Genomic DNA, 72,089 nt, shown 5'->3' on the forward strand with positions numbered 1-72,089 from the left:
GTTTTAAACGCAATAAATCTGACATTTGCTTGTATCAGGCTGTGTTCCGTCTCTCAGTCACGGCACTTCTGTGTTGCTGTTCCTTGGGAGCTGTGCTTCTGAGCCCTTCCCAAGGTTCCTCTAACCCCTTCTATCTTCCACCGACCCACAGACTCAACTTCCTACCCTAGGCCGGCAAACTTAATTCCAGATTATTATCACCCACAAGGTGCCTGCTACAAACTGCAGAGCCCCTGGGGCCAATACATCATCCCATACAGAATGAGGAACAACAACAAATCATCCCATAACCAGAAACTCTAGACAAAGCACCCAGAAAGAAAAAACAAAGAAGGAAATCAAACTGTTAAAACATTTTGCCCCTCCAACACCCAATCAAAAATTACTGACAAAAACCCCCCCATAATTACAGCTGTATGTGCTGTTTAGCCTGGATTCTTGCAAAACTCATTTCTCCAACAGATGCCTGTGCTTCTTTAGAAGACAAAAAAAACCCCAAACAAACAAACAAAGAAAAACCTAAAAAAACTTACCAAACTAGCTTAATCTGCTCAAAAGCTATAATGAATTGAAACAGCAGCAAAGCCCTAATCTCAAGGAAAACCAGAACCTAAACAACCTCCTGAGGCAAGGCCTGTGGCTTATATACCCCCTGGGCCTTCCCACCCACCACCTCTGAGTGGGGTGTGATGAACCCCCTCACAGGTATAAATAGCACCTGGGGAGCAGCTGTGTTTTATAACTCTGCCTTACATTCTCAGCTAGAACAACACTATTACATTCCTGAGAGCACCCTTACAAGAAATAACAGTATGTGCGCTTTCACTTCAATGCTGCTTGTTGTGACAGTGATGGGACCAGGTAGCGAACATTTTAGAGCTGGACTTTTTGGTTCCTTTCATTTATCATACTGCTGCAATTTTTGTCCCCTGGTATCCCTATACCCCTACTCTTCTGTTTTTCTGTGCTCTTTTCTCTCTCTTTTTTTACCCAGTCTTCAGCATCTGTTCTCTGCCCATATTTTTTTCCTTTTTCATCTTTGTTCTAATCCGCATTCCTCTGCATTCCCCACAGCTTCACTGGCTTGATCCTTGCAGTTTGTTCTTTCTCTGCACCTGCAAGTGCCTTGCTTTTCTTTCTCTCCTTCCATCCCTCTTTTTCTTTCTCTATCCCTTTGTATTGCTTACTGTTGCTGTTCCAGCTTTTAAATTCACTCTGTATCTTGACACTCCCCTTTGCTTCTCTTTCTGTTTCTGAATCTTTGGGCTAGTCCCTGCCCTTTTTTATAATCCTCTGTCTGTCTGTAGGGCTCCTAGTTCCTCTCAAACAAGTCAGCTCTTCTTTATGTACACACATGGCTTTATAAGACCCCTAGGCTGAAATGTTCCTCTTAGCTTCTGCTCAGAGAAGTGCTGCTGAAAAGATCCGTGTGTTGATATCTTCAGGATGACTGAAGTGGCAGAGCTTTAGGGCATTTTCTTCCCCTCTCCCCCTCCCCACCCAAGCACTCTGTAACTTAGAGGCATGGGACCCTAGCTGACTTGCTTTTTGTACATGCCTGAGATTCACAGGCCCCTGCAACTGGAGCCTGACTAATGATGTTGCAGCAGTGATTGTATTGAGTTAGTTCTGTGAGAGGAAGGGTCACAGCTCAGTTGATAAAAGCACAGGCAGTCTCTGTCCTTGATGTAAATAAGAGGAAAGGCTGTGAAACTCCTTTATGTCTGGGGTCTGCTATTACGGTTATCTTCTCTGTGAATGCTTTATTGTTCTTCCCAGCCTGGACATTTTAGCCTGATGACTACACAAAAGATGTGGCTGTATGCAATGGTAAGGCTGTTGGGAGAAGGGCAAGAGGAGGATCAATAACAAAGAGTTGAAAATGCTTAGAGTTTGCTTTTTCTTCAGCTGCTGAGAAATAGCACAGTCTCTGTGATTTTGCTACTGTATGAGACAGATCAAAGGTGCTTAACCAATGCTCAATTCTATCTAAATGGTGCATGAAAATATGATTATGTAATGCATAGAATCATAGAATCACCAGGTTGGAAAAGACCCACCGGATCATCAAGTCCAACCATTCCTATCAAATACTAAACGATGCCCCTCAGAACCTCATCCACGCGTACTTTAAACACCTCCAGGGAAGGTGACTCAACCACCTCCCTGGGCAGCTTCTGCCAGTCCCCAATAACCCTTTCTGTGAAATTTTTGTCCTAATGTTCAGTCTAAACCTCCCTTGGCGGAGCTTGAGGCCATTCCCTCTTGTCCTGTCCCCTGTCCCTTGGGAGAAGAGGCCAGCTTCCTCCTCTCCATAACCTCCTTTCAGGTAGTTGGAGAGAGCAATAAAGTCTCCACTCAGCCTCCTCTTCTCCAGGCCAAAAAAACCCCCAGCTCTCTTAGCTGTTTCTCATAAGGCCTGTTCTCCAGCCCCTTCACCAGCTTCATTGCTCTTCTCTGGACTCGTTCCAGAGTCTCAACATCCTTCTTGTGGTGAGGGGCTCAGATTTGAACACATTAATCAAGGAGCGGTCTCACCAGTGCCGAGTATGGAGGGAGAATAACCTCCCTGGACCTGCTGGCCACGCCGTTTCTGATACAAGCCAAGATGCCATTGGCCTTCTTGGCCACCTGGGCCACTGCTGGCTCATGTTTAGTTGCTCTCAACCAACACCCCCAGGTCCCTCTCCTCCAGGCAGCTTTCTAGGCATCTTTCCAGTCAGTCTTCTCCTAGTCTGTAGCACTGCATAGGGTTGTTGTGCCCCAAGTGCAGGACCCGGCATTTGGCCTTGTTAAACCTCATGCCATTGGACTCAGACCATGGATCCAGCCTGTTCAGATCCCTTTGGAGCCTCCCTACCCTCCAGCAGATCGACACTTCCACCCAGCTTAGTGTCATCCACAAATTTGCTAAGGGTGCACTCGATGCCTTCATCCAGGTTATTGATAAAGACATTTAACAGGGCTGGACCCAGCACTGAGCCCTGGGGAACCCCACTTGTCACTGGTCTCCAGCTGGAGTTAACTCCATTTCCCACCACTCTCTGGGCCCTCCAGCCAACCAGTTTTCCACCCAGGAGAGTGTGCGCCTCTCCAGGCCAGAGGTGACAGTTTCTGAAGCAGAATGCTGTGAGAAACTCTGTCAAAGGCTTTACTGAAGTCCAGGAAGACCCATCCACAGCCTTTCCAAGTTTTTTACAAGGATAATTGATACTTAATGGTTAAATAATGTATATGCAGTTAACTTATATCATTACAATCAAGCCTAGCCGTGCTACTTACATAAAAAAAACTTTCATTAAACCTCCAACACACTACACTTAAGTCCCCCCGTGACAGCAGAGAGCTTGGCTCTCTTGCTCCACTGTGCGTGCAGGGCACCCGGGCTGCAGTACCGTGGTTCGGTCACCAGGGGCAGCAGAGAGACAGGTTAATCAATTCCGGCTGCGCCTCCCTCCGCCGATTTTTCCTTCTCTGTCCTCCAAATTCCCACCATCCAAACAAAGATAAGAGAATCTCCTTCAAATTAGTGGCAAACGTTTTTACTTGTGCACCTGAGCAGAAACCACAATGAAAGTTAGGACTTGCAAGGCTGTAAGCAGCATCACTGGACTAAGATTTATAAATAACCAGGGAGAATCCAATTTATTTTAGTTCTCTATTATTTGTACATGATTAACAGTCATTACATTACTAAATAATTAATCACGTTATTAGTACAAGATTAACAGTTATTTAAACCAAAATCTTGTCTCACCAAATATAAATGCTATGTGCTATGCTGTTCTCAATCGCTCCTGTGAAAGTTTGGCATAGAAAAGAGGCCGAGGCACCCTCTTAGTATTAAAATACACTATTTCTAGCAATGTTTACAGAAAGGGGCATCAAGAGGAACAATTCTTTCAGAATTTATCACTCAAACTGCTTCTACAGACAGTGCTGAAGTGAACACACACACTCTGGGCTTGTTTTAGGGGTCACAGGGCTTGTGTTGGGGCCTCCGGGCCAAGTTTAGGGGTCTCTGTACTTGCTTTTTTGTGTCTCTGTTCCCATTTTGGGGACCACTGTACTTATTCTAGGGTGTCTTTGTGCATTTGGAGGGGCTGTGATCCCGTTTTGGGGAGTCTCTGTGCCCATTGTTTGAGTCTGAGCCCATTTGTGGGACTTGGTTTTTTGGATCTCTGAGCCCATTTTGAGGGGCCTTAGGTTTGGGTCTCCAGACTTGGTTTTGGCATTTCTGTGCCCATTTTGTTGTCTCTGGGCTTGGTTTGTGGGTGTCTGTGCTCTTTCTTTGTGTCTCTACTCCTATTTTTGTGCTCCCTGTGCAGGTGCCCCCCTGCGCGCTGTGTTAATCGTAGGCCTGGCTGAGTAAAGAGCTCTGGCTGAAAACAAGGAAAAAAGAGGAGAATATACAAACTCTGGCAGAAGGGGCAGGTAACTCCTGAGGACTACAAAGACAAAGTGGGATCGTATAGAGAAAAGAATTTGAAGGACTAAAGACCAATTAGAACTCAGATTAGCCCGTTCCCTGAAAGATTATCAATATGTTTTAAGAAGGATTTTTTATAATGAAGGAAGGAACCAAGGAGAATCTCCCTCCTTCACTGGATGCAGGGGGAACAATAGTGACCAAGGATGAGGATGGATAAGGTGCTTAAGGCCGCCTTTGCCTCAGCCTTTAGTAGTAAGGCAAGATGTACCCTGGATACTCCACCTGATGAGGCTGCAGGTAGGAAGGAAGAACAGAACAAGGTTCCAAGAGGAAAGGGCTAGAGACCTGCTAGGCAAATTCAATATTCATAAGTCTGTGGGGCTAGAGGGGATTCGCCCAAGGGTATTGAGAGCTGGTGGAGGTGCTTGCCAAGCCTCTTTGCATCATCTACCAGCAATCTGGAGCAATTCTTACCCCAATATTACTAATATGTTGCCTGAACTTCCCCCTTCATGCAGCTGCTTGGCTGTGAATCTAATGATGAGATTTCTTAAGTCTAGCAACGGAGACAGAGCTGAAGCTGTCTCCGCAAAGAGAGAGAAAGAAATGGGCTTTAGCCCAAACTTGGAGTAAACCTTCACTAGTTGACATCTGTAGTAGTAAATAAAATGGCTCCAGTAGTCGACTGGTACAGTCACACGTACCGCTGCTGAATCCATGTGGCTTCACAGAGTGGGCCCTTGCATCCAAGTCACTAGGACTTGTTCCAGAATCAACTGAGCTCCAGAATTGCACCTGATAGATCTTTGGGCCAAGAACCAAAGTACCAGTACCGAGGACTGGTCTAACCCGACAGCTATTTGCAATTTGCCAAGTGGAAAAGTACAGATCCCTCAGTACGTGGACTTAATACCCTACTAACACAATAGATTATTTATTTCAGAGTGCAGACTGAATCTGGATGCCACATACAAATAATTCAATAATACACTCCCATTTTAGGGCTACGAGCAGCAAAAGATTGTTCAAGTAGTACATCAGTTAACAGCTGAAGGGGGGAAAGAGAGAAGAAAAAGAGCAGCCAATGAGATCTTTCCTGCTGGGAAAACAGACTGAGAAGGAATTGAAAACTGCAAGCTGTGACTTGGTATGATTACCTTCACTGCTCCAGGCCTACAGCTCTTGCCCAAAATTGACTGAAGAAAACACTTCTCTGTGTGTATTTGAGAGACTATGTTATTGCCCCATTAGTTACTTAGCTATTGCAGAAAAATATTTTCCTCTGCTGTCAGAGGATGCTTTGCTTACAGCAAGACAAGGCTTTCTATTTTCTCTTCTGCTAAGCTATCGAGTCGCTTCTTTCAGTCAACTCTGCTATATTCCCAAGGGACAAAAATCACATTACCTGAAAAGCATCCAGAAGTTAGTCTAAGTCCGAACAGCTGCACTAAAGCTTCATACAAGAGGTCGATCTGTCAAAGCTAACAAATAAGGGGGCATCCTACCCATATTGAGAGCATATGGAAATTATCTTTCTTGAGATACAAAAGCCATTGAAATCTCCATTGACTTTAAGTTCTCAAAGTGAAGAAACAGCAATTTATTTTACTCTGTGAAAAAGAGGATTAAAAGGTAAGAAAATAAGTGTATCTCTTAGCTGAACTGACAAGGCAGAAAGACAAGGTAAACTTTGCTAAAGCTGTATTTGAAGAAATATGGATGAGCAGTTTTTGAAAAAATGTCCACATGCAGAGTAGAAAAGTTTTAGTAGCTAACAGAGGAAGATGGCAAGTGCAAGTATAATCTTCCGGAAAAGAAACCTACCAGTGTTCTCTTAAATATGGTAATATCTTTATCCTGGGATAATCGACTCCTTGACCTTTGGCATTTAAGCTCATTGATCTCAAGGTATAGTAATTATTTCATGAACCTAAAACATAACCCTCAGCACTTTGAACTGCACCAGTGAGCAATCACCACAGTCCAGGCTGCCCCCAGTCTCAATGTCACTGATGAGCTCCTACCTCATCCATCTTACTACGTCCACACCTCTGAATTGCTAAGTAGTAGTGAGAAGGTGCTCTGAAATTTATAGAACCTGTAGAATTTTATAAACAAAACCAAAAGTTACAAATTAAGTTTTTGTTGTATATGGTTCCTGTTTAAGGTTCTTCAACCCTCCTGGGCCCCAAAACTGAACAAAGTGTTTGAGGTGCAGCCTCACCAGTGCTGAGTAGAGGGGCATAATCACTTCCCTGGTCCTGCTGGCCAAGCAGTTTCTGATAGAGGTCAGGAAGCCATCGGCCTTCTTGGGCACACTTGGGCTTAGAGTCAGTTTTGGGCTTCTGGCTACAAGACAGGCTTGGAGGAGCTGGAGTGTATCAAGAACAGGGCACTGAGGCTGGTGAAGGGGCTGGAGAACCAGCCTTATGAGAGGTAGCCAAGGGAACTTCTTTAGCCTAGAGAAAAGAAGGCTGAGGGGAGACCTCATTGTGCTCTGCAGTTCCCTGAGAGGAGGTTGAAGCAAGGCAGATGTACCTAGCGATAGGACAGGAGGAAATGGCCTTGAGTTGCACCAGGGGAGTTTCAGATTAGATATCGGGAAAATCCCTTTCATGGAAAGGGTTATCAGGCACCAGAAGAAGCCACTCAGAGAAAATGAGGTGCTGGGGGATACGGTTTAGTGGTGGGTGGATACAGTTGGACTCTGATCTCAAAGGTTTTTTCCAACCAAATGATTCTCTGATATGAATTCAATTATTTTATTTTCATTATGTCAGTAACTATGAGAAAAAACACAGTAATGAATTTTGAAGCTTGTCAGTCAGTTAAGACTTCCCCTTGAAAAGCTTTCAAAAGAAGCTTTTTATTTGCTTTTCATAAGTGCTTAAGTGTTTTTTTCTGTGTATGTTGAAGTAAGTTAGAGTATAAAGTAAAAAGTAAAAATAAAGACATTGAAAGTACAGACACAAGACAGAAAATATTTATTTGATGGTGACAAAATTGGTTTTTTTAAACAAGCAATACCACGACTGAAATTGCAAGGTCATATTCCTCCCTGCATTTAGTCACACTAGAGTTAAGGCCACGGTATTTGCGAGTATTTTGTTTATAAAACATGCTATACAGCTAGAAGTGCACAACCATAAAGTCTGTCTTTCCACTGGAGTTACTAACATATTTCAAGCTGTGAACCTCGACCCCCGAGCGAGCATTGCTTCAGAAAACAGGTCATCAGGTCAGAAATAATCAGATGGACCTTTAATTCTCAGTGGAATAATATGAATTATGTTCCTTAGAGAAGTACCGTCACAGAAAGCACTGCAGAAAGGACTAATTCACAAAAATAGTTTTAATGGGTTCATGTTTCAGTGCTAGGGTTTTTGTGGATGTATTCTCCCCTCTTCTTTCTTTAAATCACGTGGGCTATACCTTGCTCTATTCAAAAGTCATTATAAGACGAAGATCTATTGAACTGTACAGAATCATTAAATCCATAAAACAAGTTTTACAAATCTAAATACACAATAAAAAAATAGACATTTCCCAGTGGCTCCTACTACTTTTATGCATTCAAATATTTTAAGCTTCCATAGTGACTGCTTAGAGTATTCAGGTATGCCTAACGCTCGTGTGTGCTGCCTTTTCAGCATCATAAACATTTCATAAACAACATCAATAGCAGTAGGTGGTTTTTCCCCTCAAGATTAATTTTTCAATTCATTTTCAAGATGGCACTTAGTGAGAAAGACAAAAGCAAGTCACAGTTGGGGCTTTGCTTACCCAAGCCAGAGGCGGGTGGCATTCCAGGGACAGGGAAGCACTGTCAGAATAACTGCCTTGTACAGCATTCATCACTCAGATAATTACTCCTTTGAGCTGTACTGCACTTCCAGGACTAGGGGATGCCCTACACTAAGCTTCCAAAAGAGAACGTCCGGCCTAAGCCCTTTAATGCCTGCAATTTAAGCCAAACTGACAAATGCTCAAAGAGTAAAAAGCTGTACTGATAAAAGGGATATTGAGAAATGTTATGAAATGCACAGAGCATATATTGGGTCAGACAGAGGGCTCCTTCCCCTCCCACCTGTTTGTATGGATTCCAGAAGCTTTGCCTTAAAATTCAATGAAGGAAAAAAAGATGCACTCGATATTAATACAGCCACTGAATTCCAGACTTCACAATTTGTCATCATTACAGAGAAAATATTCTTCCTATGGACCAGCAAGTAGGAATTTTTGGATTGGCATTTCCTCAGTGACTAAAGACGCAAGACATGGGCAGATGATCAATACCTGGTCTTAATTATATTCTTGCTTCTGCAGACAGCCACATTCTGATCTTATGATAATCTCCAGCCTCACATCAATAAAGGAGTCAGGCACAGTAGCAAGGCCTCCCTGCTATGGGGGGTAGGAAAACAGAGCCTGGTTAACAGAGGGAGTTCCCTAGCTCCATGGGAAGGCGCTTGCATTATCCCTTCCCTCCAGTTACACAATTGTTTCGGTCACTCCCTGCGTGAAATTTTACGTGAGGATGTACTGCAGAAGCCAGAACCAAACCAAGGGCGTTTTCCAGGCAATACACAGCAACTCCAGCTAAAAGAGACATGGTATGGACCGGGCTGGCAGTGCCCTCTGCGCTAACTCGCATAAACCTCACTGCATCCCACTGTGAAAACCAGTTTACCCTGCACAATAGCTCCATTAAGTACCTTTACGGAACAGAGATTGCCAATTGTATTTAACTGTGCCAAGCCACGTGATGGTTTTGGAACAACTTCTAGAAATGGCAGAGACCAAGTTAGGGCTGAGCTATATTTACAGTAAAATCGTAGCAGTTTTGTTCGGCACTGCAGTCTGAAATGTCATGTAATAAAATACATAAAATATGAAAAAAGAAAAACCCTCGCAATTGTTATCCCAAGAGTACTATCAGAAAAGCAGCGCAGCAAAGTATTTTGATCAAAACGTAAACCAAATTATCTGTTTTCCTAAACTGAAAACACACAACAGGAAATTCCATGATGGCACAGCCGCACACAGCTTGGCAAGGAAGAGCATCGTTCAGTTGCTATTTTACTCACTTGACCAAAAAGCAGTGTTTCTGGACCACACTCATTTACCCTGTCTGAACAACCTTAACTCTCCTGCAAGAGCTCACTATTCACTGCTTTTTACACAGGGCTTTCTACATAAAACTACTTGGAACAGTCACCACATAAATGAAAACATTTTCTAAAAACATGATAACAGTACAATTCTCGTGTAAGTAGGCACTACATCTAAAACCTCTTACGTTCTCTCTACTCAAAACATTTTCAATTCTGAGCAGGAGTTAAGCAACAACAGAAAAGCACAAAAGAGGGCAGAAATTCAACCCCCCCCCCCCCCAATACTCTCATTCAGTATGTCAACAGAACTCAGCAGTTCTATCTGCCGGCAAAAAAAATCCATACGTAGCTTTAGCTAGTGTATAGGAATAGCTTTTTCTTCCTGCTCTTGAGAAAACATCATCTAAACAGTAGATAAAGCAGCGTCAACCAAATCATCCTAATTTACATGATTGCAGTTTTCCTCAAAAAACTCCAACAGGTGCATGCGGTAGGATAACCCCAAACACCACACTTAGCCATACCCTCTAATTCCATTCTTAGTTACCATTTCCAATAACTTGCCTGGCACAGTTGTCACAGCCTTACTGGTGAATGGTTTACTAACTCTCCCCTAGAAAGTGCTTTAAATACTGCTCTCGTATTTAGCTCTTTTGATTCCTCTGGTACTGATGTAGATTTAGAAAAAAAAAAAAAATCCTGGCAATACAGGCAAGCTAACAGTTTTCTTGGGCATTTTGTCAAAAAGCTCTGGACAAATATAATTTCCAACTGCTTATGACACAAACCCCAAATTAAACAAACCACCTCCGGGAAAACCAGTAGCAGCTATCGCTAAAACTACACTGGAAATCTTATTTAGGCTGAGCCTAAATCCTTAGGGCCCCAAAAGATTAAAAAAAAAAAAAGCTAAAAAAAAAAATCCCTACTTCTACTAATAAAACAAGAACAAAGAAGGATGACATTGACTGCAAATGTTTGTGGTAACATCTCTCTGAAGCTGCCACATTGCAAACCAATTTTACTCTAAGACTAAAAAGCAAATCCACAAGGAAAATCATTACCTGAAACTCACAGAAGAGATGATGACAGTAGGCTCAAATGCCCCATGAAGAATACCACACGACTGTTCAAAACCCAGCAAAGAAAGGAAGAAAGGCAGGCTTCTGTAGCCCCTTCCTTCACTGAATGCTCTAGCTGCAGGTGAGAGGCAGCTCTACATCAAGAGGCCTTTTAAGGGGCAAACGCTTCACCTGTACCTAGTTGCTGACCACAGGTGTGGCACAGATTTAACCAACCCAACTATTACCTGCAGAGGTTTCTGAACAAGATCCACCCTTTTAACAGCAAAACTATAGCACCCACTTAGGATGGGTAATAAGAAATTACTCCTAAGTATAAAATGTTGGGGCTTTACTGAAATTTCAATGTATGACAGCCAGGCTTGATTGAAATGATATAAAAATATAGATGTTATTAAGACCCTAAATGTCACTTATCATTGTTAAAAACCTGTACAGATTAGAAGATTCCTTCCATGTTCTAGCTGCTGAGATACAGTGCTTTGAAGCGTATGGGTTACAGTTACATACAATATGCTTCACATAAGCATAGTCCCATCTACCATTTAGATAGAACTGAACTTTTATTAAACGTCTTCAATCTGTCTCACGCAGCAGCAAATTCAGAGACACTCCCACTTCTCAGCAGCAGGACGAGCAGCAAACTCTAAAGGGCGTGTTCCACTGTTTCTTGTTGATCCTCTTCTTGCCATTTCCCCAGCAGTCTTCCCGTCACATTCAGCCATGTCTTATGCACAGTCATGAGGCTAAAAGTCAAGTCCAATAAAGCTGTCATAGAGAAAAAAAAAAAGTGAGCAGCCATAAGAGGAAAGGCCCTCCTCCCGGCCTCGCGCAGCACCCCGGGCAGGGACAGGAGGGTTTCGGGGGGACGGGAGGGACACGGGACACAGTCCCTCTCCCAGTCCCAGCTTGCATCCCATTGGCCGCAGCCAGCGGGAGGGCAGCGTGCTGCCATGTCTGTGGTGTGTGTCAGCATGTACGAGGCATAAACATAACAAGCACATGGCGTGTGTGACATGTTGCTAGTGTGTGCAAGGCGTGTGCGTGTCATGTGGATGGTGTGCTTGTGGCACGAACCTGGCATGTGCACAGCATGTGCATGGGCACAGTGGTGTATGCATGGCATGTGCATGGTGTGTGCATGGCTGGTGCGTCATCTTATTGGCGTGTGCTAGCGTGTGCAAGGCATGTGGATGGTGTGTAAACAGCATGCACATAACATGAACACTGTGTGGCATGTTGCTTCTGTGTCCAAGGCACGTGGGTGGCACGTTGCTTCTGTGTGCAAGGCTTGTGCATGGCGTAGGCATGGTGTGTACGTGGCATTTATGTAACATAGACATGGTGTGTGACATGTCTAGGACAAAGTGATCATGAGATGATACGGTTTTCTGTTCTAGGTGAAGTGAAGAGGGTGGTTAGCAGGACAGTAGCATTAAATTTCCAGAGGGCAGACTTTGGACTGTTCAGAAGGCTGGTTAGCGAAGTCTCATGGGAGACAGTACTTAAGGGCAAGGGAGCCCAGGAGGGCTGGGAGCTCTTCAAAAAGGAAATCCTAGCAGCTTAGGAGAAAGCCATCCCCATGTTCCAGAAAAAAAGCCGGCAGGGGAGAAAGCCAGCTTGGTTGAACAGAGAGATCTTGAGTGATATCAAGAAGAAGAGAAATGTTTATGGGCTCTGGAAAAGGGGATCGGCCTCTTGGGTGGACTGCAGGAGGGAAGTGAGATTGTGTAGAGAAAAAATCAGAAGGGCTAAGGCTCAGCTAGAAATCAGATTGGCAAAGTCTGTGAAAGATAACAAAAAATCCTTCTATAAATATATAAATAATAAAAGGAGGACTAGGGAGACCATACAGTCCCTATTGGATGCAGAAGGAACAACAGTGACAGGGGATGAGGAAAAGGCTGAGGTACTTAATGCCTTCTTCGCCCCAGTCTTTAATTGTAAAGAAAGTCGTTCCGTCTGTGTACTAACCCAGGAGCTAGAGGAGCCAAATGAGGCTCCCATGATCCAAGAGGAGGTGGTCAGAGCCTTGCTAGCCCGACTAGACACAAACAAGTCTATGGGGCCGGATGGGATTCATCCAAGGGTATTGAAGGAGCTGGCGGATGTGCTGGCCAAACCACTTTCCCTCATCTTCCAACAGTCCTGGCTGACTGGGGAAGTTCCACTGGACTGGAGGCTGATGTGCCCATCTACAAGAAGGGTCACAGGGAGGATCCAGGGAACTCCAGGCCTGTCATTCTGACCTCAGTGCCAGGGAAAGTCATGGGGCAGGTGATCTTGAGTGCCATCATGAAGCACATGCAAGAGAACCAGGGGATCAGGCCCAGTCAACACGGGTTCACAAAAGGCAGGTCTTGCCAAACTAACCTGATCGCCTTCTATGACAAAGTGACTCAGCTGCTGGATGAGGGAAAGGCTGTGGATGGATCTTCCTGGACTTCAGTAAAGCCTTTGACACAGTTTCTCACAGCATTCTGCTTCGGAAACTGTCACCTCTGGCCTGGAGAGGCGCACACTCTCCTGGGTGGAAAACTGGTTGGCTGGAGGGCCCAGAGAGTGGTGGGAAATGGAGTTAACTCCAGCTGGAGGCCAGTGACAAGTGGGGTTCCCCAGGGCTCAGTGCTGGGTCCAGCCCTGTTCGATGTCTTCATCAATAACCTGGATGAAGGCATCGAGTGCACCCTTAGCAAGTTTGCAGACGACACTAAGCTGGGTGGAAGCGTCGATCTGCTGGAGGGTCGGGAGGCTCTGCAAAGGGACCTGAACAGGCTGGACCGCTGGGCAGAGTCCAATGGCATGAGGTTTAACAAGGCCAAATGCCGGGTCCTGCACTTGGGACACAACAACCCTATGCAGTGTTACAGACTAGGAGAAGTCTGTCTAGAAAGCTGCCTGGAGGAGAGGGACCTGGGAGTGTTGGTTGACAGCGACTGAACATGAGCCAGCAGTGTGCCCAGGTGGCCAAGAAGGCCAATGGCATCTTGGCTTGGATCAGAAACGGTGTGGCCAGCAGGTCCAGGGAGGTTATTCTCCCTCCATACTCGGCACTGGTGAGACTGCTCCTCGAATACTGTGTTCAGTTCTGGGCCCCTCACCACAAGAAGGATGTTGAGGCTCTGGAGCGAGTCCAGAGAAAAGCAACGAAGCTGGTGAAGGGGCTGGAGAACAGGCCTTATGAGGAGCGGCTGAGAGAGCTGGGGTTGTTTAGCCTGGAGAAGAGGAGGCTGAGGGGAGACCTCATTGCTCTCTACAACTACCTGAAAGGAGGTTATGGAGAGGAGGGTGCTGGCCTCTTCTCCCAAGTGATGGGGGACAGGACAAGAGGGAATGGCCTGAAGATCCACCAGGGGAGGTTTAGGCTGGACATTAGTAAAAAATTCTTTACAGAAAGGGTCATTGGGCACTGGCAGAGGCTGCCCAGGGAGGTGGTTGAGTCCCATTCCCTGGAGGTGTTTAAGGCATGGGTGGATGAGGTGCTGAGGGGCATGGTTTAGTGTTTGATAGGAATGGTTGGACTCGATGATCCGGTGGGTCTCTTCCAACCTGGTTATTCTATGACTCTATGTTGCTTACATGTGCAAGGCACATGCGTGGTGTGTACATGGGGTGAGCATAGCGTGAGCCTAGAATGTGTATGACGTGTGTATGGCTGGTGTGTCATCCTGATGACGTGTGCTAGTGTGTTTGATGCATATGTATAGCATGTACACAGAATGTACATAACATGCACATGGCATATGTGGCATGTTGCTTGTGTGTGCAAGGTATGTGCGTAGCATGTGCAAGAAATGTGCATGGCTGGTGTGTCACCTTCATGGTGTGTGCGTGGCATGTCCATGGCTGGATGTCATCTTGATGGCATGTGCTAGTGTGTTGGATGCATGTGTATGGCATGTACATGGCATGTGTGGCATGTTGCTTTGTTGGGAAATGGTTAAGTGAGCAAGGCCCTTGAAGGAGCTGTATAAACAATCTCGCTGTTAAATGATGAGCTGAGAGCAGGTGGCTGTACAAGCAATTCTTTTTGATAACATTAAGCCTTACTCTAAGATGAGTCAGCACATAGTTTAGAAAACTTTAATCAAAACAGGGCGTTGTGTCCTTGAACATAGAAACTGTAGCAGGATGTTAGAAGCAAAATAGCACGTAGTAGTTAATGAATATTAACATGGGGGCACTATGAATATAGCCAATGAATATGTATTTGCATGCTGTTACTAACCAATGAAATTGTAATACGACGATGTAATTGAGTATAAGGAAAGTATATAACCTAACTTCTTTTGAATAAAGTCGACCTTGCTTTATCGATCATATTGATTTGACCGCTTGGTTCCTCCCGTGCCAGCATTTTGGCACCCGAACAAGGGACAAGAAAAGGCATTTTGGTAAGACCGGAAAAACGGCGGGAGCTCGGAAAAGCACCGGTAGCAGCGACGGGGGGGCAAAAATCGACGGCTGGCTGGAACAGAAGTATGCGATCCATGCCTGAATTGACCTCATAGAAGGGGTTTGCCGTCCGAGGAGGGCTACTGCAAGTGTAAGGCTGCACCTTTTTTTTGTGTTGTTAGAGTTACCGGTAACCATGGAAAAGCAAGTAGCCCTCGATTTATTGCAACGTTTTTTAGAAACGCGAAAAGTACCGGACATTAGTCCAAAAAAGGATTTGCTAGGACTGATAGCATATGGGATGAGTCTCGGGTGTTTTCAGGATCCTGGATTGTTGTTTAATGATATAGCCTGGCGAGAGTTTGGAGATAAGTTATGGCATAAGGTTATCGATGAAGATTAGACTGCGAAAAAGTTAATGAAACAGTGGCGAGCAGTCACTAACTCTTTAAAACAGTATCATGCAGAAAAAAAAGTTGCAGCGATAGCCACTAACCAGCTGGAAGGTATCCAATCCAAGCCGGGGTGGTTTGTTCTGGGTAGTGACTACATTTCAGAGCCACCAATTGGCTCTACTGTTATATTGGGACCCTCGACTCCTGCCAAAGGAGAGGTTCAAGTGCCTGTGCCGTCAGCTCCTCCAGAGTTAGATAATGATCTTTTATCTGATAGTGAAGAGAGGGAGTTAGAGGAAGAAGCGGCGAAATACCATGAAGAGAACGAAGCTGCCTGGCTGAGGGCCGCTCCCCCACCCCTCCAGCTCCCGCAGAGCAGTTCACCACGGGGGGGGCCTATGCCCTGGGCTGAGCGGGGGCCGCCTACTGCTGCTGCGAAACCCAAGCAGTTTCAGCATTGCAGAAGGGACTGTTAACAGATACGATAAGAAATGGCTTGATTGAACAATGTTGGTAGCAGTTCAAGAATCAAGACTGTTTAAATAATGCAATTTTACAACAGATGCAGCTTTTTGATTTATCAAACACTTATAAAGATACCGGATGTTGGAAAGTTGAAACAAGCATGACCCGTATATGGTGTTTATAGATAGATCGAAAGATGTGCTTGACAAGCAAGTAAGACAACCGAGCAGTTACAGAAGCCTCAATTTTGCAATCAGTGACAAAAAATCCTAATGACGAATATGGAAAGATATGATGCAGTCTGAAAACTCCTACAACAGCTGGAATCATCTACCTATCAAGCACAGCTGGTATCATCTACCTATCAAGCACAGCTGGTAGCTGCTGCCCTGACTGTAATCTGGGACAGAAATACATTCTGTTAGAGATGCAGCAAGGAGAGACATTTTAAAAGAGACTGCCACACACAACACCAGGAGAGAGGGCCTAAAATCTGCCCTCGGTGTGGAAAGGGCAAACATTTTACCAGTTGGTGTAAATCAAAATGGGATAAGAACGGGACAGTATTGTCAGAAAATCAGAAAAACAGTTCAGAGGCATATACCAACACAGACGCCTCCACGGCAAGCAGCAGCTCTCACCTCAGAGCAAGAACCAGAGGCACCACCGAGATAGACGTGATCACCACCATCGCAGTGGTGCTGCAATCGTCCGCACTTCACACAATACCACGGAATGTAAAAGGACCATTGGAGGGTGGCTTTACTAACTTGTAATTAGAATGATTATCAATAATTTGGCTGGGAATAGGCATATGGGGAGACAGAGGCTGTTGTTCAACTGACCAGTCCGCGATTCTATCAATACAGAAACTACAAAAAAAACCCCACAAACAAACCCAAACCAACAAACAAACTACCATAAGTGAAATATTAGACAATCGATATAAACCTTATTAGATAATACATCTACTTATTTTAAGTGATAACCAACATTGTATGAATGTATTCGGCGAGCTGAGAAATGAGTGGTCGTGTGTGTGTGTGTTTGAAGTACTTCAAACGTCTGTAAGACTTACAAATTGGTTTTGATTAATCTTGAAAATACATTTCTGGGACCTTTCAATCTCAAATGTCCACTAAGCCGGCAAACAGGTAGATTTACCTGGGGATCTTTGGAATGAAAGGCTTCAGAAGGAAAAGTTTTAAAATACCTAGCAAAACATGCAGCTGTATGTGTGTGAGTGCACTCCCCCCCCTTCCTTTCTAAGCTTTTTTTTTCTTTCAGCTTTGAAAAAGACCAGGGGAGTTAACGATGTTATCTCTCTAGGGGAATGCCAATTTGTGAGAACATTGTGCATTCCAGTGTCACTCATCAGCAGCTGCTGGGTCCTAGTGCAGACAACCTTTAGGGATAATTGAGACAATGATAGAGGAAAATTCAAAAGATTCATTATGAATTATTGAGTGGATATTTTGCCACACTAACCCCAAAAAACCATAGTCACTAAATTTAAAATGATTACAATGATAATCACCGAGGGCTGTATAAGCAACTAACATGGGGACGAGGTTATAACATTATGGGTGACTTGGGCCAAACAGACTGGCAACTCCGCTTTTTGCCTAGCTCTTGCTACAGCTACGGATCCCTTTTGTACCTGTTTGTTTGGCTTTCCAGGTTATGACAGCAAAGTCTTTAACTGTTTCAGTGTTGGCACCTGTAATAACACCACCAGCGTTAGTGAGTGTAGTGCTAACCTGATCAATGGATTGAATCGAACCTTACCATGGGATCCACAAGAAATTGATATAGGCGGATCCATGGTTGTTGGAAATGTTACACAAAATTATACACAAATGTGTTTTCTATTTGGCTTTTATTCCTTCTGGAAAAATCTATTGGCCACTTGGTTAACCCCTAAGGATACTTTGTATAATATTGGCTCGTATTGTGGTTATAAAAATGAAAATGAACCATTAAATGCCTATGGATGGGCACCTAATCAAATTTGTATTTGGGCAAACAATACTGCTAAGGCATTACCTCCAAATGTCTTTTTGATTTGTGGTGACAGAGCATGGCAGGGTATCCCTAAAAATGCATATGGAGGTCCTTGCTATCTTGGAAAATTAACCATGTTGGTGTTAAATCGATCCACAATTCAAGGTTTAAGTCATGCTAAATGATCAATTCAACAATTGCCTTCAGACTGCAATGACAATGTACAGTTATGGGGATTAGTTTTGAGAATCGCTGCATCATTGATTCCAGGCATAGGAATTGCACATGCTTTAAGGACACTAGAATGCCTTGCTTGCTGGACAGTTAAGCAGTCTAATGTAACCACTGAAATCATTGCTCAATTATCTCAAGATATGGATAGTCTGCGACATGCTGTATTGCAAAATCAAGCTGCTATAGATTTTTTATTGCTAGCACAAGGCCATGGTTGTGAAGATTTTGAGGGAATGTGTTGCTTTAACCTTTCTGATCATAGTGAGTCTGTTCATAAGAAGTTACAGTGGTTACAGACTCACACACAGAATGTGACATTGTCTTCTAGTCCATTCGACAAGTGTTTAACATCATCGTCATTGAGAATGCCTGTGCATATTGTGACATCATAGTCATTTACAATGCCTGAGCCTTTTCTGACATCATCGTCATTAAAAATTCCTTTGTAGTGTGTGCATATTCTGACTTCACCATCACTTACAATGACTGTGTCGTCTGTGCCTATTGTGACAACAATCTGTTCCTATTGTGACATCATTAATATTTACCATTCCAGTGCCTATTGTGACATCATCGTCATTTAAAATACCTCTGTCTTCTGCTCCTTTTGCGAAATAGTCATCATTTACAATGCCTGTGGCTATTGTGACATCATTGTCATTTACAATGCCTGTGTCGTCTGTGAATATTGTGACATTACCATCATTTACAGTGCCTGTCTTGTCTGAGTGTATTGTGACATCATAATCATTTACAATGCCTGTGCCTATTGTGACATCATTGTAATTTGCAATTCCTGTGCTATTGTGACATCATCGTCTTTTATTATGCCTGTGTCGTCTGTGCCTATTGTGGCATCATCGTCATTAACAGTGCCTGTGTTGTCTGTGAATATTGTGACATCACTGTCTTTTACAATGCCGGTTCATATAGAGACATCATCGTCATTTACAATGCCGGTGCCTATTGTGACATCATAGTCATTTACAATGCTTCTGCCAATTATGACATGATCATCAGTTACCATGCCTGTGCCTATTGTGAAATCATCGCCATTTACAATGCCAGTGCATATTGTGTCATAACTTTCATTTTGAATGCGTGTCGGCTGTGCCTATTGTGACATCATCGTAATTTACAATGCCTGTGCCTATTGTGACATCATCATTATTTACAATGCCTGTGCCTATTGTGACATCATCATCATTTACAATGCCTGTGCCAATTGCGCCATCATCGTCATATACAATGCCCTTGTTTTCTCTGCCTATTGTGATATCATAGTAATTTACAATGCCTGTGTCATCTGTGCCTGTTTTTACGGCATCGTCAGATAGAATCCCTGTGTCTATTTTTATAGCATCGTCATTTACAATGCCTATGCCTTTAGTGACATCATTGTTATTTGCAATTCCTGAACCTACTGTGACATCATACTCATTTGCAATGCCTATGCCTATGCCTATTGTAACATCAACGTCATTTACAATTACTATCTCGTCTGTGCCTAATGTGACATCATCGTCTTTTACAATGCATGTGCCTGTTGTGACATCATCTTCATTTACAATGACTGTGGTATTATGACATCACCGTCATTTACAGTGCATGTGCCGTCTGTGCCTATTGTGACATCATCGCCATTTACAATGTCTGTGCCTATTGTTACGATATCATCATTTACAATTCTTGTGTCGTCTGTGCCTATTATGACATCACCGTCAGTTACAATTCCAGTGCATATTGTTACATCACCATCATTTACAATGCCGGTGCCTATAGTGACATAATCGTCATTTACAATTCCTGGGACTATTGTTACATCTATGTCATTTACAATGTCTTTGCCTATTGTGACATCTTCGTCATTTAAAATGCCTGTGCCTTCTTCGCCTACTGTGACATCATCTTCAGTTACAATGCCTATTTCTTTTGTGACAACATCGTTATTTAAAATTCCTGAACCTACTGTGACATCATGGTCATTTACAATGCCTGTGCCTATTGTAATATCATCGTCATTTACAATGCCTATGCCTATTGTGACATCATCGTCATTTACAATTCCTGGGCCTATTGTGACATCAACATCATTTACAATGCCTGTGCTGTCTTTGCCTATTGTGACATAATCATAATTAACAATGCCTGTTCCTTCTATGCCTATTGTGACATCATCATCATTTACAAGGCTTTGTTGCCTGTGCCTATTTTGACATCATCGTCATTTCCAATATCAGTGTCTCCTGTCCCTACTGTGATATCATCATCATTTACAATGCCTTTGCCGTCTCTGCCTTTTTATGACATCATCATCATCTACAATACCTGTGCCTATTGTGACATCATCGTCATTTACAATGCCTGTGCCTATTATGACATCATTGTCATTTACAATGCCTGTGTCACCTGTTCTTTTTGTGACATCATCGTAATTTAAAATGCCTGTCTCCTGTCCCTACTGTGACATCATCGTCATGTACAATGCCTATATTGTCTATGCTTGTTCTGACATCATCGTCATTTACTATTACTGTGTCATCTGTTTCAATTGCGACATCATCCTTATTTACAATGCCTGCGTCGTCTGTGCCTAATGTGACATCATCGTCATTTAAAATACCTGTGCCTATTTTGTCATCATCATCATTTACAAAGCCTCTGCCTATTGTGACATCATCACCATTTACAATGTCTGTGCCTATTTTGACATCGTCATTTGCAATGCTTTTTCATATTGTGACATCATCATCATTTACAATGCCTGTGCGTATTGTGTCATCATCGTTATTTACAATGCCTGTGTCGTAGGTGCCTATTGTGACATCATCATCATTTACAATGCCTGTGCCTATTGTGTCATTATCTACATTTACAATGCCTGTGCCTATAGTAACGTCATAGAATCATAGACTCATAGAATAACCAGGTTGGATGAGACCCACCGGATCATCGAGTCCAACCATTCCTAACAAATGCTAAACCATGCCCCTTAGCACCTCATCCACCCATGCCTTAAACACCTCCAGGGAATGTGACTCAACCACCTCCCTGGGCAGCCTGTTCCAGTGCCCAATGACCCTTTCTGTAAAGAATTTTTTACTAATGTCCAGCCTAAACCTACCCTGGCGTAGCTTGAGGCCATTCCCTCTTGTCCTGTCCCCTGTCACTTGAGAGAAGAGGCCAGCACCATCCTCTCTCCATAACCTCCTTTCAGGTAGTTGTAGAGAGCAATGAGGTCTCCCCTCAGCCTCCTCTTCTCCAGGCTAAACAACCCCAGCTCTCTCAGCCGCTCCTCGTAAGGCCTGTTCTCCAGCCCCCTCACCAGCTTCGTTGCTCTTCTCTGGACTTGCTCCAGAGCCTCAACATCCTTCTTGTGGTGAGGGGCCCAGAACTGAACACAGTATTCGAGGAACGGTCTCACCAGTGCCGAGTACAGAGGGAGAATAACCTCCCTGGACCTGCTGGTCACGCCATTTCTGATCCAAGCCAAGATGCCATTGGCCTTCTTGGCCACCTGGGCACACTGCTAGCTCATATTCAGTCGGTTGTCAACCAACACCCACAGGTCCCTCTCCTCCAGGCAGCTTTCTAGACAGACTTCTCCTAGTCTGTAGCACTGCACAGGGTTGTTGTGCCCCAAGTGCAGGACCCGGCATTTGGCCTTGTTAAACCTCATGCCATTGGACTCTGCCCAGCAGTCCAGCCTGTTCAGATCCCTTTGCAGAGCCTCCCGACCCTCCAGCAGATCAACACTTCCACCCAGCTTAGTGTCATCCCCAAACTTGCTAAGGGTGCACTCGGTGCCTTCATCCAGGTTATTGATGAAGACATTGAACAGGGCTGGACCCAGCACTGAGCCCTGGGGAACCCCACTTGTCACTGGTCTCCAGCTGGAGTTAACTCCATTTCCCACCACTCTCTGGGCCCTCCAGCCAACCAGTTTTCCACCCAGGAGAGTGTGCGCCTCTCCAGGCCAGAGGCTGACAGTTTCCGAAGCAGAATGCTGTGAGAAACTGTGTCAAAGGCTTTACTGAAGTCCAGGAAGATCCATCCACAGCCTTTCCCTCACCCAGCAGCCGAGTCACTTTGTCAAAGAAGGCGATCAGGTTAGTTTGGCAAGACCTGCCTTTTGTGAACCTGTGTTGACTGGGCCTGATCACCCGGTTCTCTTGCATGTGCTTCATGATAGCACTCAAGATCACCTGTTCCATGACTTTCCCTGGCCCTGAGGTCAGACTGACGGGCCTGTAGTTTCCAGGATCCTTCCTGCGACCCTTCCTGTAGATCGGAAAGACCATCGTCATTTGCAAAGCCTATTGTGACATCATCGTCATTTATAATGCCTGTGCCTATTGTGACATCATCGTGATTTACAATGCCTGTGCCTACTGTGACATCATTGTCTTTTGCAATACCAGGGCCTATTGTGACATTATCGTGATATACAATGCCTGTGCCTGTTATGACATCATCCTCATTTACAATTCCTGTGCCTATTGTGACATCATCATCATTTACAATGCCTGTGCCTATACTGACATCATCATCATTTACAATGCCTGTGCCTGTTTTGACATCATCGTCATTTACAGTGCCTATACCTATTGTGACATCATCATCATTTACAATGCCTTTGTCGTCTGTGACTGTTGTAACACAATTATCATTTACAATGACTGTGTTGTCTGTGCCTATTGTAAAATCACCTTCATTTGCAATGGCTGTGCCTATTGTGATATCATCCTCATTAACAATGCATGTGTCTACTGTACCTATAGTGACATCATCGTCATTTACAATGCCTGAGGGTATTGCGACATCACCGTCATTTATGACTTTTCCAATTGTGACATCATCTTCACTTAGAATAACTGTGCCTATTGCGACATCGTCGTCAGTTCCAAGGCCTGTGCCGATTGTGACATCTATGTCATTCAAAAAGACTCTGCCCGTTGTGTCAACTTCGCCATTTACAATGCTTTTGTCGTCTGCACAAATAGTGACATCATCGTCATATAAAATGCCTTTTTCTTCTGTGCCTACTCTGTCATCATCGTCATTTACAGTGCCTGTTTCTCTTGTGACATTATCTTCATGTACAATGCCTGTGACTATTGTAACATCATCAACAGTTACAATGCCTGGAGTATTGTGACATCACCTTCATTTACAATCCCTGTGCCTAATGTGAAATCATCGTCATTTACAATGCCTATGCCTAAGGTGACATCATCGTCATTTACAATGCCTGTGCCTATTATGACATCATTGTCATTTCCAATGCCTGTGCCTCTTGTTTCATCATCATCATTTACAATGCATTTGTCACCTGTGCTTATTTTGACATCATCGTCATTTACAATGCCTGTCATCTGTGCCTATTGTGACATTCTCATTTACAATGCCTGTGTCTTCTGTGACTATTGTGACATCATCATCATCTACAATCCCTTTGACTATTGTGACATCATCGTCATTTAAAATGCCTGACCTTACTGTGACATCATCGTTATTTAGAATTCCTTTGGTTATTGTGACATCATCATCATTTAAAATGCCTGTGCCGCCTGTGCCTATTTTGACATCAACGTCATTTACAATGACTGTGCTTATTTTGACATCATAGTCATTTACAAAGTGTGAGCCTATTGTATCATCATCGTGATTTAGAATGTGTGTCGTCTGTGCCTCATGTGACGTCATCGTCGTTTACAGTGCCTGCACCTATTGTGACAACATAGGCATTTACAATGCCTATGCCTTCTTTGCCTATTGTGACATGATTGTCATTTACAATTCCTGTGCTTAGTGTGACATCATCCTCATTTACAATTCCTCTGGCTATTGTGACATCATCGCCATTTAAAATGCCTGTGTCTATTGTGAAATCATTGCCATTTAGGATGACTTTTCCTATTGTGACATCATCGTCATTTTCAATGCCAGTGTCTTCTGTGCCTTTTGTGACATCATCATCATTTACAATAACAGTGTCGCCTTTCCCTATTGTGACATCATCATCATTTACAATGTCTGTGTCATCTGTGCCTATTGTGACATCATTGTCATTTCAATGCCTGTGCCCCCTGTGCCTATTGTGACATCATCGTCATTTAAAATTCTTTTGCATATTGTGACATAATCTTAATTTACAATGTTTGTGAATATCGTGACAGCATCGTCATTTACAATACCTGTGTCGTCGGTGCCTATTGTGACAACATCATCATTTACAATGCCTGTGTTGTCTCTGCCTATTATGACATCACCATAAATTACAATGCTTGTGACATCTGTTCCTATTATGACATCATCCTCATTTACACTGTATGTGCCACCTGTGCCTATTGTGACATCATCGTAATTTACAATGACTGTGCCTACTGTGATGTAATCATCATTTACAATGCCATAGTCAATTGTGCCTATTGTGACATCATTGTAATTTACAATGCCTATGCCTATTTTGACATCATCGTCATTTAAGTTACCTGTCTCGTCTATGCCTATTGTGACATCATCGTCCTTTACAATGCCTGTGTCATCTGTGACTATTGTCTCATCATCGTCTTTTACAAAGCTAGTCTCGCCTATGCCTATTGTGACATCATCGTCATTTAAGTTACCTGTCTCGTCTTTGCCTATTGTGATATCTTCATCATTTAAAATGCCTATCTTTTCAATGCCTATTGTGATATTGTCATTTACAATGCCTGTGTCGTCTGCGGCTATTGTGACATCATCGTCCTTTACAATTCCTGTGCCTATTGTGACATCATCATCATTTACAATGCCTGTGCCTATTGTGACATCATCGTCATTTAATATGCCTATGCCTACTGTGACACAGTCATCATCTACAATGCCTGTAGCTATTTTTACATCATCATCATTTACAATAACTGTGCCTACTGTGACATCTTTGTCAGTTACAATGCCTCTGCCTAATGTGACATCATTGTCATTTACAATGCCTGTGCCTTTTGTGACATAACCATCATTTGCAATGCCTGAGTCGTCTTTGCCTATCGTGACATCATCGTAATTTACAAAGCCTGAGGAGTCTGTTGTCATTGTAACATCATCGCCAGTTACAATGCCTGTGCCTGTTGTGACATCATCATCATTTACAAAGCCTGAGCCTATTGTGACATCATTGTCATTTACAATGCCTGTGTCATCTTTGCCTATTGTGACATCATCGTCATTTAGAATGCCTGTGTCATCTATACATTTTGTGACACCATCATAATTTACTTTGCCTGTGTCGCCTGTGCCTATTGTGACATCATCGTAATTTAGTTTGCCTGTGTTTTCTGCGCCTATTGTTACATCAACGTAATTTACAATGCCTTTTCCCATTGTGACATCATCATCATTTACGATGCCTCTTCCTATTGTGAAGTGATCGTCATTTACAATGCCTGGGCAATTGTGACATCTTCGTCATTTACAGTGTCTTTCCCTATGGTAACATCATCTTCTTTTACAAATCTTGTGTCGTTTTGCGTATTGTGACATCACCATCATTTACAATGCCTGTGCCTATTTTGACATCATCGTAATTTACAATGCCTGTGTCGTCTGTGACTATTCTGACATCATCGTAATTTTCAATGCTTGTGCCTATTGTGACATCATAGTCATTTACAATGCCTGTGCCTATTGTGACATCATTGTCATTTACAATGCCTGTTCCTATTGTGACATCATCGTCATTTACAATGCCTGTGTTGCCTGTGCTAATTGTGACATCACCGTCATTTAGAATGCCTGTGCCTATTGTGACATCATAGTCATTTACAATGCCTTTGCCTATTGTGACATCATCGTTACTTACAATGCCTGTGCCTATTGTGATGTCATCGTCATTTAAAGTGCCTGTGTCGCCTGTGCTAATTGTGACATCATCGTCATTTGCATTGCCTGTGCATATTATGACATCATCGTCATTTACAGTCCATGTGCCTATTGTGACATCATCGTTATTTACAATGCCTGTGACGTCTGTGCCTATTGTGACATCATTGTCATATACAACGCCTGTGCCTATTGTGTCATCATCTTAATTTGCAATGCCTGTGCTTATTGTGACATCGTCATTTACCATGCCTGTGCATGTAGTGACATCATCGTCATTTAAAATGCCTGTTCTTATTGTGACATCATTGTAATTTTGAATGCCTGTCCCTATTTTGATATCATCGTCCTTTTCAAAGCCTGTCATCTGTGCCTATTGTGACATCATCGTCATTTATAATGCCTCTGCCTGTTGTGTCATCATCTACATTTACGCCTGCGCCTATTGTGACATCATCGTCATTTACAAAGCCTGTGCCTATTTTGATATCATCGACTTTTACAATGCCTATGCTTATTGAGACATCATCGTCATATACAATGTCTATGCTAATTGTGTCAACATCTACATTTACAATGCCTGTCCATATTCTGACATTATGTTCATTTACAATGCCTATGTCGTCTGTGCCTATTTTTACATTTTTGTAACTTACAATGCCTTTGCTTTTTGTTACATCATCATCATTTACAAAGCCTGTGCCTATTGTTACATCATCGTAAATTATGCCTGTCCCTATTTTGATACCATCATTATTTACAATCCCTGTCTCGTCTGTGCCTATTTTGACGTCATCGTCATATACAATGCATGTACTTATTGTGACATCACCGTCATTTACAATACAATTGTCTTCTGTGCCTATTCTGATATCATCGTCATTTCCAATGCCTGTGCAGTCAGTGCCTACTGTGATGTCATCGTCACTTACAATGTCTGTATCTCCTGTGCCTATTGTGACATCATCATCATTTACAATGCATGTCCCTATTTTTACATCATCGTCATTTACAAAGCCTGTGTCATCTATGCCTATGGTAACATCATCGGCATTTGCAATGCCACTGCCTGTTGTGACATCATCGTCATTTACAATGCCTGTGCCCATTGTGACATCATCATAATTTACAATGCCTGTACCAATTTTGTCAACATCTACATTAAAAATTTCTTTGCCTATTGTGACATAGTCGTCAGTTACAAAGTCTGTGCCTATTGTGACATCACTGTCATATACAATGCCTTTGCCAATTTTATCAACATCTACATTTACAATGCCTGTCCCTATTGTGACATCATCATCATTTACAATGCCTGTATCTCCTGTGCCTCTTGTGACATCATTATCATTTCCAATGCCATTGTCATCTTTTCCTATTTTGACATCATCTTCATTTCCAAGGCCTGTGCCGTTTGTGCCTATTGTGACATCAGAGTCATATACAATGCCTGTATCTCCTGTGCCTATTGTGACATCATCGTGATTTACAATGCCTCTATCTATTTTGACTTGATCGTCATTTACAATGCCAGTGTCGTCTGTGCCTATTGTGGCATCATAGTCATTTACAGTGCTTTTGTCATCAAGGCCTGTTTTGAAATCATCGTCATTTAAGATGCCTTTGTCATCATTGCCTATTGTGACATCAGAGTAATTTACAATGCTTGTGTTGTCTGTGCCTTTTGTGATATCATTGTCATTTATAATGCCTGTGCCTATTGTGCCATCATCTATATTTACAATGCCTGTGCCTATTGTGACACCATTGTCATTTACAATACCTTTGCCTATTGTGACATCATCTTCTTTTACAATGCCTGTGCTTCCTGTGACATCATCGACATTTACAACGCCTGTGCCTATTCTGACATCATCGTCATTTCCAATGCCTGTGCCTATTCTGTCATCATCTACATTTATAATGCCAGATCCTATTGTCACATCATCGTCATTTACAATGTCTGTGCCTATTGTGACATCATCGTCATTTGCAATTCCAGTGCCTATTTTGACATCATCTTCATTTACAATGCCTGTGCCAATTGTGTCAACACCTACATTTTAAATGCCTGCTCCTTTTATGACATCATAGTAATTTACAATACCTGTGCCTATTGTGACATCATCGTCATGTAAAATGCGCGTGCCTATTGTGACGTCATTGTCATTTACAATGCCTGTGTCGTCTGTTCCCTTTGTGATATCATCGTCATATACAATGTCTGTGTCTTCTGTGCTCATTATGATATTATCGTCATGTACAATTCCTGTGTCGCCAGTGCCAATTATGACATCATCGTCACGTAAAATTCCTCTGTCGTCTTCGTCCATTGTGACATCATCATCATGTACAATGCCTGTGTCGTCTCTGCCCTTTGTGACATCACCATCATGTATAATGCCTGTGTCATCTCTGCCCATGGATACATCATCGTAATTTACAATTATGCCTGTGTTATTTGCGTCATCATAGTCAGTTACAGTGCCTGTGTTGTCCGTGCCTATTTTGAGATTATCGTCATTTACAATGATGCCTGTGCCCATTGTGAAATCACTCCCACGTACAATGCCTGCGTCTACTGAGACATCAAGGTCATTTACTATGCCTGTACCCATTCTGACATCATCGTCATTTACAATGCCTGTGTTGTCTATTCCCTTTGTGACATCATCGTCATATACAATGCCTGTGTCTTCTGTACCCATTTTGACATAATCTTCATGTACAATGCCTGTTTCTGCTGTGACTATTTTGACATCATCGTCATTTACAATGCTTTTGTTGTCTGTGCCTATTTTCACATCATCTTCATTTACAATGCCTGTGTCTACTCTGGCTGTTATGACATCATCGTTATTTACAATGTCTGTGCCTATTCTGACGTCGTCGTCTTTTACAATGATTTTCTTGTCTGTGTCTATTGTGATATCAACATAATTTAAAATGTATATGTCCTCTGTGCATATTATGACATCATCGACATTTGTAATTCCTGTGTTTTCTGTGCCTGCTATGACATCATCGTCATTTACAAAGCGTTTCGTCGGTGCCTATTTCAACATCATCGTCATTTACAATGTCTGTGCCTATTGTGACATCATCGTCATTTACAATGCCTATGCCTGTTTTGAAATCACTGTCATTTATAATGCCTGTGCCTATTGTGACATCATCATCATTTACAATACCTGTGTCTCCTGTGCCTATTGTGACATCATAGTAATTTACAATGCCTTTGCCTATTGTGACATCATTGTCATTTACAACCCCTTTGCCTATTGTGACATCATCATTTACAATGCCTGTTCCCATTGTGACATCATCGTCATTTAAAATGCCTGTGCCTATTGGGAAATCATCGTCTTTTAAAATGCTTGTGCCTGTTGAGAAATCATTGTCATGTACAATGCGAGTGCCTATTGTGACATCATCATTATTTACAATACCTATGTCGCCTGTGGCTGTTGTGACATCATAGTCATTTACAATTTCTGTGAAGTCTGTGTCTACTGTGACATCATCGTCATTTACAATTCCTGTTTCTATGGCGACATCATCGTCATTTACAATGCCTTTGCCTATTGTGACATCATCGTCATGTACAATGCCTGTGCCTGTTCATCATCATCTTCATTTAAAATACCTCTGCCAATTTGTGACATCATCGTCATTTACAATCCCTGTGCCTGTTTTGACATCATCGTCATTAACAATGCCTGTGCTTATTGTGACATCATCGTCATTTACAGTTCCTGTGTTGTAGGTGCCTTTTGCGACATAATCGTCATTTATAATGCCTGTGCCTTCTGTCCCTAATTTGACATCATCCTCATTTACAATGCCTGTGCCTATAGTGACATCATTGTAATTTACAGTGCCTGTACCTATTGTGACTTCACCATCATTTACAATGCCTGTGTCGTCTGTGCCTATTTTGACAACATCGTCATTTGCAATTCCAGTTCCTATTGTCACATCATCGTCATTTACATTACCTGTGCCTATTGTGACATCGTCGTCATCTACAATGCCTGCGTCGTAGGTTGCTATTTTGACATCATCATCATTTACAATGCCTGTGTTGTCCGTTCCTTTTGTGGCATCATTGTCATGTACAATGCCTGTGTTGTCTGTGCCCGTGGAGGCATCATCGTCATTTACAATTATATCTGTTGTATTTGTGACATCATCGTCATTTACAGTGCCTGTGTCGTCCGTGCCTATGGTGGCATCATCTTCTTTTACAATGCCTGTGTCTTCCATGCCAATTTTCACATCATCGTCATTTCCAATTATGCCTGTGCCCGTTGTTACATCATTGTCATTTACAATGCCTGTGCCTATTGTGACATCATCGTCATTTACAATGCCTGTGATTATTGTGACATCATTGTCATTTATATTTCCTGTGTCTTCTGTGCCTATTTTGACATCATCCTAATTTACAATACCTGTGTTGTAGGTGCCTTTTGCAACATAATCGTCATTTATAATGCCTGTGCCTTCTGTCCCTAATTTGACATCATCCTCATTTACAATGCCTGTGCCTATAGTGACATCATCGTCATTTACAATTTCTGTTCCCATTGTGTCATCATCATCATTTACAATACCTGTGCCTATTTTGACATCTTCATCATTTACAATGCCTGTGTCGTAGGTTCCTATTGTGACATCATCGTCATTTAAAAAGCCTGTGCCTATTGTGACATCATCGTGATGTGCAATGCCTGTGCCTATTCTGACATCATCGTCTTTTACAATACCTGTGTTGTCTGTGCCCATTGTGACATCATCGTCATGTCCACTGCCTGTGTCTTCTGTGCCCATTATGATATTATCATCATGTACAATGCCTGTGTTTGCAGTGCCATTTGTGACATCATCATCACGTACAGTGCCTTCGTCTTCTGTGCCCATTGTGACATCATCGTCATAAACGATTCCTCTGTCATCTGTACCCATGGAGAAATCATCGTCATTTACAATTATGTCTGTGCCTATTGTGACATCATTGTCATTTACAGTGCCTGTGCCTATTGTGACATCTTCTTCATTTACAATTCCTTTGTTGTCTTTGCCTAATTTGACATCATCGTCATTTACAATACCTGTGTCGTCTGTGCCTATTGTCACATCATCGTCATATACAATGCCTGTGTCTACTCTGCCTGTTATGACATCATCGTCATTTACAATGTCTGTGCCTATTCATACATCGTCGTCATTTACAATGATTTTGTTGTCTGTGCCTATTGTGATATCAGTGTAAGTTAAAATTCCTATGTTCTCTGTGCATGTTATGACATCATCGACATTGGCAATGCCTCTGTCTTCTGTGCTGTAATGGCATCATCGTCATTTACAATGCCTTTCGTCGGTGACTATTTCGACATCATCGTCATTTACTATGTCTGTGCCTATTGTGAAATCATCATCATTTACTATGATGCCTCTACCTATTGTGACATCATCGTCATATATAATGTTTGTGTCGTCTGTTCCTTTTGTGACATCACTGTAATTTACTATGATGCCTGTGCACATTGTGACATCATTGTCATTTAAGATGCCTCTGCCTATTGTGACATCATCGTCATTTACAGTGCCTGTGCCTATTGTGACATCAATGTCATTTACTATGATGCCTGTTCCCATTGCAACATCATCGTCATTTACAATGCCTGTGCCTATTGTTACCTCATCGCCATTTAAAATACTTGTTCCTGTTGAGACACCATCGTCATTTTCAATGTCTGTGCGTATTGTGACATCATCGTCATGTGCAACGCCATTGCCTATTGTGACATCATCATTATTTACAATACCTGTGTTTCCTGTGCCTATTGTGACATCATAGTCATTTACAATGTCTGTGAAGTCTGTGTCTAATGTGACATCATCGTCATTTACAATGCCTGGGCCTGTTGTTACATCATCGTCATTAACAATGCCTGTGCCTATTCTGACATCATCTTCATTTAAATTGTCTCTGCCTGTTGTGATATCGTCGTCATTTATAATGCTTGTTCCTATTGTGACATAATCGTCATTTACAGTGCCTGGGCCTGTTGTGAAATCATCGTAATTAACAGTGCTTGTACCTATTGTTACATCATCGTCATTTACAATGCCTGTGTATATTCTGACATCATCGTCATTTAAAATGCCTGTGTCGTAGGTGGCTATTGTGACATCATCGTAATTTACATTGCCTGTGTCGTCTATGCCCATTGTGACATCATCATTATGTACAAAGCCTGTGTCGTCTGTGCCCGTGGAGTCATCATCTTCATTTACAGTGCCTGTGTCTTCCATGCCTATTTTCACATCAACATCATTTACAATATTGCCTGCCCCCATTGTGACATCATCCTCATTTACAATGCCTGTGCCTGTTGTGACATCATCATCATTTACAATGCATTTGCCTATTGTGACATCATCGTCATTCGCAATGCCTGCGTCGTATGTACCTATTGTAAGATCGTCATTTGCAATACTTATGCCTATTCTGACATCTTTGTGATATACAATACCTGTGTTGCCTGTGCCTATTCTGACATCATCGTCATTTTCAATGCCTGCGTTGTCTAATCCCTTTGTGACATCATCGTCATGTACATTGCCTGTGTCGTCTTTGCCCATTGAGACATCATCCTCATTTACAACTATGCCTGTGCCAATTGTGACATCATCGTCATTTACAGTGCCTCTGTCATCCGTGCCTATTTTGACATCATCTTCATTTACAGTGACGCCTAAGCCCATTGTGACATCATTGTCATTTACAATTCCCGTGCCTATTGTGACATCATCGTCACTTACAATGCCTGTGTCTTCTGTGCGTATTCTGAAATAAAGGTCATTTACAATGCCTGTGTCATCTGTGCCCTCTTTGACGTCATCGTCATATACACTGCCGGTGTCTTCTGCGCCTATTGTGACATCGTCGTAATTTACAATGCCTGAGCCTATTGTGACATCATCATCATTTACAATGCCTCTGCCTATTGTGACATCATTGTCATTTAAAATGTTTGTTCCTATTGTGACAATGCCTGTGTACTCTGTGGGTATTGTGACATCATCGTCATATACAATGCCTGTGCCTATTTTGACATCATCCTCATTTATAATACCTGTGTCTATTCTGACATTATCGTAATTTACAATTCCTGTGTCGTCTGTGCCAATTGTGACATCATCGTCATGTACAATGCCTTTATACTCCATGCCTATTGTGACATCACCGTCATTTACAATGATATCTGTGCCATTGTGACAACGTCATTTACAATGCCTGTGCCTATTGTGACAACATCGTCATTTACATTGCCCGTGCCTATTATGACATCATCCTCATTTACAATGACTCTGTCATCTGTGCCTATTACAGAATCACGGAATCACAGAATAATGAGGTTGGAAGAGACCCACCGGATCATCGAGTCCAACCATTCCTATCAAACACAAAACCATATCCCTCAGCACCTCGTCCACCCGTGCCTTAAACACCTCCAGGGAATGTGACTCAACCACCTCCCTGGGCAGCCTGTTCCAGTGCCCAATGACCCTTTCTGTAAAGAATTTTTTCCTAACGTCTAGCCTAAACCTCCCCTGGCAGAGCTTGAGGCCATTCCCTCTTGTCCTGTCCCCTGTCACTTGGAAGAAGTGGCCAGCACCATCCTCTCTACAACCTCCTTTCAGGGAGTTGGAGAGAGCAATGAGGTCTCCCCTCAGCCTCCTCTTCTCCAGGCTAAACAACCCCAGCTCTCTTAGCTGCTCCTCATAAGGCCTGTTCTCCAGCCCCTTCACCAGCTTTGTTGCTCTTCTCTGGACTCGCTCCAGAGCCTCAACATCCTTCGTGTGGTGAGGGGCCCAGAACTGAACACAGTATTCGAGGAGCGGTCTCACCAGTGCCGAGTACAGAGGGAGGATAACCTCCCTGGACCTGCTGGCCACACCGCTTCTGATCCAAGCCAAGATGCCACTGGCCTTCTTGGCCACCTTGGTACACTGCTGGCTCATATTCAGTCGGTTGTCAACCAACACCCCCAGGTCCCTCTCCTCCAGGCAGCTTTCTAGACAGACTTCTCCTAGTCTGTAGCACTGCATAGGGTTGTTGTGCCCCAAGTGCAGGACCCGGCATTTGGCCTTGTTGAACCTCATGCCACTGGACTCAGCCCAGCGGTCCAGCCTGTTCAGATCCCTTTGCAGAGCCTCCCGACCCTCCAGCAGATCGACACTTCCACCCAGCTTAGTGTCGTCCGCAAACTTGCTAAGGGTGCACTCGATGCCTTCATCCAGGTCATTGATGAAGACATTGCACAGGGCTGGACCCAGCACTGAGCCCTGGGGAACCCCACTTGTCACTGGCCTCCAACTGGATTTCACACCATTTACCACCACTCTCTGGGCCCGGCCATCCAACCAGTTTTCCACCCAGGAGAGTGTGCGCCTCTCCAGGCCAGAGGCTGACAGTTTCCGAAGCAGAATGCTGTGAGAAACTGTGTCAAAGGCTTTGCTGAAGTCCAGGAAGACCACATTCACAGCCTTTCCCTCATCCAGCAGCCGAGTCACTTTGTCATAGAAGGCTATAGTGACATCATCGTCATTTACAATGCTTGTGCCTTTTGTGTCATCGTTGTCATTTACAATGCCTGTGCCTATTTTGACGTCATCGTCATATACAATGCCTGAGCCTATTGTGACATCACCATCTTTTAAAATGCCTGTGCCAATTCTGACATCAACGTTATTTACAATTACAGTTCCTATATTGACATCATCGTCATTTACAGTGCCTATTCCTATTGTGACATCATTGTCAATTACATTGCCTGTGTCGTCTGTGCCTCTTTTGATATCATCGTCATTTACAATGCCTGTGCCTATTGTGACATCATCGTCACTTACTATTCTTGTGTTGTCTGTTCGTATTATTACATCATTGTCACTTACAACACTGATGTTGTCAGTGCCTATTTTGATATCATCATTTACAATGCCTGTGCCTATTGTGATGTCATCGTCATTTACAATGCCAATGTCCTTGTGCCTATTGTGACATCATCGTCATTTACAATGCCTGTTCCTATTGTGACATCATCATCATTTACAATGCCTGTGCCTATTGTGATGTCATTGTCATTTAAAATCTCTGTATCGTCTGCGCCTATTGTGACATCATCGTCATTTCAAATGCCTATCATATGTGTCTATTTTGACATCATCGTCATTTTCAATACCTGTTTCTTCTGTACCTATTGTGACATCATCGAAATTTACAAGGCCTGTGTCATGTGTGCCTGTTGTGACATCATCCTCACATACAGTGCCCTTGTCGTCTGTACCTAAACTGACATCATCGTCATTTACAATGATTCCTGTACCCATTGTGACATCATCGTCATTTACAATGCCTGTGCCTAGTGTGATGTCATCGTCATTTAAAATGCCTGTGACTATTGTGACATCATCATCATTTACAATGCCTGTGTCGTATGTAACTATTTTAACATAATCGTCATTTACAATGCCTGTGTCGTCTGGGACTATAGTGACATCCTCGTCATTTACAATGACTGTGCCTATTGTATCATCATTTTCATTTACAATGCCTGTGTCGTCTTTGCCTATTTTGACATCATCGTCATTTACAATGCATGTGTCATGTGTGCCTATTGTGACATCATCCTCACATACAGTGCCCTTGTCGTCTGTGCCTAAACTGACATCATCTTCATTTACAATGATTCCTGTACCCATTGTGACATCATCGTCATTTACAGTGCCTGTGCCTAGTGTGACATCATCGTCATTTACAATGCCTGTGCCCTCTGTGCCTATTGTGACATCATCGTCATTTACAATGCCTGTGTCTACTGTGAAATCATCTTCATTTACAATGCCTGTGGCTATTGTGATGTTACCGACATTATCAATGCCTGTGCCTATTGTGACATCAACGTCATTTACAATACCTGTGCCTATTGTGACATCATCGTAATTTACAATGCCTGTCATATGTGCCTATTTTGACATCATCGTCTTTTAAATACCTGTGTCACCTGTTCCTATTGTTACATCTTCGTCATTTACAATGCCTGTGCATATTGTGACACCATTGTCATGAACAATGCCTGCGTCATCTGAGCCTAGTTTGACATCATCTTCATTTACAAAGCCTTTGCCTATTGTGACATCATTGTCATTTACAATGCCTGTTCCTCTTGTGAAATCATCGTCATTTACAATACCTTGTCGAATGCGCTGATTGTGACATCATCGTCATTTACATTGCCTATGCCTATTGGGACACCATTGTCATTTACAATGCCTGGGTCATCTATGCCTATTGTAACATCATCGTCATTTACGATGACTGAGCCGTCTGTGCCTATTGTGACATCATCGTCATTTACAATGCCTTTGTCGTCTGTGCATATTATGATGTCATTGTCATTCATAATGCCTGTGCCTATTGTGACATCATCCTCTTTTACAATGCCTGTGTTGTCTGTGCCTATTGTGACATCGTCGTCATTTACAATGCCTGTGCGTATTGTGACATCATCGTCATTTAGAATGCCTCTACATATTGTGACACCATCGTCATTTACAATGCCTCTACATATTGTGATATCATTGTCATTTACAATGCCTGTGTCGTCTGTGCCATTGTGACATCATCGTCATTCTCAATGCCTGGTTCGTCTGTGCCTATTGTGACATCACCGTCATTTACAATGCCGGTTAATCTTGTGAAATCATCATAATTTAAAATGCCTCTGTCGTCGGTGCCTATTGTGACAACATCATCATTTACAATGCCTATGCCTATTGTGACATCATTGTCATTTACAATGCCTTTTCCTACTTTGACATTATCATCATTTACAACATCTGTGATGTCTGTGCATATTGTGACATCATCGTCATTTACAATGCCTGTGTCATCTGTGTATATTGTGACATCATCATCATTTACAACGCCTGTGTCGTCTGTGCCCATTGTGAAATCATCGTCATCTACAATGCCTGTCTCGTCTGTTCGCTTTCTGAAAACATGTGTAATCATGTGTAATGCCTGTGTCGTCTGTGCCAATTGCGACATTATCGTCATGTTCAATTCCTTTGTCGTCTGTGCCCATAGTGACATCATCGTCATTTAAAATGCCTGTGCCCTCTGTGCCTATTCAGACATCATCGTCATTTACAATGCCTGGGTCTATTCAGACATCATCGTCATTTACAGTGCCTGGGTCTATTCAGACATCATCGTCATTTACAATCCCTGTGCCTATTGTGACATCATCGTCATTTACAGTGCCTGTGTCGTCTTTGCCCATTGTGACATTATCGTCATTTGAATTCCTGTGTTGTATGTGCCTATTTTCACATCATCTTCATTTACCACACCAGTTTCTTCTGTGCCTATTGTAACATAATCCACTTTTACAGTGCCTGTATCATCTGTGCCTATTGTGACATCATCGTCATTTACAATTCCTGTACCCATAGTGACATCGTCTTCATTTACAATGCCTCTGCCTATAGTGACATCATTGTAATTTACAATGCCTGTACCTATTGTGACATCATCGTCATTTACAATACTTTTGCCTATTGTGGAATTATCATCATTTACAATGCCTGAGCCTATTGTGACATCATCGTCATTTACAATGCCTGTTCCTAATGTTACATCATCGTCATTTACAATGTCTGTGTCGTCTGTGACTATTGTGACTTCATCTTCATTTACAATACCGTTATCGTCCATGCCCATTGTGAAATCATCGTCATCTACAATGCCTGTGTCGTCTGTTCACTTTCTGAATACATAGTCATGCACAATCCCATTTTCATCTGTGCCCATTATGAAATTATCATCATGTACAATGCCTGTGTCATCTGTGCCAATTGCGACATCATCGTCATGTACAATTCCTGTGTCATCTGTGCCCATAGTGACATCATCGTCATGAACAATGCCTGTGTCGTCTGTGCCCATTGTGACATCATCGTCCTTTACAATTATGCCTGTGCCAATTGTGACATCATCGTCATTTACAGTGCCAGTGTCGCCCGTGCCTATTGTGGCATCATCTTCATTTACAATACCTGTATCGTCCATGCCTATTGTGACATCATCGCAATTTGCAATGATTCCTGTGGCCATTGTGATAAGAATGTGATTTACAATGCCTGTGCGTATAGTGACATCATCGTCATTTTCCATGCCTGTGCCTATAATGACATCAGTGTCATTTACAATGACTCTGTCACCTTTGCCTATTGCGACATAATAATCATTTACAATGCCTGTGTGGTCTGTACCTATTGCGACATAATAATCATTTACAGTGCCTGTGTAGTCCATGCCTATTGTAACATCATCGTGATTTATAATGCCTGTGCCCTCTGTGCCTATTCAGACATCATTGTCATTTACAATGCCTGTGGCTATTGTGACATCATCGTCATTTACAATGCATGTGCCTTTTGTGACATCATCGTCATTTACAATGCCTGTGTCTATTGTGTCATCACCTATATTTCCAATGCCTGTGCCTATTGTGACATCATCATCAAATACAATGCCTGTGCCTATTGTGACATCATCTTCATTTAGAATATCTGTGCCTATTGTGACATCATCATCAAATACAATGCCTGTGCTTATTGTGACATCATCGTCATTTACAATGCCTTTCCCTATTGTGACATCATCGTCGTTTACTATGACTGTGCCTACTGTGACATCATCGTCAGTTACAATACCTGTGCCTATTTTGACACCGTCATTTACAATGCCTGTGCCTATTGTTACATCGTCATCATTTACAATGCCTGTGTTGCCTCTCCTTATTGTGACATGATCTTAATATACAACACCTGTGTCATCTATGCCTATAGCGACATCATCGTCATTTACAAAAGCCTGTAGCTATTGTGACATCTTCGTCATTTCTAATGCCTGTGTCTTCTGTGACTATTGTGACATCATTGTCATTTACCTTGCCTTTGCATGTCTTGATATCATCATCATTTACAATGTCTGGGCCTATTTTGACATCATCTTCTTTTAAAATGCATGTGTCTGTTGTCACATCGTAGTCATTTACAATGCTTCTGCCCACTTTAACAACATCGTCAATGACAATGCCCTTGCCGTCTGTGACTATTGTGACATCATCGTCAATTAAAATGCCTGTGTCATCTGCAACTATTGGGACATCATCGTCATTTACAATTCCAGTGTCATATGTGCCTTTATTGACATCACCGTCTTTTACAATAACAGTGTCGCCTGTCCTTATTGTGACGTCATCATCATTTACAATGCCTGTGACATCTGTGCCTATTGTCACATCATCGTCATTTCAATGCCTGTTCCGCCCGTCCCTATTCTGACATCATCGTCATTTACAATGCCTGTGACATCTGTGCCTATTCTGACATCATCGTACGTTACAATGCCTGTGCCAATTCTTACATCATCGTCATTTACAATGCCTGTGTTATCTGTCCCTATTGTGACATCATTGTCTTTTACAATGCCTATGTTTTCTGTGCCTATTTTGATATAATTGCTATTTACAATGTCTGTGTCATCTGTGCCTATTATGACATCATCATCATTTACAATGCCTGTGCCTATTTTGACATCATCGCCATTTACAGTGCCTGTGCCTATTGTAACATCACCGTGATTTACAATGTCTGTGTCCTCTGTGCTTATTTTGACATCATCAGAAATTACAAGGCCTGTGTCTTCTTTCCTTTTGAGACATTGTCATTTACAATGCCTGGGTTATCTCTGCCTATTTTGATATCATCTTCATTTACAATGCCTGTGGCTATTGTGACATGATCATCAACACTGCCTGAAACTATTGCGACATCACCGTCGTATATATAGCCTGTTCCTATGGTAACATCATTGTCATTTACAATGCCTATGCCTGTTGTTCCATCAACGTCATTCACAATGCCTGTGCCTAGTGTGACATCATCATCGTTTTCAATGTCTGTGCCTACTATGACATCATCATCGTTTACTATACCTGTATCGCCCGAGCCTATTGTGACATAATCATCATTTAAAATGTCTGTGACATCTTTGCCTATTGTGACATCATCATCATTTACAACGCCTGTGCCTATTGTAACATCTTCGTCATTTACAATTGCTGTGTCGTCTGTGCCTATTGTGACATTATCGTCACTTAAATGTCTTTGTTGCCTGCTGCTATTGTGATATCAATGTAATTTAAAATGCCTGTCCTCTGTGCATGTTATGCAATCATCAATATTTTCAATGCCTGTGTCTTCTGTGCCTGTTATGACATCATCGTCATTTACAAAGCCTGTGCCTATCTTGACATCATCTTCGTTTACAATGATGCCTGTGCCAACTGTGACATCATCAACATTAGCAATGCCTGTGACTTCTGTGCCTGTTATGACATCATCGTCATTTACAATGCCTTTCGTCTGTGCCTATTTTGACATCACCATTTTTTGCAATGCCAGTACCTATTGTGACATCATCGTCATTTACTATGCCTGTGTCGTCAGTGCCTTTTCTACATAATCGTCATTTAAAATGCCTTTGTCTTCTATGCCTATTTTGACATCATCGTCATTTACAATGCTTGTGTCGTCTGTTCCCATTGTGACATCATTGTCATGTAGACTGCCTGTCTCGTCATATACAATGTCTGAGCATATTGTGATATCATCGTGGTTTACAATGCCTGTGCCTGTTGTGAAATCATTGCCTTTTAAAATGCCTGTGCCTATTGTGACATCATCTTCATTAAAAATGCCTGTGCCTATTGTGACATCATCGTCATAAACAATGATTGTGTCGTCTGTGCCTAATTTCACATCATCGTCATTTAATATAATGGCTGTGCCCACTGTGACATTATCGTCATTTACGATGCTTTTTCCTGTTGTGAAATTAACGATATTTACAATGCCTGTGCCTGTTGTGACATCATCATCATATACAATGCCTGTGCTTATTGTGACATCACTGTCATTTACAATGCCTGTGCCTACTGTGACATCATCGTCATTTAAAATGCCTTTACCTATTGTGACATCATCATCTTTTAAAATGCCTGTGCCCATTGTGTCATGATTGTCATTTAGAATGCCTTTGCCTATTATGACATCATCGTCATGTAAAATGCCTGTGACTATTGTCTCATCATCTACATTTAGAATGCCTGTGCCTATTGTGACACATCACCATTTACAATACCTGTTCCAATGGTTCCAATCTTCATTACAATGCTTGTGCCTTTTGTGTCATCATCGTCATTTACAATGCCTGTGCCTATTTTGACATCATCGTTGTTCTCAATGCCTGTGCCTATTTTGGCATCATCGTGATTTAAAATGCCTGTGTCTATTGAGATATCCTCGTCATTTACAATGCCCCTGTTGTCTCTGCTTATTGAGATATCAGTGTCATTAACAATGCCTGTGTCATCTGTGCTCATTTTGACATCATCGTCATATATAAAGCCTGTGTCGTCTGTGCCCATTGTGACATCATCATCATTTAATATTATGTCTGTTCCAATTTTGACATCATCGTCATTCACAGTGCCTGTGCCTATTGTGACGTCATCGTCATAAACAATGCCTGTGCCTATTGACTCATCATTGTCATTTACAATGCCTGTGCATATTGTGTCAACAGCTACATTTACAATGCCTGTGCCTACTGTGACATCATCCTCATTTACAATGCCTGTGCCTATTGTGACATCATCTACATTTAGAATGCCTGTGCCTATTGTGACATCATCATCATTTACAATTATGCCTGTTCCAATTGTGACATCTTCATTTACAATGATGCCTGTGGCCATTGTGATGTCATCGTCATTTAAAATGCTTGTGCCTAGTGCAACATCATCGTCATTTACAAAGCCTGTCCCTATTGGGTTATCATCTACATTTACAATGCCTGTGCCTATTGTGACATAATCGTCATGTAAAATGCCTGTGCCTATTATGACATCATAGTCGTTTACAATGCCTGTGCCTATTGCGACATACACATCTTTTACAATGCCTGTGCCTACCGTGACATCATCATCATTTACAATGCCTGTGCCTACAGACTCATCATCGTCATTTACAATGCCTGTGTCTTCTGTGCCCATTCTGACATCATTGTCGCATACAATGCCTACGTCCTCTGTTCGCTTTGTGAAATCATCGTCAGGTACAACCCCTGTGTCGTCTGTGCACATTATGAAATTATTGTCATTTACAATGCCTTTGTCATCTGTGCCAATTGTGACATCATCGTCATGTACAATTCCTGTGTTGTCTGGCAGATTGTGACGTCATCGTCATGTACAACGCCTTTGTAGTCTGTGCCCATTGTGACATCGTCATGTACCATGCCTGTGTCATCTGTGCCCATTGTGACATCATAGTCATTTACAATTATGCCTGTGCCAATTGTGACATCACGTCATTTACACTGCCTGTGTTGTCCGCGCCTATTGTGACATCATCTTAATTTACAATGCCTGTGTCGTACGTGCCTATTTTGACATCATCTTCATTTTCAAACCTGTTTCGTCTGTGTCTATTGTGACATCATCATCATTTACAGTGCCTGTTTCATCTGTGTCTATTCTGACATCTTCGTCATTTACAATGCCTGTGCCTATTTTATCATCATTGTAATTTACAATGCCTCTGCCTATTGCGACATCATCCTCATTTACAATGCCTGTACCTATTGTGACATCATCATCATTTACAATTATGCCTGTTCCAATTGTGACATCATCTTCATTTACAATGATGCCTGTGGCCATTGTTGACGGAGACCAGCTCACAGGGACGTTTTAGAGAGACTAGACGGACTACTGCTCTGGTGGCAAGTAGCAATTCTTTATTCCTCAACCAGAGTTTTTATGCTCTCCTGGGAGAGCTTGTCAGTTTCTACCAAGCTTGAGTGCACATTGTTTACATTACTGCTATTCTTACCGTGAGAATACAAGTTCTGCAAGTTCTACAAGTGAGGGACTACGTGTCTGTTCAAGGATTCACACATTCTTCTGTTTGTGCTGGTCTTATCTCAGACCTGCAGGTGTTCTTGAAATATATTTAACTCGGGCCCTGGAATGATGAGAAACTAAGCATGTTGCCAAGAGCCCTGATAGTCCACAACCTCCCTTTCAGGAGGAGCAGCTTTGTTGTTGGCATGATATTCTGTTCCTGACCCTTTCAGGCCAGACAGAATATTGCTCTCCAGGCTCTTGGCTTTCATTATTCTGTCTTTGACCCTTTCAGGCCCCCAGAATGTCTAATAGTTCTCCTCATTCCACCCTTTCTTATTTGTTAAATTGAAAGTGGTATTGGCTTGTCTCTAATATGTTCCAATTTAATTTTTCTCAAATCTACTATTACTTGTCGGAATTGTTTTATGATAAGTCTTAGTACATATGGACAGACAAGTAGTCCCAACAAGATTACAACAGCAATTATTATCAGGCCATAAATCCCTTGTTTGAAAGATTCAAAAGACGGAAAAGCAGATTTTAAAGCATTGACAAAAGTTTCTGTCTGTTCAGCTACAGATAGATCTATCTTACGAGAATTTATTTTATATCTTGAATATGTTGCCTCAATTCACCCAGGTCCAAGGAAGTATTGGCATTATCCCAAATGCCTTGTAAGTGACTTTGGACTTTCTGCCATGAGAATACAGTGCAATTATATTTCACTGGAGTTACACAAATAGTACGATACTTGCATGGCACAAAAGGGATTCTCGAGTTGCTAAGATCTGCAATTGTCTCCCCATAATATCAACAGTATCTTTAAGCGAATTCAAACGTAGTTCAATTTTCTCATCCCAATTGATTTGATTTTGGAATGCCTTTGATATGTTTATTGATAGCTCATTGACATACGTGGCTGTTTGAATACTTGTGGTCAAAGAAATGGAGGCTACTGTTGTTACAGTAATAGCAGTAATTAAGGCTGTAATTCCTGCTATTATTAGTCCAATCATTCTCTTATGCCGGTGCATGAGTTACTGCGTTGCCTTTTCCAATATCTCTGATCCTCTATCCGCATACTAGTTTTGCGATAGATTGACAGGTAAATACACATAATCAGGCTGTTTTACCAATAAAAAGGAATCACTAGTGCTGTTTATGCAATTGGAAATTTGACAGTTGGTACAATTAACTGTATTATTAATAATGGTCAACATTCCACTTAGGAACGCATAAGGTTCTGGAACACAAGCCCGCATATAAAACTCAATGACATTTTGTGTCTCTCCCATTGCCCATACTGATCCTATTTGAGTCCATGTAACATTTAGTTTTTTGCCTTAACTTTTCCCATGGCGGCAACAGCCTTCCATAAATTAGAATAGAATGTACGATTATTTTTTGTCCATATTCCAGAAACTAAATTTATTGGCCGCAATTGTTTATTAATTATATTCCAGTCACATAGAGATGTATTTGAACACGTTGTTTCATTAGCGTGACACACTCTCCAAGATGGTGCAAAATGCATCTGTGGAGGAGATAAATTTTGACATGGGGGAATATGCGGTGGGGGTACTCCAGAACCTTTACTTCCATTCGTAAGATTTGGATAATAAAAATCTAAAGCCCAATGAATCCCTGCCGACACATTAGTATCCCAATCATGCTGAACAATCACTTCTTCACACAATAATTCAGTATGATTAGTTTGAAAACACATTGGATTTCCATCTATTTTTCCAGAAAAGTTAAAGTTTGCTGAGAAGGCCATAATATGTTTATCAGAATATTGTCCCATAAATATAGTCTGATTATTGTATACAGGTATGTCCACTGGTTCTTCCCATGTGACTGGATGGATAACAGGAGGATTGGGGACAAAAGCCCAATAGGTTTCTGCCTTACATCCGTGTTGTATCAGCCATAGGGTGCTCAGCAGCATTGCTACCAACCGGATCCTCGTCTCCCAGTCTCTGCTCAACGACAGTCTTTTCATTCGTCTCCACAGCTTTCCCATTTTTGTTTTTGGCATGTCGGACGCACCGTTCTGGAATCCACCGGGGTGAGGTTTCATCTGTTGGAAAAACACAAACATACCCTCTGCCCCAGATTAGTACCAGATCAGGACCACGTATTTTTCCATCCATTGGATCTTTCCAATATATCTCAGGCTTATTGTTATTTTTATAATCCCAATGTCTGTCAGCAGCAGACTGACCATCTTCATCCAATGTTAAAAAATTCAGAACAAATAAGGCATGTGATAATAAGGAAAATGGGGTATCCTTTATTCCCCATGTCCCCCTTTTTAGTTTATTAATTTGAGTTTTTAGAAGGTGATTGTATTTCTCAACTATACCTTGTCCTTGCGGGTTATACGGAATGCCTGTCTTGTGTTGAATAGAAAATTGTTGACAAAAGGTTTTGAATCCTTGACTAATGTAGGCAGGGCCATTGTCAGTTTTTATCGTTTTTGGAATCCCCATAACACTAAAGCAATGAAGTAAATGTGTACATACATGCGATAATTTCTCCCCTGACAGAGCAGATGCAACGGAAAAATGTGAGAAAGTGTCTATGGTGACATGAACATACGCAAGTTTCCCAAAAGCTGGAATATGAGTAACGTCCATTTGCCATAAATCATTAGGCAACAAGCCTCTAGGGTTAACGCCGTAGTGAGGGGCAGGCAGTAATGGAGCACAAGAGGAGCAATCTTTAATGATCAATCGTGCTTGTTCTCGTGTAATATTACACATTTTTCTTAAGGTACGGGCAGATAAGTGATGTAATTCATGGAGTTGTTTAGCCTTACATATATTATATACTTGCGGTTTTGTCAGATCATCAGCTAATTGATTGCCTTGTGCCATAGGACCAGGCAGGTTAGAATGACTACGAATGTGCCCCACAAAAACCGGGCAGTCCCTTTGTAGCAACAGGGACTGTATAAGACTTAAGTGCTGTTGAATGAAAGTTAGTTTAGAATGTATCATCGGTACTGTTTCAAGCATACACAGAGCCTGTACAATATACAAACTATCAGTAATAATGTTCAAAGGTTGCGCATATTTCAGTAATGCCTGGTAAACAGCATATAGTTCAGCCATTTGTGCAGAAACATCCTGTAAAATCCAAACAAAATGATCAGGTGGTGATAATAGTACAGCACGACCATTTGAAGATCCGTCAGTATATACAGTCAAAGCATCCTGTAAAGGTGCTTGTTTTACAATTTTGGGAAAAACAATAAAGTGATATGTTGCAAAACTGAGTAATTTGTTTAATGGGTATTTGTTAGATATTTCTCCTGGAAAATTTGCAAGGGATAAGGCAAAGTCATCCATCATATTGAGCAACCATGTAATTTGATCAGGTTTATAAGGCAAGATTATTTTTACTGGCTCTTTTCCAAGATAAGTTATACTTAATTTTCGACCTTGTTGCACACACTCTGCAACTTTATGGGGGTATGATTTTAAGACAACATTCTGACCATGATGGCCATGAATCCAACAGAGGATTCCATCCTGATACAATACTCCTGTAGGGGATAATTTAGTGGGAAGAATAATTAATTCCCAAGGCTTATTTATGTCAGCGTAATTTAATCTCGCATCTGTCATGGCCTTTTCTACTTTTGTCAAGGCTTGAGAGGCTTCCTCAGTCAGGCCACGAGGGGAATTAGGGTCAGGGTTTCCTTCCAATATCTTAAATAAAGGGCTGAGGTCTGAAGTGGTGAGTTTCAGAAACGGCCGTATCCAATTGATGTCACCTAAAAGTTTTTGGAAATCATTCAAGGTTGTTAATTGTCGTACTGAAAGAGCAATTTTCTGTGGTGCAAAATACTTAGGATACAATTGAAATCCTAGGTATTTAAAAGGAAAAGTTCGCTGTATTTTATCTTGGGCTATCTTCAGCCCATTTCGCTCTAATTGTTGTTCCATATGAGAATAGGCTGCTGTCAGTAATTCCACAGATTCAGCAAGCAGCCAACAAAATATCATCCATATAGTGAATGCAAATTAATGTTGGAAAACACAATCTAGTTTGTTCAAGACTTTTGTTTACAAATTTCTGACATAAAGTGGGACTATTAGCCATACCTTGAGGTAAAACTTTCCATTGATATCGGTCCATAGGTTCACTGTAATTGACAGAAGGAACGCTGAAAGCAAATCTCTGGCAATCATCGGGATCTAACAATATTGTATAAAAACAGTCCTTTAAATAAATTATTATTTTCTGATAATTTGGTGGTATTGCCATAAGGCTAGGTAGCCCAGGTTGCAGAGCACCCATAGGATGCATGGTCTTATTTACTGCCCGAAGATCTTGCAATAATCTCCATTTACCTGTTTTCTTTTTCACTACAAATATAGGAGAATTCCATGGAGAAGTAGATGGTTCAATAACGCCATGACTGGGTAAATGGATGTCAATACTTTCTGGATAATCTATTAGATCTACTTATAAATTCAAAATATTTGCTATGTCTGAATCTATTGTGACATCCTTGTCATTTATAATATATGTCTTCTGTGTCGTCTGTGTCTATTGTGACATCATTGTCATTTATAATGTCTGTCATCTGTGTCTATTGTGATGACATTGTCATTTATACTGACTCTCTAATCTGTGTCTATTGTGACATCTTTTTCATTTTTAATGTCTGTGTCATCTGTGTCTATTGTGAAATCATCTGCGTCGTCTCTGTCTATTGTGACATAATTGAAATTTATAATATCTCTGTCGTCTGTGTCATCTGAATCGTCTGTCTATTGTGATATAGTTTTCATTTATAATGTCTTTGTCGTCTGTGTCTATTGTGACATCATTTTCATTTGTAATGTATGTGTCGTCTGTGACGTCTGTTTCTATTGTGATAAATTATTCTTTAACAATGTCTTTCTTGCATATCTCGTCTCTGTCCTCTGTGTCGTCTGTGTCTAGTGTGACATCATTGTCTTTTATAATGTCTGTGTCCTCTGTTTCTATTGTGACATCATTGTCATTTATAATGTCTGTGTCGTTTGTGTGTGTTGTGACATCATTGTCATTTAATAAGGGAAGCAGGATGCATGTAAGTCCTATACCACTGGTTTTATAGTTTATATTTTTTTTTGAATTGACGGCCTCCACATGCCCTATGAACATGCCATGATTATTTTTCTGATCTTACGCATTTATATATCAGATATATTTTTCTCAGGTTTTGAGACAAAAAAGAGGGAAAGAAAAGGAAACGAATAAATGAAAATATTTAAACACACTCTGGGTGCCTTAACTGCCAACTTTCAAGGTTGGGCTTGATGACCCGGTGGGTCTCTTCAGACCTGGTTATTCTATGATTCTATGATTTATAAAGTCTGTGTCTTCTGTGTGGTCTCTCGTGTGTGTTTATTTTGACATCATTTTCATTTATAATATCTGTGTTGTCTGTGTCATCTGTATCGTCTGTGACATCTGTGTCTTATGTGACATGGATTTCATTTATAACATCTGTTTCGTCTTTGTCGTCTGTGTGTATTTTGACATCATTTTCATTTATAATGTCTGTGTTGTCTCTGACGTCTGTGTCTATTGTGACATCGATGTCATTAATAATAAATGTGTGTATGTGTCGTCTGTGTCTATTGTGACATCTTTGTCATTTCTAATGTCTGTGTCGTCTGTGTTGTCTCTGTCTATTGTGACATCATGGTCATTTATAATGTCTATGTTGCATGTCTCGTCACTGACCTCTGTGTCGTCTGTGTCGTTTGTGTCTATTGTGACAACATTGTCGTTTATAAGGTATTTGTCGTCTTTGTCCTCTGTGTCTATTTTGACAACATTGTCATTTATATTGTCTGTTAAGTCTGTGTCTATTGTGACATCATTTTCATTTTTAGAGTCTGTGTTGTGTGTGTCGTCTTTGTCTATTGTGACATCATGGTCATTTATAACAGGAGTGTCATATGTGTCATCTGTGTTGTCTGTGTCTATTGTGACATCATTTTCATTTATAATGTCTTTGTAGTCTGTGTCGACTCTGTCGTCTGTGTCTATTGTGACATCATTTTCATTTATAATGTCTTTGTCCACTGTGTCGTCTATGTCGTCTCACGTCTGTGTATAGTGACATCATTGTCATTTATAATGTCTGTGTCATCTCTGTCTGTTGTGACATCATTGTCTTTTAAGTAAGGGAAGCAGGATGCATGTAAGTCCTATACCTTTGATTTTATAGTAGATATTTTTGTCTGTTTGATGGCCTCCACATGCCCTGTGAAAGTGCCATAATTATTTATCTGATCTTGCGCATTTATGTATCAGATATATTTTTCTCAGTTGTTGAGAGAAAAAGGGGGAAAGAAAAGGAAATGAATAAATGAAAATATTTAAACACACTCTGCGTTCCTTAACTGCCAACTTTAAAGGTTGGGCTCGATGACCCGGTGGTCCTCTTCCAACCAGGTTATTCTATGATTCTATGATTTATAACGTCTGTGTCGTCTCTGTGGTCTCTTGTCTGTGTCTATATTAATATCATTTTCATTTATAACATCTGTGTCATCTGTGTCGTCTATGTGTATTGTGACATCATTTTCATTCCTAATGTCTGTGTCGTCACTGTCGTCTTTGTCATTAATGTCATCTCTCATATGTGTTTATTGTGACTTCATTTTCATTTATAATGTCTATGTAGTCTGTGTCGTCTCTGTCTATTTTGACATCTTTGTCGTTTATAACGTCTGTGTCGTCTGTGTCTATTGTGACATCATTTTCATTTCTAGTGTCTGTGCCGTCTGTGTCATCTGTGTCTATTGTGACCTCGTTTTCATTTATTATGTCCATGTCATGTGTTATCTGTGTTGTTTGTGTTTATTGTGACATCGTTTTCATTTATAATGTCTTTGTTGCATCTGTCGTCTGTCCTCTGTGTTGTCTCTGTCATTTTTGTCTATTGTGACATCATTGTCATTTATAATGTCTCTGTCTTCTGTGTCGTCTATCTCGTTTCTCGTCTGTGTCTATTGTGATATCATTGTCACTTATAATGTCTGTGTCCTCTGTGTCTGTTGTGACATCATTGTCATTTATAAAGTCTCTGTGATGTGTGTCGTCTGTGTCTATTGTGACATCATTGTCATTATAATTTCTGTGTCGTCTTTGTCTTCTGCTTCATCTCTCGTCTGTGTCTATTGTGACATCATTTTCATTAATAATTCTTTGTCGTCTATGTCGTCTGCGTCATCAGTGTCTATTGTGACATCATTGTCATAAATAATGCGTCAGTCTTCTGTGTATTCTCTGTCTTCTGTCTACTGTGACATCACTGTCATTTATAATGTTTTGACATCTGTATCTTCTGTCATCAGTGTCTGTTGTGACATCTTTGTCATTTATAAAGTCTGTGTCTTCTGTGCCATCTGTGTCTATTGTGAAATCATTTTTATTTATAATGTCTGTTTCCTCGTTGTCATCTTTATCATCTGTGTTGTCTTTGACATCTGTGTCTATTGTTACATCAGTGTAATTTATAATGTCTGTGTTGTCTGTGTCATCTCTGTCTATTGAGACATCATTGTCATGTAAAATATCTGTGTCGTCTGTTGTCTGTGACATCTGTATTTATTGTGACATCATTGTCATTTATAATGTCTGTCGTGTGTGTCTATTGTGACATCGTTGTCATTTATAATGCCTGTGTCTTTTTGTCATCTGTGTCGTCTGTGTCGTTTGTCGTCTGTGTATATTGTCACATATTTTCATTTATAATGTCTTGTTGTATGTGTTGTCTGTGTCTATTGTGACACATTGTCTTTTAAAATGACAGTGTCGTCTGTGTATATTGTGACAAAATTATCATGTATAATGTCTGTCGTCAGTGTTGTCTGTGTCTATTGTGACATCATTGTTATTTATCATGTCTGTGTCGTCTGTTCCTATTGAGAATCTATTGTCATTTATAATGTCTTTGTCGTCTGTGTCTATTGTGACATCATTGCCTTATATAATGTCTGTTTCTTCTGTGTCGTCTTTGTTGTCTATGTCTATTGTGCCAACTTTTTCATTTATAATGTCTGTGTTGTCTCTGTCGTCAGAGTCTATTGTGACATCATTGTCATTTATAATGTCTGTAACTGGTGTGTCGTCTGTGTTTATTGTGACATCACTGTCATTTATAATGTCCGTGTCGTCTGTGTCAATTTTGACCTCATTCTCATTTATAATTTTTGTGTCGTCTGTGTTTATTGTGAGATCATTGTCATCTATAATGTCTGTGTTTTCTTTGTCTATTGTGACATTATTTTCATTTACAATGTCTGTGACGTCTGTGTCTATTGTGACATCATATTCATTTACAATGTCTGTGTCATCTGTATCGTCTGTGTCTATTGTGACATCCTTGTCATTTATAATGTCTGTGTTTTCTGTGTAGTCTGTCGTCGGTGTCGTCTGTGTCTATTTTGATATCATTGTCATTTATAATGTCTGAGTTGTATGTGTCGTCTGTGTGTATCGAAACATCGTTGTCATTTATAATGTCTGTGTCGTCTGTGTCTATTGTGACATCATTGTCATTTAAAATCTCTGTGTAGTCCGTGCTGTCTGTGTTGTCTGTGTATTCAGACGGCATTTTCATTTATTATGTCTGTGTCCTCTGTGTCTGTTATGACATAATTTTAATTCACAGTGTCTGTGTCGTCTCTGTTTTCTGTGTCGCCTGTGTCTATTGTGACATCATTGTCATTTATAATGTCTGTGTTGTCTTTGTCGTCTGTGTAATCTGTGTCTGTTGTGGCATCCTTGTAATTTATAATGTCTGAGTCGTCTGTGTTGTCTACGTCTATTCAGACGGCATTTTCATTTATAATGTCTGTGTTGTCTATGTCGTCTGTGTCTATTGTGATATCATTGTCATTTATAATGTCACAGAATCACAGAATCACCAGGTTGGAAGAGACCCACTGGATCATCAAGTCCAACCATTCCTATCAAACACTAAACCATATCCCTCAGCACCTCATCCACCCTTACCTTAAACACCTCCAGGGAAGGTGACTCAACCACCTCCCTGGGCAGCCTGTTCCAGTGCCCAATGACCCTTTCTGTAAAGAATTTTTTCCTAACGTCTAGCCTAAACCTCCCCTGGCGGAGCTTTAGGCCATTCCCTCTTGTCCTGTCCCCTGTCACATGGAAGAACAGGCCAGCACCCTCCTCTCCACAACCTCCTTTCAGGTAGTTGCAGAGAGCAATGAGGTCACCCCTCACCCTCCTCTTCTCCAGGCTAAACAACCCCAGCTCTCTTAGCCGCTCCTCATAAGGCCTGTTCTCCAGCTTTGTTGCTCTTCTCTGGACCCGTTCCAGAGCCTCAACACCCTTCTTGTGGTGAGGGGCCCAGAACTGAACACAGGATTCAAGGAGCGGTCTCACCAGTGCCAAGTACAGAGGGAGGATAACCTCCCTGGACCTGCTGGTCACACCATTTCTGATACAAGCCAAGATGCCATTGACCTTCTTGGCCAATGTCTATGTTGTCTGTGCCGTCTGTGTGTATTGTGATATCATTGTCATTTATAATGTCTGTGTCGTCTGTGAATATTGTGACATTATTGTCATTTATAATGTCTGTCATCTGTGTCGTCTGTGTCGAATGCGACATCATTGTCATTTATAACGTCTGTCGTCTGTGTCGTCTGTCTAGTCTGTGTCTATTGTGACATCATTGTAGTCTATAGTGTCTGTGTTGTCTGTGTCGTCTATGTCTATTTTGATATCACTGTCATTTATAATGTCTGTGTCGTCTGTGTCAATTTTGACCTCATTCTCATTTATAATTTCTGTGTCGTCTGTGTCTATTGTGACATCATTGTCATTTATAATGTCTGTGTCGTCTTTGTCTGTTGTGACATTATTTTCATTTACAGTGTCTGTGACGTCTGTGTCTATTGTGACATCATATTCGTTTACAATGTCTGTGTCTTCAATGTCTATTTCCACATTATTGTGATTAATAAAATCTGTGTCGTCTGTGTCTATTGTGACATCATTTTCATTAATAATGTCTTTGTTGTCTGTGTCATCTCTGTCTTCTGTGTCATCTGTGTCTGTTTTGACATCATTGTCATTTATAATGTCTGTGTTGTCTCTGTCGACTGTGTCTAGTTTGACATCATATCCATTTATAGTGTCTTTGTAGTCTCTGTCGTCTGTATTGTATTGTTACATAATTATCTATTGTTACATAATTATCATTTATAAAATGTGTTGTGTGTGTCTATTTTGGCATCGTTGTCATTTATAATGTCTGTGACGTCTGTGTAATCTGTCTCTATTGTGACATCCTTGTCACTTATAATGTGTGTATCGTCTGTCTGTTGTGACATTATTTTCATTTACCATGTCTGTGTCATCTGTGTCGTCAGTGTCTATTGTGACATCTTTGTCATTTATAATGTCTGTGTCGTCTATGTCTATTGTGACATTATTGTCATTTATAATGTCTTTGTCGTCTGTCTGTTGTGAAAATATTGTAATTTTTAATGTTTGTGTCGTTTGTGTCTTTTGTGACATCATTGTCATTTATAATGTCTTTGACATATGTGTCGTCTGTGTTTATTGTGACATCATTGTCATTTATTACATGAGTGTCGTCTGTGTTATCTGTCTAGTGTGACTTAATTTTCATTTATAATATCTTTGTAGTCTGTGTCGACTCTGTCGTCTCAGTCGTCTGTGTCTACTGTGACATCATTGTCATTTATAATGTCTGTGTAATCTGTGTCGTCTCTGTTTATTGTGACATCAGTGTCATGTATAATGTCTGTGTCGTCTGTGTCTACTGTGACATCATTGTCATTTATAATGTCTGTGTCGTGTGTGTCGTCTCTGTCTACTGTGAAAACATTTTCATTTATAATGGTTTTGTCTTCTGTGTCGTTTCTGTCGTCTGTGTCTATAGTGACATCATTTTCATTAATAATGTCTGTGTCGTTTGTATGGTCTTTGTATATTGTGACATCTTTGTCATTTATAATGTCTGTATTGTTTGTGTCTATTTTGACAACGTTGTCTTTTATAATGTCTGTGTCTTCTGTATCGTCTGTGTCTACTGAGATATCATTTTCATTTATAATATCTGTGTCATCTGTGTCCATTGTGACATCGATATTTAAAAGTGTCTGTGTCGTCTGTGTCTATCGTGACATCATTTTCATTTATAATGTCAGTGTCTTCGGTGTCGTCTGTCTATTGTGACATCGTCATTTATCATGTTTTTGTCGTCTGTGTCGTCTGTGTGTATTGGGACTTCATTGTCATTTATAACAACACTGTCGACTGTGTCGTCGCTGTCTATTATGACATAATTGTAATTTATAATATCTGTGTCTTTTGTATCATCGGAGTCTATTGTGAAATCATTGTCATTTATAATGTCTCACTTGTCTTTTACAACTGTGTCGTCTGTGCTGTCTTTGTCTATTGTGACTTCCTTGTCATATATAATATCTGTGTCGTCTGTGTCTATTGTGACATCATTTTCATTTATAATGTCTGTGTTGTCTCTGTCGACTGTGTCGTCTGTGTCTATTGTGACATCATTGTCATTTGTAGTGTCTGTGTCATCTGTGTCGTCTCTCTCTTTTGACGTCATTGTTGTTAATAATGTCTGTGTCATCTGTGTTGTCTGTGTCGGCTGTTGCGTCTGTGTCTATTGTGACATCATTTTCATTTATAATGTGTTTCTCTTCTGTGTCATCTGTGTCTATTGTGACATCATTGTTATTTATAATGACTGTATCATCTGTGCGGTCTTTCTCTATTGCGACATCATAGCGATTTATAATATCTTTGTCGTCTCTGTATTCTGTGTCTATGGTGACATCATTGTCATTAGTAATGTCTGTGGCGTCTGTGTCTATTGTGACATCATTGTAATTTTAAATATCTGTGTCCTCTGTGTCGTCTGTGTCTATGGTGCCACCATTGTCATTCATGTCCCTGTCGTCTGTATCGTTTGTGTCTTCTGTGTCTATTGTGACATCATTTTCATTAATAACGTCTGTGTCATCTGAGTTATCTGTGTTGTTTGTGTCCTTTGTGTGGTCTGTGGCGTCTGTGTCTATTTTGAAATCTCTGTCATTTATAATGTCTGTGTCGTCTGTGTTTTCTGTGTATATTGTGACATCATTGTCATTAAAAATGTCTGTGTCGTCTGTGTTGTGTGTATCTTCTTTGTCTATTGTTACATAATTTTCATTTATGTCTTTGCCGTCTCTGTCATCTGTGTATATTGTGACATCGATGTCATTTATAATATCTGTTTCCTCTGTGTCTATTTTGACATCATTGTAATTTATAATGTCTGTGTCGTCTGATTCATCGGTGTCGTCTGTCTTCTGTGTCTATTGTGATATAGTTGTCATTTATTTTGTCTGTGTCCTCTGTGTCCTCTGTGTCTATTGTGACATCGTTTTCATTTATAATGTCTGTGTCATCTGTGTCTATTGTGACATCATTGTAATGTATAATGTCTGTGTTGTGTGTGTCGTCTGAGTCGTCTGTGTATACTTTGACATCATTTTCATTTATAATGTCTGTGTCGTCCTTGTCGTCCCTGTTTTTTTGTCTATTGTGACATCATTGTCATTTATAATGTCGTTGTCGCCTGTGTCTATTGTGTCATCACTGTAATTTAAAATTTCTGTGTCGTCTGTGCAGTCTGTGTCGTTTTTGTCTACTGTGACATCGTTGTCATTAATAATGTCTGTATGGTCTGTGTCGTCTGATTCTATTGTGACATAATTTTAATATATAATTCCTGTGTCGTCTCTGTCGTTTCTATCGTATTTGTCTATTTTGACTTCATTGTCATTTCTAAATTCTGTTTTCTGAGTTGTCTGTGCCTATTGTGACATCATGTTCATTTATAGTGTCTGTGTTGTCTGTGTCTACTGTGACATCGTCATATATAATATCTGTGTGGTCTCTGTTTTCTGTGCCTATTGTGACATCATGCTAATTTTTAATGTCTGTGTCATCTGTGTCTATTGTGACATCATTGTAATTTATAATGTCGGTGTCGTCTGTGTCTATTGTGAAGTCATTGTCTTTTATAATGTCGGTGTCGTCTGTGTCTATTGTGACATCTTTGTCATTTATAATGTCTGTGTCGTCTGTGTTGTCTGTGTCTATTCAGACAGCATTGTCATTTATGTCTATGTCTGTTGTGACATATTTTTTTTACAATATCTGTGTCGCCTGTCTCATCTCTGTCTGTTGTGACATCATTGTCATTTATTATGTCTCTGTCGTCTGTGTCTTCTGTGTCTATTTGGACATCATTTTCATTTAGAATGACTCTCGTCTGTGTGGTCTGTATCGTCTCTATCGTCTGTATCCTCTGTTTTATTGTGACATCATTTTCTTTTATAATATCTGTGTTGCCTTTGTAGTCTGTGTCTATTTTCTTATCATTGTCATTTATAATGTCTGTGTTTTCTGTGTTGTCTGCGTGTATTGTGACATCATTGTCATTTATAATGTCTGTGTCGTATGTGTTGTCTGTCTAGTCTGTCTTTTGTGACATCATTGTAGTTTAGAGTGTCTGTGTCGTCTATGTCTATAGTGACATCATTGTCATTTATAATGTCTGTGTCGTCTGTCTCTATTTTGACATCATTGTCGTTAATAATGTCTGTGTCATCTGTGTTGTCTGTGTCGGCTGTGTCGTCTGTGACATAATTTTCATTTATAATGTGATTGTCTTCTGTGTCGTCTTTGTCTATTGTGACATCTATGTTATTTATAATGACTGTATCATCTGTGTGGTCTTTCTCTATTGCGACATCATAGTCATTTATAATATCTTTGTCGTCTCTGTATTCTGTGGCTATTGTGACATCATTGTCATTAGTAATGTCTGTGGCGTCTGTGTCATGATTGTCTATAGTGACAGCATTGTCATTTCAAATGTCTGTGTCTTCTGTGTCTATTGTGACATCGTTTTCATTTATAATATCTGTGTCATCTGAGTTACCGGTTTTGTCTGTGTCCTTTGTGTCATCTGTGTTGTCTGTGTATATTGCGACGTCATTGTCATTAAAAATGTCTGTGTCGTCTGTATCTTCTGTGTCTATTGTTACATAATTGTCATTTATAATGTCTTTGCTGACTCTGTCGTCTGTGTATATTGTGATATCGTTGTGATTTTTTATGTGTGTCTTCTGTGTCGTCTGTGTCTGTCGTGACATCATTGTCATTTGTAATGTCTGTGTCTTCGATATGGTCTGTCTATTGTGAAATCGTCATTTATAATTTCTTTGTCATCTGTATCATCTCTGTCATAGTTGTCTATTGTGACATCATTGTCTTGTATAATAACTCTGCCCTCTGTGTCGTCTCTGTCTTCTGTGACATCATTGTCATTTATAATGTCTGTGTCGTGTGCGTCGTTTGTGTCTACTGTGAAATCGATACCATTTATAATTTATTTGTCATCTGTGTCTATTGTGACATCATTGTAATTTATAATATCTGTGTCCTCTGTGTCGTCTGTGTCTATGGTGACATCATTTTCATTCATGTCTCTGTCGTCTATGTCGTCTGTGTCTTCTGTGTCTATTGTGACATCATTTTCATTTATAAAGTCTTTGTCGTCTGTGTCGTCTGTGTTGTCTTTTTTGTCTGTGTTTAATGTGACAACATTTTCAACGTCTGTGTTATCGAATTCATCTGTGTTGTCTGTGTCGTCTGTCGCGTCTGTGTCTGTTTTGAAATCTATGTCATTTATAATGCCTGTGTCCTCTGTGTCGTCTGTGTCTATTATGACATCATGGTCAGTTATAATGTCTGTGTCGTCTCTGTCGTGGGTGTCTATTGTGACCTCATTTTCATTTATATTTTCTGTGTGTCTGTGTCTATTGTGACCTCATTTTCATTTATATTGCCTGTGTGTTTGTGTCTATAGTCATTTATTATGTCATTGTCATTTATTATGTCTCTGTTGTCTGTGTCTTTTTTGACATCATTGTCAAATATATTGTCTGTGTCATCTTTCTCGTCTTTGTTTATTTTGCCATCATTGTCACTAATAATGTCTGTGTTGTTGGTGTCGTCTATGTCTATTGGGACATCACTGTCATTTATAATGTCTGTGTCGTCTATGTCGTCTGTGTCTATTGTGACATCGCTGTCATTTATGTCTGTGTCGTTTTTATCTATTGTGATATCATTGTCATTTATAATGTCTGTGGCATCGGTGTCGTCAATTTCGTCTGTGTTGTTTGTGTTAATGTGACATCTTTTTCATTAATAATGTCTGTGCCATCTGTGTCATCTATGTCATCCCTGTCATCTGTCTATTGTGACATCACTGTCATTTATTATGTCTGTGTCATCTGTGTCTTATGTGACATCATTGTATAATATATTGTCTGTGTCATCTGTTTCTATTTTGACATCATTGTCAATTATAATATCTGTGTCTTCTGTGTTTTCTGTGTATATTTTGACATCATTGTCATTAAAAATGTCTGTGTCATCTGTGTCGTCTGTATCTTCTGTGTCTATTGTTACATAATTGTCATTTATAATGTCTTTGCCGTCTCTGTCGCCTGTGTGTATTGTGACATCATTGTCATTTTTTATGTGTGTGTCTTCTGTGTCGTCTGTGTCTATTGAGACACCATTGTCATTTATAATGTCTTTGTCATCTCTGTCTATTTTGACATCATTGTAATTTATAATGTCTGTGTCGTCTGTGTCATCTTTATTTATTGTGACATCATTTTCATTTATAATATCTGTGTCGTCTGTGTCTTCTGATTCATCGATGTCGTCTGTCTTCTGTGTCTATTGTGATATAATTGTCATTTATTATGTCTGTGTATTCTGTGTTTTCTGTGTTTATTGTGACATCATTGTAATTTATAATGTCTGTGTGGTGTGTGTCATCTGAGTTGTCTGTGTGTACTTTGACATCATTTTCATTTATAATGTCTGTGTCGTCCTTGTCGTCCCTGTCGTTTTTGTCTGTTGTGACATCATTGTCATTTTTAATGTCGTTGTCACCTCTGTCGCCTGTGTCTATTGAGTCATCACTGTCATTTAAAATGTCTGTGTCGTCTATGCAGTCTGTGTCGGTTTTTTCTATTGTGACATCATTGTCATTAATTATGTCTGTATTGTCTGTGTCATCTCATTCTATTGTGACATAATTTTAATATATAATGCCTGTGTCATCTCTATCGTTTGTATCGTATTTGTCTATTGTGACTTCATTGTCATTTCTAAATTCTGTTTTCTGAGTTGTCTGTGCCTATTGTGACATCATGTTCATTTATAGTGTCTGTGTTTTCTGTGTCTACTGTGACATCATGCTAATTTTTAATGTCTGTGTCATCTCTATTGTGACATCATTGTAATTTATAATGTCTGTGTCGTTGGTGTCGTCTGTGTCTGTTGTGACATTATTTTCATTGATAATTTCTGTGTCGTCGGTGTTGTCTTTGTCTGTTGTGACATCTTGTCATTTATAATATCTGTGTCATCTGTCTATTGCGACATCATTGTCATTTGTAATGTCCGTGTATTCTTTGTCTACTGTGAAACTATTGTCATTTATAATGTCTGTGTATTCTGAGTCTATTGTGACATCATTGTCATTTATAATGTCTGTGTCGTCTGTTTTTGTTGTGACATAATTGTCATTTATAATGTCAGTGTCATTTGTCATTTGTGTCGTCTGTGTTGTCTGTGTCTATTGTGACATCGTCATTTTTAATGTCTTTGTAGTCTGTATCGTCTCTGTCTATTTTGACATCATTGTCATTTATAATGTCTGTGTAGTCTGTATCATCTGTGTCTGTTGTGACATTGTCATTTATAATGTCTCTGTCGTCTATGACTGTTGTGACATCATTGTCATTTATAATGTCTGTCTCGTCTGTGTGGTCTGTGTCATGTGTGTCTATTGAGACATCATTGTTATACGTAATGTCTGTCATGTCAGTGAGGTCTGTGTCATCTGTGTCAATTGTGACATCTTTTTCATTTATAATGGCTTTTTCATCTGTGTGGTCTCTATCGTCTGTGTCCTCTGTGTTTATTGTGAAATCATTGTCATGTATAATGTCTGTGTTGTCTGTGTCTATTGTGACATCACTGTCATTTATTATGTCTGTGTCCTGTGTTACGTCTGTGTCTACTGTGACATCATTTTCATTTATAACGGTTTTGTCGTCTGTGTCGTTTCTGTCGTCTACGTCTATAGTGACATCATTTTCATTTATAATGTCTGTGTCATTTGTGTCTGTAGTGACATCATTTTCATTAATAATGTCTGTGTCGTTTGTGTCGCCTTTGCATATTGTGAAATCATTGTCACTTATAAAGTCTGTGTTGTCTGTGTAGTCTGTGTCGTCTGTGTCGTCTTTGTCTATTGTGAAATCATTTTCATTTATAATGACTTTGTTGTCTGTGCTGTCTTTGTCATCCATCATCTGTATAGTCTGTGTCTATTGTGACATTATTGTCATCTATAATGTCTGTGTCGTCTCTGTTTTCTGTGTCTATTGTGATATCATTTTAATTTATAATGTCTGTGTCATCTGTGTCTATTTTGACATAATTTTCATTTATAATGTCTTTGTCGTCGGTGTCTATTCTGATATCATTGTCATTTATTATGTCAGTCGTCTGTGTTGTCTGTGTCTATTTTGACATCATTTTCGTTTATAATGTCTGTGTCGTATGCGTCGTGTCTGTTGTCTTTGTCTATTCAGACGTCGTTGTCATTTATAATGTCTGTGTCTGCTGCGACATAGTTTTTCTTACAATATCTGTGTCGTCTGTGTCTTCTCTGTCTGTTGTGACATGATTGTCATTTATTATGTCTGTGTCTTCTGTTTCTTCTGTGTCTATTTTGACATCATTTTCATTTAGAATGACTGTCGTCTGTGTGGTCTGTATCATCTCTATCGTCTGTATCCTCTGTGTCTATTGTGACATCTTTTTCTTTTATAATGTCTGTGTTGCCTGTGTAGTTTGTGTTGTCTGTGTCTATTGTGATATCATTGTTATTTATGTCTGTGTTTTCTGTGTTGTATGTGTGTATTGTGATATCATTGTCATTTATAATGTCTGTGTCGTCTGTGAATATTGTGACATCATTGTCATTTATGTCTGTGTCGTATGTGAATATTATGACATCATTGTCATTTATAACATCTGTGTCGTCACAGTCGTCTCTGTTTTCTGTGTATATTGTGACATCTTTGTCGTTTGCAATGTTTATGTCTCTGTGTCTATTTTGACATCATTTTAATTTAAAATATCTGTGTCTTCTGTGTCTATTGTGACGTCATTTTCATTAAAAATGACTGTGTCATCTGTGTCGTCTGTATCGTCAGTGTGTATTTTTACATAATTTTTATTTATACTTCCTGTGTCTTCTGTCGTCTGCGTCTATTGTTACAGCATTGTCATTTATAATGTTTGTCATCTGTGTCTATTGTGACATCATAGTCATTTATATTGTCTGTGTCATCTGTATCATCTGAGTGTTTTGTTACATAATTATCGTTTATAAAGTCTGTGTCGTCTTTCGTCTGTGTCTGTAGTGACATCATTATCACTTATAATGTCTGTCGTCTGTGTCATCTGTGTCATCTGTTGTCTCTGTCTATTGTGACATCATTGTCATTTATAATGCCTGTGTCATCTGTGTCGTCTCTGTTTATTGTGACATCAGTGTCATATATAATGTCTGTGTCGTCTGTGTTTATTTTGCCATAATTGTCATTTATATTGTCTGTGTCCTTTATACGTCTGTATTATCTGTGTTGTCTGTGTCCTTTGTGTGGTCTGTGGCGTCTGTTTCTATTTTGAAATCTTTGTCATTTATAATGTCTCTCTTGTCTTTTAAAACTGTGTCATCTGTGCTGTCTGTGTCTATTGTGACATCAATCTCAATTATAGTGTCTGTGTCGTCTGTGTCTATTATGAAATCATTATAATTTTTAATGTCTTTGTAATCTGTGTCGTGTGTATTTTGACATCATTGTTGTTAATAATGTCTGTGTCATCTCTGTTGTCTGTGTCGTCTGTGTCTATTGTGACATCATTATCATTTATAATTTCTTTGTCGTCTGTGTATATTTTGACATCATTGTCATTTATGTCTTTGTCGTCTGTGTCTTCTGTGTCTATGGTGACATCATTGTCGTTTGTAATGTCTGTGTCGTCTGTGTCATCTTTGTCTATGGTGACATCGTTGTCATTTAAAATGTCTTTGTCGTCTGTGTCTATTGTGACATCATTGTTATTTATAATGTCTGTGTCTATAGTGACATCATAGTCAATTATAATGCCTCTCTCGTCTGCGTCATCTGTGTCTATTGTGATATCTCTCATTTATAGTGTCTGTGTCATCTGTGTTCTCTGTTTCTATTGTGACATAATATTAATTTACAATATCTGTGTCATCTCTGTAGTCTCTGTCGTCTGACGTCTGTGTCTGTTGTGACATCATTTTCATTTATAATGTCTGTGTCATGTGTGTCATCTGTGTGTCTTGTCACATCATTGCCATTTATAATGTCTGTGTCGTCGGTGTCTATTTTGACATCATTGTTATTTATAATGTCAGTGTCGTCTGTGTTGTTTTTGTCGTCTTTTTCTATTGTGACATCATTTTCATTTATAATGTCTGTGTCTTCTTTGTTGTGACATCATTTTCAATTATAATATCTATGTTGTATTTGTCGTCTGTGTAATCTTTGTCTATTTTGGCATCATTGCCTTTTTTAATGTCTCTGTCGTCTGTCTATTTTGACATCATTTTCATATATAATATCTCTGTGGTCTGTGTCTTCTGTGTCTATTGTGACATCATAGTCGTTTATAATGTCTGTGTCGTCTGTGTCATCTGGTCTATTGTGACATCGTTGTCATTTATAACGTCTGTGTCGACTGTCTATTGTGACATCATTGTCATTTATAATGTCTCTGTCGTCTGTGTACTTTATGACATCGTTTTAATTAATAATGTCTTTGTCGTCTGGGTCATCTGTGTCGTCTTTTTCTATTGTGACCTCATTGTCATTTATAATGTCTGTGTTGTCTGTGTCTATTGTGACATCATTTTCATGTATAATGTCTGAGTCGTCTGTATCATTTTTATGGTTTTTTTTATAATTTTCATTTACAATGTCTGTGTCATATGTGTCGTCTTTGACTATTGTGACATCACTGTCATTTATAAAGTCTGTGTCGTCTATGTCAGCTGTGTCTATTGTGACATCTTTTTCATTTAGTATGTCTGTCGTCTGTGTCTATATTGACATCACTGTAATTTATAATATCTGTGTCTTCTAGATTTTGACATAATTTTCATGTATAATGTCTGAGTCTTCTGTATCTTCTGTATGTTTTTTTAACATAATTGTCATTTATTATGTCTTTGTCATCTGTTTCTGTTGTGACATCATTGGCATTTATAAAGTCTGTCACCTGTGTCTATTGTGACATCATTGTCATTTATAATATCTGTTTCTTTTGTGTCATTTGTGTCATCTGTGTCGTCTTTGTCTATTGTGAAATCATTTCCATTTATAAAGTCTATGTCGTCTCTGTCGTCTGTATCTATTGTAACATCATTGTAATTTATAATGTCTGTCAACTGTTTCAGTTGTGATATCATTGTCATTTATAATGTTTCTGTGTCTTCTGTGACCTAATTTTTATTTAGAATTACTGTCGTCTCTGTCGTCTCTATCGTCTGTATCGTCTGTGTCTATTGTGGAATCTTTGTCATTTATAATGTCTCTTTTGTCTGTGTCATCTCTGTCGTCTTTGTCTATTGTGACGTCATTTTTATTTATAATGTCTGCATCGTATGTGTCGTCTATGAATATTGTGACATCATTTTCATTTATAATATCTGTGTCCTTTGGGTCGTCTGTGTCATCTGTGTCTATTGTGACATCATTGTCATTTATAATATCTGTTGTCTGTGTCGTCTGTCTAGTCTTTGTCTATTGTGACATCATTGTAGTTTATAGTGTCTGTGTCGTCTGAGTCTATGTCTATTGTGACGTTATTGTCATTTATAATGTCTGTGTCTTCTGTGTCTATTGAGACATCTTTTTCATTTATAATGTCTTTGTCGTCTGTGTCTATTTTGATATCATTTTAATTTATAAAATCTGTGTCATCTGTGTCTATTGTGACATATTGTGTAGGGAAAAAATCAGAAGGGCTAAGGCTCAGCTAGAAATCAGATTGGCCAAGTCTGTGAAAGAGAACAAAATATCTTTCTACAAACATATACATAATAAAAGGAGGACTAGGGGAGACCATACAGTCCCTATTGGACACAGAAGGAACAACAGTGACTGGGGATGAGGAAAATGCTGAGGTACTTAATGCCTTCTTTGCCTCAGTCTTTATTTGTAAGGAGGGTCATTCCGTCTGTGTACAAACCCAGGAGCTGGAGGAGCAGAATGAGGCTCCCGTGATCCAAGAGGAGGTGGTCAGAGCCTTGCTAGCCCGACTAGACACCCACAAGTCTATGGGGCCGGACGGGATTCACCCTAGGGTATTGAAGGATCTGGCAGATGTGCTGGCCTTTCCATCATCTTCCAACAGTCCTGGCTGACTGGGGAAGTCCCACTGGACTGGAGGCTGGCTGATGCTGTGCCCATCTACAAGAAGGGTCGCAGGAAGGACCCAGGAAACTCCAGGCCTGTCAGTCTGACCTCAGTGCCAGGGAAAGTCATGGAGCAGGTGATCTTGAGTGCGATCATGAAGCACATGCAAGAGAACTGGGTGATCAGGCCCAGTCAACATGGGTTCACAAAAGGTAGGTCTTGCCAAACTAACCTGATTGCCTTCTATGACAAAGTGACTCGGCTGCTGGATGAGGGAAAGGCTGTGGATGTGGTCTTCCTGGACTTCAGTAAAGCCTTTGACACAGTTTCTCACAGCATTCTGCTTGAGAAACTGTCAGCCTCTGGCCTGGACAGGCGCACACTCTCCTGGATGGAAAACTGGTTGGCTGGCTGGGCCCAGAGAGTGGTGGTAAATGGTGTGAAATCCAGCTGGAGGCCAGTGACAAGTGGGGTTCCCCAGGGCTCAGTGCTGGGTCCAGCCCTGTTCGATGTCTTTATCAATAACCTGGATGGAGGAATCGAGTGCACCCTCAGCAAGTTTGCGGATGACACTAAGCTGGGTGGAAGTGTCGATCTGCTGGAGGGTCGGGAGGCTCTGCAAAGAGATCTAAACAGGCTGGACCACTGGGATGAGTCCAATGGCATGAGGTTTAACAAGGCCAAGTGCCGGGTCCTGCACTTGGGGCACAGCAACCCTATGCAGTGCTACAGACTAGGAGAAGTCTGTCTAGAAAGCTGCCTAGAGGAGAGAGACCTGGGCGTGTTTGTTGACAGCGACTGAACATGAGTCAGCAGTGTGCCCAGGTGGCCAAGAAGGCCAATGGCATCTTGGCTTGTATCAGAAACAGCATAACCAGCAGGTCCAGGGAGGTTCTTCTCCCTCTGGACTCGGCACTGGTGAGACCGCTCCTCGAATACTGTGTTCAGTTCTGGGCCCCTCACCACAAGAAGGATGTTGAGGCTCTGGAGCGAGTCCAGAGAAAAGCAACAAAGCTGGTGAAGGGGCTGGAGAGCAGGTCTTACGAGGAGCGGCTGAAAGAGCAGGGGTTGTTTAAGCTGGAGAAGAGGACGCTGAGGGGAGGCCGCATTGCTCTCTCCAACTCCCTGAAAGGAGGTTGTAGAGAGGAGGGTGCTGGTCTCTTCTTCCAAGTGACAGGGGACAGGACAAGAGGGAACGGCCTCAAGCTCAGCCAGGGGAGATTTAAGCTGGGCATTAGGAAAAAGTTCTTCACAGAAAGGGTCATTGGTCCCTGGCAGAGGCTGCCCAGGGAGGTGGTTGAGTCACCTTCCCTGGAGGTGTTTAGGGCACGGGTGGACGAGGTGCTAAGAGGCATGGTATAGGGTTTGATAGGAATGGTTGGACTCGATGATCCGGTGGGTCTCTTCCAACCTGGTTATTCTATGATTCTATGATCATTGTCACTTATAACGCCTGTGTCATCTGTATCGTCTGAGTGTGTTGTTAAATAAATGTCACTTATAATGTCTGTGTCTATTGTGACATCTTTGTCATTTATAATATCTGTGTCGTCTGAGTCTATTGTGACATCATTGTCATTTATAATGTCTGTGTCGTCTGGTCTATTTTGATATAATTGTCATTTTTTATGTCTGTGTCGTCTGTGTCATCTTTGAACTTCTGTGTCATCTCTGGAATCTGTGTTTATGGTGATATCATTGTCATTTATATAGTCTGTGTCATCTTTGTCGTCTGTGTCAACTGTAACATCATTTTCATTTATAATGTCTGTTTCGCCTGTGTCTATTGTAACATCATAGCTATTTATAAAGTCTTTGTCATCTGTGTCAATAGTAACATCATTGACAACTATAATGTCTGTGTCGTATGTGTCGTCTCTGTCTATTGTGACATCATTGTCATTTATAATGTCTGTGTCTTCTGTGTCTATTTTGACATCATTTTAATTTATAATGTCTGTCATCAGTTTCTATTTTTACATCATTTTCATTTATTATGTCTGTGTCGTCTGTGGCATCTGCGTCTATTGTGACATTATTTTCATTCACAATGTCAGTGTCATCTGTGTCATCTGCATCTATTGTGACATCATTGTCATTTATAATGTCTGTGTCGTCTGTGTCCCCTGTGTCTATTGTGACATCAATGTCGTTTATAATGTCTGTGTCGTCTGAGTCTATTGTGACATCATTGTCACTTATAATGCCTGTGTCGTCGGTGTCTATTGTGACATCATTTTCATTATTAATGTCTTTGTCGTCTGTGTATATTGTAACATCCTTCTCATTTATAATGTCTGTGTCTATAGTGACATCATAGTCATGTATAGTTTCTGTGTCGTCATTGTCTGTTGTGACATCATTGTCATTTATAATGTCTGAGTCGTATGTGTCGTTTTTGTCTATTGTGACATTGTTGTCATTTAAAATATCTCTGTCGTCTCTGTCTATTGTGAAATCATTGTCATTTATAATGTCTGTGTCGTCTTTTTTGTATGTCTGTTGTGACATCACTGTAATATATAATGTCTGTCGTCTGTATCGTCTGTTTGTATTGTGACATCATTTTCATTTTTAATATCTGTGTCGTCAGTGTATATTGTGACATCTTTGTCATTTATAATATGTGTCTTCTGTGTCGTCCGTGTCTATTGTGACATCTTTGTCATTTATAATATCTGTGTCTTCTATGTCGTCTGTGTCTATTGTGACATAATTTTCATTTATAAATCTGTGTAGTCGTTGTCGTCTGTGTCTATTTTGATATCATTGTCATTTGTAATGACTGTGTCATCTGTGTCATCTGTGTCTAATGTGACATCATTGTCATTTATATTGTCTGTGTTGTCTGTGTAATCATTTTCATTTATAAAGTCTGTTTTGTCTGTGTTTTGTGACATCATTGTCATTTATAATATCTTTGTCGTCTATGTCGTCTATGTTTATTGTGACATAATTTTAATTTATAAAGTCTCTGTCGTCTGTGGCTTTTGTGACATCACTGTCATTTCAATGTCTGTGTAGTCTGTGTCATCTGTGTATGTTGTGACATCATTGTCATTTATAATGTCTGTGTCGTCTGTGTAATCATTGTCATTTATAATGTCTGTGTCGTTTGTGTCGTCTGTGTGTATTGTGACATCTTTGTAATTTATAATGCCTGTGTCGTCTGTGTCATCTGTGTCTATTGTGACATGATTGTCATTTATAATGTCCGTGTCGCCTGTGTCATCTTTGTAAATTGTGGACATCATTGTCATTTACAATATCTGTGTCGTCTGTTTTCTGTGTGCTCTGTATCCTCTGTGACGTCTGTGTCAGTTGTGACATCATTGTCGTTTTAATGTCTGTGTTGTCTGTGTCATCTGTGTATATTGTGACATCATTTTGATTTATAATGTCTGTGTCGTCTGTGTAATCATTGTCATTTATAATGTCTGTGTCATCTTTGTCGTCTTTGTCTATTGTGACATCATTGTCACTTATGTCCGTGTCGTTTTTTGTCGTCCGTGTGTATTGTGACATCTTTGTAATTTGTAATGCCTGTGTCGTCTGTGTCATCTGTGTATATTGTGAACATCATTGTCATTTATAATATCTGTGTTGTCTTTCTTCTGTGTGGTCTGTATCCTCTGTGACGTCTGTGTCAATTGTGACATCATTGTCATTTATAATGTCTGTGTCGTCTGTGTCTGTTGTGACTTCATTGTGATTTTTTATGTCTGTTTCATCTGTGTCATCTCTATCGGTGTTGTTGTCTGTGTTGCTTGTGTCTACTGTGACATCTTTGCAATTTATACTGTCTGTCGTCTGTGATGTCTGTGTCGTCTGAGTCTATTTTGACATCATTGTAATTTATAATGTCTGTGTCGTCTGTGTCATCGGTATCTATAATGACATCATTTTAATTTATAATGTCTGTGTCATCTGTGTCGTCTCTATCGTCTATGTCTATTGGAATTAATTTTATTAGTAATGTCTGTGTTGTCTGTGTCATCTGTGATTATTGCAACATCATTGTATTATACATGTGTGTCCTCTATGTTGTCTGTGTTGTCTGTGTCTATTGTTACACCATTGTCGTTTATAATGCTTGTGTCGTCGTTTCATCTGTGTCTATTGTGACATCTTTGTCATTTATAATGTCTGTGTCGTCTGTGTTTCTGGGTCTATTGTTTAATCCTTCTCATTGATAATTTGTGTCTTCTGTGTCGTCTGTGTCATCTTTGTATATTGTGACATAATTGTCAGCTATAATATCTGTTTCATCTGTGTCAGTTGTGACATCAATGTCATTTTTAATGTCTGTGTCGTCTGTGTCGTCTGTGTAGTCTTTTTCTTCTGTGTCTATGGTGACATCATTGTCAATTATGTTGTCTGTGTCGTCTTTGTCATCTGTGTTGTCTGCGTCTATTGTGACATCATTGTCATAATAATGTCAGTGTCTTCTGTCTTGTCTCTTGTCTGCATCTATTGTGACATCGATATCATTTATAATGTCTGTGTCGTCTGTGTTGTCTGTGTATATTGTGACATCATTGTCATATATAATATCTGTCATCTGTGTCTTCTGTGTAATGTGACAACTTTGTCTTTTTTAATGTCTTTGTCATCTGTGTCATCTCTGTATATTGTGTCATCATTGTCATTTTTAATGTCTGTTTCGTCTGTGTCTAGCGTGACATCATTGTTGTATATAATGTCGGTGTCTTCTGTGTCAATTGTGACATCATTGTCAATTTTAATGTCTGTGTCGTCAGTGTCTATTGTGACTTTTTTTATTTTATGATGACTGTGTCTTCTGTGTTGTCTGTGTCTATTTTGGCATTATTGTCATTTATAATATCTGTGTCGTTTGTGTCATCTATTTATATTGTGACATCATTGTCATTTATAATGACTGTGTTGTATCTTTTGTGAAATCCTTGTCATTTATAATGTCTTTGTCGCCTGTGTCGTCCTTGTCTTTTGAGACATCATTGTCATTTACATTGTCTGTGTCTTTTGTGTCGTCTCTATCGTCGTTGTCGTATGTGTCGTCTGTGTCTTTTGTGATATCATTGTCATTTGTAATATTTGCGTCATCTGTGTCTATAGTGACATAAGTGTCATTTATAATGTCTGTGTCATCTGTGTCGTCTGTGTATATTCTGAACTTCCTTGTCATTTATTATATCTGTGTGGTCTGTGTCGTCTGTGTCCATTGTGACATCATTGTCATTTATAATGTCTGTGTCGTCTGTGTCTATTGTGACATCACTGTCTTTTATAATGTCTTTGTCGTCTGTGTCGTCTGTGTCATCTGTGTTTTCTGTGTCTATTGTGACATCATTTTAATTTATAATGTCTGTGTCTTCTGTGTAGTCTGTGACGTTGTCTTTTTTGGAATCATTCTCTTTTATAATGTCTGTGTCGTCTGTGTCTATTCTGATATTGTCATTTTTAATGTCTGTGTCATCTGTTTCTAATGTAACATCATTGTCATTTATAATGTCTGTGTGGTCTGTGTCGTCTGCGTCTATTATGACGTCATTGTAATTTCTAAAGTCTGTGTAGTCTGTGTCTATTGTGACATCATTGCCATTTATAGTGTCTGAGGTCTCTGTCGTCTGTGTTTATTGTGACATCATTGTCGTTAATAAAGTCTCTGTCGTCTTTGTATTCTGTGTCATCTCTATCTATTGTGACATCATTTTCCTTTATGACTCTCATCGGTGTCTATTGTAACATCATTGTAATTTTTAAAGTCTGTGTCATCTGTTTCTCCTGTGACATCATTGTCATTTATAGTATATGTATCGTCTGTGTCTCATGTGACATCATTGTCGTTAACGATGTGTCGTCTATGTCGTCTATGTTTATTGTGACATCATTGTCATTTATAATGTCTGTGTCGTCTGTGTCTATTAGAACATCATTTTCATTTATAAAGTCTATGTCAACTGTATCGTCTGTGTCTATTGTGACATAATTTTCATTTATAATGTCTGTGTCGTCTGTGTCTGTTGTGTCTATTGTGACATCATTGTCATTTATAATGTCTTTTTCTTCTCTGTCGTCTGTGTACATTGAGGCATTATTGTCATTTAAAAAGTCTCTGTTGTCTGTGTCTATTGTGACATCTTCGTTATTTATAATGTCTGTGTCGTCTGTGTTGCTGTCTGTTATGACATCATAGATATTTATAATGCCTGTGTCATCTGCGTCGTCTGTGTCTATTGTGGCATCGTTGTCAATAATAATATCTCTGTCGTCTGTGTCGTCGATGTCTATTATGACATCTTTGACATTTACAATATCCGTGTCGTCTGTGTATATTGTGACATTATTGTCTTTTTAAATATTTTTGTCGTCTGTCTGTTTTGACTTAAGTGTAATATATAATGACTGTTTAATCTGTGTCATCTGTGTCTATTGTGATACCATTGTCATTTATACTATCTGTGTCATCTGTATCCTCTTTGTCCTCTGTGTTTTCTGTGTCAATTGTGACATCACTTTCACTTATAATGTCTGTGTCATCTGTGTCGTCTTAGTCGTCTATGTCTATCGTGACATCATTTTCATTTATAACATCTGTGTTGTCTGTGTCGTCTGTTTCCTCTATGTCTTCTGTGTCATCTCTTGTCTGTATCTTTTGTGGTATCACTGTTTATTAACATGTCTCTGTCGTCTCTGTCGTCTGTGTCTCTGGTGACTTGAGTGTCATTTATAACGTCTCTGTCGTCTCAGTCGTCTGTGTCATGTGTCGTCTGTGTCTATTGTGACATCGTTGTATTTATAAAGTCTGTGTCATCTGTGTCATCTGTGATTATTGTGACATCAATTTCATTTGTAATGTCTGTGTCATCTGTGTCAATTGTGAAATCACTTTCACCTATAATGTCTGTGTCGTCTCTGTCGTCTTAGTCGTCTATGTCTATCGTGACATCATTTTCATTTATAATGTCTGTGTCGTCTGTTTCCTCTATGTCTACTGTGTCATCTGTCAACTGCATCTATTGTGGTATCACTCTTAATTAACATGTGTGTCATCTGTGTTGTCTCTGTCGTCTGTGTCTATGGTGACATCAGTGTCATTTATAATGTCTGTGTCATCTGTGTCGTCTGTGTCTATTTTGACATCATTTTCATTTATAATAACAGTGCTGTCTCTGTTGTCTTTGTCTCTTGCGACATCAATTTCATTTATAATGTCTGTGTTGTCTGTGTCGTCTGTGTCTATTTTGACATCATTGTCATTTATAATGTCTGTGTCGTCTGAGTTTATTTTGACACCTTTGTCATTTATAATGTCTGTGTCGTCTTTGTTTATTGTGACATCATTGTCTTTTATGGTGTCTGTTTCATCTGTCTCGTCTGTGTCTTTTGTGACATAACTGTTATTTATAATGTCTCTGTCGT

General features: G+C 40.3%; 1 protein-coding gene across 1 annotated transcript; it reads right to left on the reverse strand.

Moving 5' to 3' along the window:
* Positions 1-17,508: 17,508 nt before the first annotated feature.
* LOC138734564 (cysteine-rich, acidic integral membrane protein-like) lies at positions 17,509-32,758 on the reverse strand. Its single transcript, XM_069882291.1, has 6 exons — positions 32,203-32,758; positions 30,754-30,942; positions 29,983-30,285; positions 28,092-28,778; positions 26,832-27,620; positions 17,509-17,603 (listed from the first exon to the last, which is right to left on the reverse strand). Exons 1-6 carry the CDS (start codon positions 32,756-32,758, stop codon positions 17,509-17,511), a joined length of 2,619 nt encoding a protein of 872 aa, XP_069738392.1.
* Positions 32,759-72,089: the final 39,331 nt, after the last annotated feature.

The sequence above is a fragment of the Phaenicophaeus curvirostris genome, unplaced genomic scaffold (genome assembly GCF_032191515.1).
Source record: "Phaenicophaeus curvirostris isolate KB17595 unplaced genomic scaffold, BPBGC_Pcur_1.0 scaffold_101, whole genome shotgun sequence".
Classification (NCBI taxonomy): Eukaryota; Metazoa; Chordata; class Aves; order Cuculiformes; family Cuculidae; genus Phaenicophaeus; species Phaenicophaeus curvirostris.

Excerpts from the sequence above, each read along its gene's own strand:
- LOC138734564 (XM_069882291.1), bottom strand. The coding sequence starts at position 32,758 with ATGGGCTTAGGCGTCACTGTAAATGAAGATGATGTCAAAATAGGCACG. Across the intron at positions 30,943-32,202 it reads AATGGGCATAGACGACACAG|ATGACAGAGGAATCGTTTAT; the intron begins GCAATGTAAATT and ends CCATGGGTACAG. Across the intron at positions 17,604-26,831 it reads AATAGGCACAGAAGACAATT|GTGCCAACACTGAAACAGTT; the intron begins GTATTGTAAATG and ends GTGTTATTACAG.